Genomic DNA, 72,089 nt, shown 5'->3' on the forward strand with positions numbered 1-72,089 from the left:
TCTCAACTAGCTGCTGAGACTAGATAAAAGATACCTCAAGACTTCGAGAATTTTTCCAGACCCTTTCCTGTAACATACCTCCTGGGATGACATCAGCACGAGATTAGCCAGAAGGAACAGGTTAACCCAGAGCTACAGCTGTGGAAGTTTTTACCCAGACCTTCTCCCATAACATATATCCAAAGCTTAAAAAAAAAAAAAAAAAAAAAAGACATGTCCTTGAATAAGAGATACTGCTGCCTATGAGGCCTACATATCTATAGCAAAGAATGTGAAAAAGAAAGAATGTTTATCTCCTCCTTAAAGGGGCCTTAGGCTTTGACTCCTTATCAACCTGCCTAAGTTAACTCTCTCATTTCCCCCTTTTTATTTTAGGAGAATATTGTTGCTGAGGGGAAAGGGGCAGAGAAATCTGTCAGTAACTGCTTCCTGCAGGTGAGGGGCACTGACCCTAAGTGGTTGAAGCAACATATTCTCCTTACCCTTTTACTTAGGGTTTCTGATCCAAGGGCCCCAAGTAGTAAATACACAGTTATATATGTAAGGAGCAAACAGCAAAAAACAGAATGATTACAATGATTGTAGTCAAGATAGTTTTTCACAAAGGAGAGCTTGTAAACCAAGATTGTATCTGTAACCATGGTGGAACATCAGGGGAGTCCATTTTGAAGAGTGGCCAGAATCTCTGCATCACTGTTACTTTGTCTGGGAAGCCATTGTATCCTTTAGAAAGAACAAACTAGATAAGTAGATTAAAAGGCAGAGACCAAATATCAGTAGATGAATTACTGTAATCAGCAGTCCAAGAATAACCTGCAAGAATCAGGTTACATTTGATAGTAACTTTGATCCTGGTCTGGGTAGAGTCAACACTTGGGCTGCCCTATTTATAAGAATGGAGCCATCTGGCATATTCATATACATTTTGAATGTAGGTATAAAAAACCCAGTTAGAAGTAGTTGAAAGAATGAAAACCTGAAATTTAACAGACAAAATAAATCTTATAATTTCTTTTCAGGTGAATGAGTCTATAACCCAGCGTAGACAGGTGCTTGAGGTAGCCAGTTGTCAAAGTTTGTCCAGGTAGGCCTTGGCTTCTTACTGTGGTATTACTGTAAAAGCCAAAATAGTTGTCCCCATTAACAATTTAGGTGCTTTTCTAGGTATGAGAAGATGCAAGAATTTGGGCTCAAGAAAATCTTTACCTGAAAATCTCTAACTATCCAAAGGCCTGTTTTGTCCATTTTTCCAGAACACAGAGCGAGTGCCTAATTTCTGATTTTCACCCTGAACTCCTTTCAGGGGACGTTGAAGGTCAGCAGCTGTAGTGTCCATGAGTTAATCTTTGTAGAGGCAGATAGCAAGTGCCAGTTGCCAGAGCAGGGCCCTTTTATGGCCATGAGTTTGACCATGGTTTGCAGAGCATTTCATTACCATCTTGTTCCATGGTGCTGGGAGGGTTCATTCGCAGGTCTGTCAAAGATCTCACTGATAGGCCACTCAGTGTGTTATTACTGGACTAGGCCCTGTGAGTAACAAAAGTCTCTGGACCACACCTGTCTTACTAGTCTCTTGGTCCAGGAAAATATTCTGTCTTGTTGCTTCTTATATACAGAGTCACACCATTATACTTATGGATTTCATATGGAGCTGCACACCATCATTATATCAGTGGCTCAGTCACACACTTGATAATGTAAGGAACAACACTTCTTGAAGCAGGCAGTATAGAAAACAATATCGTTAGAAGTAATAGTAGAATCATCAGGAAGAACTTCAATCAAGAACTTCTATTAAGTATAGCCCAGTGACATATCCATGTCATCTGATTTCGTTTGCTAAATGACTTTCAGATCAGATCAGATCAGATCAATCGCTCAGTCGTGTCCAACTCTTTGCAACCCCACGAATCGCAGCACGCCAGGCCTCCCTGTCCATCACCAACTCCCGGAGTTCACCCAGACTCACGTCCATCGAGTCAGTGATGCCATCCAGCCATCTCATCCTCTGTCGTCCCCTTCTCCTCCTGCCCCCAATCCCTCCCAGCCTCAGAGTCTTTTCCAATGAGTCAACTCTTCGCATGAGGTGGCCAAAGTACTGGAGTTTCAGCTTTAGCATCATTCCTTCCAAAGAAATCCCAGGGCTGATCTCCTTCAGAATGGACTGGTTGGATCTCCTTGCAGTCCAAGGGACTCTCAAGAGGCTTCTCCAACACCACAGTTCAAAAGCCTCAATTCTTCGGCACTCAGCCTTCTTCACAGTCCAACTCTCACATCCATACATGACCACAGGAAAAACTATAGCCTTGACTAGACGAACCTCTGTTGGCAAAGTAGTGTCTCTGCTTTTGAATCTGCTATCTAGGTTGGTCATAGCTTTCCTGTCAAGGAGCAAGCGTCTTTTAGTTTCATGGCTTCAGTCACCATCTGCAGTGATTTTCGAGCCCAAAAAGATAAAGTCTGACACTGTTCCACTGTTTCCCCATCGATTTCCCATGAAGCGATGGGACCGGACGCCATGATCTTCGTTTTCTGAATGTTGAGCTTTAAGCCAACTTTTTCACTCTCCACTTTCTCTTTCATCAAGAGGCTTTTTAGTTCCTCTTCACTGTCTGCCATAAGGGTGGTGTCATCTACATATCTGAGGTTATTGATATTTCTCCCGGCAATCTTGATTCCAGCTTGTGTTCTTCCAGTCCAGCGTTTCTCATGATGTACTCTGCATAGAAGGTAAATAAGCAGGGTGGCAATAAACAGCCTTGACGTACTCCTTTTCATCTTTGGAACCAGTCTGTTGTTCCATGTCCAGTTCGAACTGTTGCTTCCTGACCTGCATACAGATTTCTCCAGAGGCAGGTCAGGTGGTCTGCTATTCCCATCTCTTTCAGAATTTTCCACAGTTTATTGTGATCCACACAGTCAAAGGCTTTGGCATAGTCAATAAAGCAGAAATAGATGTTTTTCTGGAACTCTCTTGCTTTTTCCATGATCCAGCGGATGTTGGCAATTTGATCTCTGGTTCCTCTGCCTTTTCTAAAACCAGCTTGAACATCTGGAAGTTCACGGTTTACGTATTGCTGAAGCCTGGCTTGGAGAGTGTTGAGCATTACTTTACTAGCATGTGAGATGAGTGCACTTGTGTGGTAGTTTGAGCATTCTTTGGCATTGTCTTTCTTTGGGATTGGAATGAAAACTGACCTTTTCCAGTCCTGTGGCCACTGCTGAGTTTCCAAATCTGCTGGCATATTGAGCCCAGCACTTTCACAGCATCATCTTTCAGGACTTGAGATAGCTCCACTGGAGTTCCATCACCTCCACTAGCTTTGTTCGTAGTGATGCTTTCTAAGGCCCACTTGGCTTCACATTCCAGGATGTCTGGCTCTAGGTCAGTGATCACACCATCGTGATTATCTGGCTCGTGAAGATCTTTTTTGTACAGTTCTTCCGTGTGTACTTGCCACCTCTCCTGAATATCTTCTGCTTCTGTTAGGCCCATACCATTTCTGTCCTTTCTCGAGCCCATCTTTGCATGAAATGTTCCCTTGGTATCTCTTGTTTTCTTGAAGAGATCTCTACTCTTTCCCATTCTGTTGTTTTCCTCTATTTCTTTGCATTGATCGCTGAGGAAGGCTTTCTTATCTCTTCTTGCTATTCTTTGGAACTCTGCATTCAGATGCTTATATCCTTCCTTTTCTCCTTTGCTTTTCCCTTCTCTTCTTTTCACAGCTATTTGTAAGGCCTCCCCAGACAGCCATTTTGCTTTTTTGCATTTCTTTTCCATGGGGATGGTTTGATCCCTGTCTCCTGTACAATGTCACGAACCTCATTCCATAGTTCATCAGGCACTCTTATCTATCAGATCTAGGCCCTTAAATCTGTTTCTCACTTCCACTGTATAATCATAAGGGATTTGATTTAGGTCATACCTGAATGGTCTAGAGGTTTTCCCTACTTTCTTCAATTAAAGTCTGATTTTGGCAATAAGGAGTTCATGATCTGAGCCACAGTCAGCTCCTGGTCTTGTTTTTGCTGACTGTGTAGAGCTTCTCCATCTTTGGCTGCAAAGAATATAATCAGTCTGATTTTGGTGTGGACCATCTGTTGATGTCCATGTGTAGAGTCTTCTCTTGTGTTATTGGAAGAGGGTATTTGTTATGACCAGTGCATTTTCTTGGCAAAACTCTATTAGTCTTTGTCCTGCTTCATTCCATATTCCAAGGCCAAATTTGCCTGTTACTCCAGGTGTTTCTTGATTTCCTACTTTTGCATTCAGTCCCCTATAATGAAAAGGACATCTTTTTTGGGTGTTAGTTCTAAAAGGCCTGGTAGGTCTTCATAGAACCGTTCAACTTCAGCTTCTTCAGCCTTACTGGTTGGGCCATAGACTTGGATTACTGAGATATTGAATGGTTTGCCTTGGAAACGAACAGAGATCATTCTGTCGTTTTTGAGATTGCATCCAAGTACTGCATTTCAGACTCTTTTGTTGACCATGACGGCTACTCCATTTCTTCTGAGGGATTCCTGCCCACAGTAGTAGATATAATGGTCACCTGAGTTAAATTCACCCATTCCAGTCCATTTGAGTTCGCTGATTCCAAGAATGTCGACATTCACTCTTGCCATCTCTTGTTTGACTACGTCCAATTTGCCTTGATTCATGGACCTGACATTCCAGGTTCCTATGCAATATTGCTCTTTACAGCATCGGACCTTGCTTCTATCACCAGTCACATCCACAGCTGGGTATTGTTTTTGCTTTGGCTCCATTCCTTCATTCTTTCTGGAGTTATTTCTCCACTGATCTCCAGTAGCATATTGGGCACCTACTGACCTGGGGAGTTCCTCTTTCAGTATCCTCTCCTTTTGCCTTTTCATACTGCTCATGGGGTTGTCAAGGCAAGAATACTGAAGTGGTTTGCCATTCCCTTCTCCAGTGGACCACATTCTGTCAGACCTCTCCACCATGACCCACCCGTCTTGGGTTGTCCCATGGGCATGGCTTAGTTTCATTGAGTTAGAAAAGGCTGTTGTCCTAGTGTGATTAGATTGACTAGTTTTCTGTGAGTACAGTTTCAGTGTGTCTGCCCTCTGATGCCCTCTTGCACCACCTACCGTCTTACTTGGGCTTCTCTTACCTTGGGCGTGGGTTATCTCTTCACGGCTGCTCCAGCAAAGCCCAGCCGCCGTTCCTTACCTTGGACGAGGGGTATCTCCTCACCGCCGCCCTTCCTGACCTTCAACGTGGGATAGCTCCTCTAGGCCTCCTGTGCCCAGGCAGCCACGGCTCCTTGGATGTGGGGTCGGTCCTCCCGGCCGCCGCCCCTGGCCTCGGGCTTGGGATTTCTCCTCCCGGCCACCGCCCCTTACCTGAGACGCGGGGTAGCTCCTCTCGGCCATTCCTGCGCCCTGTCGGTGAGTCCCACTCAATCAAGAGTAGGCTCCATTATTGGAGCCACCCTGACCCTGAGAGTCAAATTTGCTCAAGATATTCCATTTGTTCATGATAGTCAGCCTGCTTTGTGAAACTGGTTGAAAGTGAAAGTCACTCAGTCGTGTTCGACTGTTTGCGACCCCATGGACTATACAGTCCGTGGAATTCTCCAGGCCAGAATACTGGACAGGGTAGCCTTTCCCTTCTCCAGGGGATCTTCCCAACCCAGGGATCGAACCCAGGTCTCCTCCACCGCACGTGGATTCTTTACCAGCTGAGCCACACGAGGGAAGTTCTGCTAAATACATCACTTACCTTGAGGAACACAAAATCGGCTGGCTTTACCAGCTGAGCCACACGAGGGAAGTTCTGCTAAATACATCACTTACCTTGAGGAACACAAAATCGGCTGTCTCTAGTTGTAACAAATGATGCTTATTCTCCTGATAGAGGCCGTGCCACAATGAGGTACTATTTGTTATGTAACATCTTATATAACACCCATATGGCATACGCTAACTTATCTTGTGTGTTCAGGATAATTGTTGAGACTCCGTGATATGTTAAACTACACATTCCAGCAGATCTTGTTTCCCAGAAACGGGTGGGGGAGGGGGGAGGGGTTAGAGAGAGGGGATTATCCAGTAACAGTCAAACCAATTTCTTTTAAAAACTCACCAGGAAGGGCTTCTCTGGTGGCTCAGATGGTAAAGAATCTGCCTGCAATGCAGGAGACCCGGGTTCGGTCCCTGGGTCGGGAAGATCCCCTGGAGAAGGGAATGGCAACCCACTCCAGTATTCTTGCCTGAAGAATACCATGGACAGAGGAGCCTCCTGGGCTATAGTCCATGGGGTTGCAAAGAGTCAGACATGACTGAGCGACTCTCTCTCTCTTGCCGGGAGCCGGCATATTGCATATTGAGTGCATATTGCATATTGAGTGCAGCACTTTTCAGGATCTGGAATAGCTCAACTGGAATTCTATCACTGCCGGTAACCAGCGTGAGGAACTCCACCCATGACAAAGGTCATGAGGAAGGAGGCTTGGCATACGCAAAGGCGGGATCAAGCCTCAGGAGTCTCCCTGGAAATTCTCGAGCAATCTACCCCCAAAACCAGAGTCTGCCTACTTTCTGCTTTGTGCTTTCACCTACACCTCTGACTTTACGGGGGGCTGTCCCCCACTACCTCTCTGAAAAAAGTTAGCTTACAGCTCCAGTTAATAATTCCTGGGTGTGACAGTGTTTAACCTACAAACTCCTTTGGAAATCCTCTAGCCTGCCTGAATAGGTTTTCCGGCCACATGTGATTGTTCAGAGCCTCCCAACTGTGAGAGGCAGGAGATGTTCTAAACTGTCTAAACACAGATTCTTTTGAGTAGTTAAAAGATTGATTAGAAATTGTATTGGTGAAGGGATTTTCACTTGTTGGGCCAATGTTTGCTGCTAAGTTTCCATATCCCTTACCTGCTGTGTCCCTGGCAGTGTATTGATTAATATAATTGGTGTAAATAGTAGCTTTAATGTTTGTAACCTGGGACCCTTGAGTTAATTCTTTTTCTTGTTATAGCCCACCACACCTTTGCGCTGTAGGAATGCAACTTTATCTAATGCTTTTGGAGGGTGGCTCCTGACCAATCACCTTTAGAGAAAAATAAGTTTTCTGAAGAAAAGGTCTTAAAATGTTAACAGGCCTCTGGGCCAGAAGATGATGCAAATCACCTAAGCTTTTGCATATGATAAGTTTGCAGGAAGAAAGCCTGGCTTGCTGCCTGACTCTACCCCTTCCCCCATTATCCTCTATGCATAACTTAAGGTATAAAAACTACTTTGGAAAATAAAGTACGGGCCTTGTTCACCGAAACTTGGTCTCACCATGTCGTTCTTTCTCTTACCTTCTGGCTGAATTATTCAGCCTCTTTTCTACACTGAATTTCCTCACTGAGCTATCCTTATCTCAGCCTCTTTTCTCCACTGAATTTTCCTACTGAGCTATCCTCATTCTATTACTCTTTATATCCTTAATTAACATTTAATTAAGCAATTGTTTCCTGATCTTCGCCTACGCCATCTCTCCTTCGAATACCCTGGTTCAGCCGGGGCTGGTCCTCGGCACTCTCTCTCTCTCACACACACACACACACACACGAAGAATAACTGACTCCCTATTCATATAGGCTTTGTGACTTGCTATTCTCACATTAGGGAAAATCATAACTAGCAAGGGTGGCCCAAAACTTGTCTTTGATTCTAACAAAAGTCATGTGGTGCTCAAAGGTGAACCCAGCTGGATTCATTGCCTGGTTTTTATAATCCAAGCCCTTGACTTCAAGTCCTGTTTCAAGGACTAATAATCATTGTGTTTCGTTTGATTACTTGTTTTGCAGTTGGCCAATGCATCCTGTCTGGAGTCTTAAATGCTATTGCACAGCCCGTGTCACACCAGAGTATTCAATGATGCATTCTACTGCAAAAGGAGCAGGAGAGACCAATCCATGTCCTACTACAGACTACATTCTCTAAACAAATTCCTGATCATCAAAATCAGAGCAATGTTGATAATCTAGATAACATGGGTTAATGGCTTGTGGCCAGAAGAGGGTACTAAAAAGTATCTCTTGACATCCAGGCTAGGACATGTTATTCTCCCATTAGACATTGAAAAAAATCTCAGGGAATGCCAACTTCAGGTGAGATCATGAGATCTTGTCACTCTGAGATCATGATAAAGTGAGACAAAACAAAGGCCACTTCATGATTTTTTTGTTCCTTAGCACAGACAAAAGCAAAATCACTGTACAAATCACCGTATATCCCTCTCCTAGCTAGTATGAGTGACTGCTAGTTTGGGGGTTTTGTTTTCCCCTTTGCTTTGTTTCTTTGCTTGTTTTCAGCAATTGTAGCTTTAACCTCACTCTAATCTATTCTCTCTATAGAAAAGGTTTATTAAGATACTGTCATAGGAATTCCCTGTCTTTCTGACAGTATCCAATCCAGATCAGAGCTCTGCTTCTTTAAAAATTCACCCAAATCACCTAAAACAAGCCCACCTCTTTTTTTCTTTAATTTTTTTTTTGAGGTGGTCCCTTTATTTAGACTTTATTCAATTTGTTACCATATTGCTTCTGTTTTTTTGTTTGTTTGTTTGTTTGTTTGTTTTCTTTTATGTTTTGGTTTTTGGCCACAAGACATGTGGGACCTTAGTTTCCCCAACCAGGGAGCGAACCCACACCACCTACTTTGGAAGGCAAAGGCTCATCCACCGGACCAGCAGGGAAGTCCCAAGCCCAAATCTCTTAACATCCCTTTTCTATCACCCACGTACTTGTGTGGCCCACAGTTCCTTCACTGTGTATGTTCTCCTTCACTGCAAAGAATAATAAACTCAAATTGTTCAACTACAAATGTGTTCCTGCTGGTCTTAAGCTGGGAGGCATCGAAATATCATATCACGTTAAACCTGATGGCAAAGCAAAGCAGAAGACTCAAATGTATTTGATTTATGTATTTACGTATTTGTATCTAAATGTATTTACAATAACCCCACATGCTATTATTTCTAATGTAAGTTTCAGTTTACAAAGACATTTATTTTGTATCCTTTCAACCAGCGATTTCAAGGCCTAGCGACTGAGAAGAGGGCTAGTATACTGGTGGAGATATTAACAATATGAACAGTAAAAGACCAACCATAAAATATATTGAAAATAGATATTCATGATCATGGAATGGGAGAAAGAAAGCAAAGGTTGAGTTTTGGACAATGAGTTTGAGATGATGGCCTGACCACCAGGTCAGATGCTGTATGGGCCACAGAAGATTAGACCCAAATTCTTCACATTCCAAAGCACAGGGTTCCAGAACAAACGGTTCCTTTGGGTGGCTACCAACCTTCCTCAAGCCCTGTCCCCAGCCTCCATAACATCTCAGTAAGCACAGTGAGACAAATAAGACCCTGATGAGACCCTGTAAATCCAAATGTGACCATTCTGTATGTCCGTTTTTCTAACTCCTCCCCATCCCCACAAACATCACCCACCCCCACATAGGTTATCCAGGCGACCTATGTATTCAGAAGCAGAAAGAAATGTAAATTTTGCTTGGAATGACTGATTATAGAACAGCACTATCTCACAGAATTCTCTGCGCTGATAGAGATGTTCCATATCTGCGCTGCGCACAGTATAGTAGCCACGGGTTTACATGTAGCCATCGAGCACTTCAAATGCTGCGAGTGAGACTGAGAGACTGAATTTTCCATTTTATTTAATTTTAATCAATTTAAATAATCACATACGACTAGGGGCTACCATCTTTAAGAATATACCTCTACAGCAAGTCTCCTCACCTGTGGTGGACCATACTCAGCCACTTGCCTTCACCCAAAACATGCTCTTTGTGACCGCTTGGATGATTTTAATTCACTTAGAGTCACCACTCTTCATAAAATCCCATGTACAGCAAACACGCTAATCAAAACCATCAGCTGCTTGTAGATTCCTATTTTTGCCATCACATTGTACTATTTTTATTTTTTAAAATAATTGACAGACATCACCAATGTAATGCAGTGTGTTTATGTGATGAATACTGCTCAGAGAATTAAGGATCTTTTGGGTATTCAAATCTTACCTTGAATCTGCCCAGATAGTTTTTGTTCCTTCCACTGCATCTTATTACCCTGCTAGTCTTTAAACCAAGTTTGATAGTTGAAGTTTGCTACCATGTGGAGTGAAATTTATCCTTTGGTGTCTGATCTCAGAATCTAATCATAGCAACTGACATGGAAAACGTGTTCACAGACTAAACCAAACTTTCATCTGCACTGTTAGAACAAATCATTCCCGAAGACTGTTCATATATCAATTGGCTATTGTCTAAATAAATGAGGTAAATTTCAATTCTCTTACTACTAGAAAAAAAAAATTGCCACCTTTCTTTAGAATGTCATGAATAGACAAATTTTACTTCTGAAACACAAGCACTTGAAGAAGTATAAGTTTCAGCTAACATCCTGGTTATTTTCTCCTTACCAGAATCAGTGTCTTTCTATTTATTTACTCAAATGAGGAAGGAATCTACATTTAGATTAAAATTGGTTGCCTGGACTATACGTTCTATTTTGTTCCTTTGTAGATCGCACCACCTTTGAGATTTCCAAGTGGTGGGGCAGACTGCTGGCTATAGGTCTGGATTCAAAGAAGAGGTCTGTGCATGGGCTATGAATTTGAGAGTCTATGACATATAGATGGTGCCTGGAGTCAAGCAAGTAAACCTTAGAACAGGGGGCAGATGACACACCCCTTTCAAGAGATTTATCTTGAATAAAGGGAAGGGCATCAAGGCCCAGGTAGCTGAGTGGACAAGGAAAGGGTGGAACCTCATGAGGGCTCATAAAATATAAATGTGTGTGTGTGTGTATGAATGTCTTAGAAGTCATGTTACTAGCTGAACAGGTGATGACATAAAAACCTTGGATTCTGCTTCAATCCACTTATTTCCGTGTGTGTGTGTGTGTGTGTGTTTGCTGACCCCAATTCAAAAGTTTAAGTTTAATCGCGTGATTAAACTGATGTGATGTGCTTATATAAAATAGGTGAATTTTGCTATTTTAACTCTCACCAGGCAGTTTCATGTCCAAATTCTGTGGCTGAGACTTGGCAAGTACCTTCCTGTAGACCTTGTGGCTGGACACTCCCTCTTCTTTTTATTTTCCTCTTAAAAAGATGGTTTTCTTTTTCCAGCACATGATTTATCTTTCATCGAAATTTCAGTGTCATCTTTGTGCTGTTTATATATAGACCCTTTCCACAGTAGCATAATTTACACTGGTCTGCTGTCTGTGTCCATCCCACTTCCATCCCTGGGGCACTGCTTTCTCCTTCATAAGTCATTGTTTATTTAAGTCTCTTGTGTCTTTGAACACGAATGCTAAGCTTTATCTTCTTACAGCATCTATCTCTAGGACACCACTGGAAGGGAAGATGACAGAAGAGGGTTTGTCTACCGAATTGTAATAACATTTCATTCCTGTCTCCTTAAGACAGGCAGAAGCAGAGATGGACTATCAAAAGATGCAACAGAACCAGATGTAGAAACAGCCAGAGACAGGACAGCCTGACAGAAAAACAGAGATAGCTGGTCAGGCAGGCTGAGAAAGTCCAACAGATGGACAGACTCAGAAATTGTACCTCCTCCCCCAAAAGAGACAGGTAGAAAGGCATACACAGAAAGGGGCAGACAGAGACAGGTAGAAATAGATGGAGACAGAGACAGGGAGGCAGAGGAAGCCAGGCACAGACAGGGACAAACAGACACCCATTCAAACTAAGGCAAAGAATGATGGTTGCAGACAGAGACAGGGAGACAGGCAGAGGCTGATTGACACAGATAGAAAGACAGAGACAGACAGACTGAGAGACAGAGAAAGACAGACGCACACTGAAAGAGAGCCAACAGACATAGAGATAGTGATGGGGAGAGAGAGAGTCAGAGAGAAACAAGGTTGGGGGTGGGGAGAAAGACAGAGACAGATCGGGACAGAAAGGGAAAGACAAAGACAGACGGATGGAGAAAGAGACACAGAGAGATGCAGATACAGACGGATACAGAAGCACTGGAGAAATACAGAGACAGAGACAGAAACATAGAGACCCAGACACAAACAGATTGTCAGAAACAGAGAGAAACAGAAAGATACGGACAGTAAGACAGAGACAGAGAGTGACGAAGATAGGCAGTCTGAGACAGAGACTGAGGAAGACAAAGACAGAGGTAGATAGAAATTAGACAGGGATGCAGACAGACATCATGGAGACAGAGATAGGGGATGACAGAGAGAGCGGCAGACATACAGAGAGGGAAAAACAGAGACAGGGATAAATCCTCATCATTGTCAAGGACCACGTGGTATCCCATAGGGGTACATCTCCTTTAGTGTGGCGTTTACTTTGCTGTTATTTAGCTTGATGGTTTCCTGTAGCGTTACCATGACTGTACTTCGCCCTGCCTCCCCATTTCCCCATGCCTTACGAAGAGGCTAACAAAATGAGTATCAACATGGGAAAAGGTTTCTTCCTCATCCTGAGCAGTCAAAAAGAAAAGAAAAAAAAAAAAAGAGAAAAAATAGAGACAGGTATTGGATAAATTGCCCAAACTGGCAAATGGCAACAGTCAGGGTTTGTGAGAGTTTAAATGTTTAAATGAGTGTATTTCAGCTGTCACTCTTTGTACATTATTGAACATCTTTCTATTGTAAGCGGCAACAAGCAATTTAAGGATTTAAAGCTCGTTGGGTAGGAAAACAAAAGCAGATCTTTCAGTCAAGGTACACTTGTAGCTAAGTAGTCTCTGAATTTCCCAACTGAGGATACCTCTGTTTAGATGAAATGGCATCTTGGCATTCAGCTCAAGAAAAAGTGATTTCAAATTGCTTAGAGAGTTTATATAAAGAAAGTGAAATTCTTGCCGAAAAAAAAAAAATAACAATAATTTTTACGTTTCAACTGAATCATGACTTACTCTTCTCCCCAGTTATTTTTAAACACAAATAAAATGAAGTCTATTGTTTGTAGTTGGTTAGGTATATGGAATATAAGGGAACACGAGAAAGGGTAGGGGGCTGCAAAATTAAGGGCAAACATCGAAGGATGCAACAGCAGCTTCCTGGTTGAACCATTTCATATAAGTAACTGTCACGTAAATATTACTCTAATACTAGTATGTGGGTTTGGGATAAGGAAGCCTTTCAAATCTCCTTAAAGAGTAAAAGGAATGAATGAATGGATAAAGTCAAAAGTAATTTGTTCACTGAATGACAATGGATAAAATCTAATTGGGAAGAGAAACATAAACCACCAGTAAGGAAAATTCTGATTTCAACTAAGTAAAGCCTTAAATCTGGTGACTGTTTTTTTTTTTTAATTTAAATGTACATTTATTTATTTTAATTGGAGGCTAATTACTTTACAATATTGTATTGGTTTTGCCATACATCAACATGAATCTGCCAAACACCAATAGAGTATACTATTTTTTTAATTTGTTCATCTTGTATTAATTTATCACACTCTTTCCAAGCATGTATTTATTATTTATATGGATTCTTAAATAGAGTTTTCCATTCTTTGACCTCAAAATGACTCAATGGAGGGAATGGGATGGTGACAATTTGTAAGTTAACAGTAATCAGAAACTAACAAATTCAAATCGTGACTAGTGTGCTTCTCCTTTTGTGACAAAAACACTTTTTATCTTACCCTTTTGATTACTAGTGTGGACTTCTCGTGATGCCACTTCCAGATGCCAAATAATTCCCATGATAATTCAAAAGCGTTCCTTTCCAGAGGTTACCAGACCTGTTTTTAAGCGGGAAAGAGTCTTTCCACGTACAATTCCAACGTCAAATGTTTCTGAAGGGCAAAGGCCATCAGCGTGCTTAGAGAGTGCATTCTGGTGCATAAATAATTCATGGCTGTATGCCACAGAAAAAGTCTGTCTAGTACCGAGATGTCCTCATAGCATCAATCTGCCGCCTTCCACTCCACCCCCAATATAGGGTTGTATAAGATTTGAGGCGTCTTTCTAGGGTTAAAATGCTAGGAAAGTCAAAATAAAGCCAAAGTAACATCAAGATACGATATGAAGTCAACTAACCTAAGAATGTTGAGGAACAACCAATAAAGAGAAGATCATCAGTGTAGCCTGGGTGCGTTCACAGAGTGAGAGATCATGGGAACCAAGTACTACACGCTCAGTGGCAGGGAATGGGGAAAGGGAAGCAATCCAAAGGAAGCTAGCGGTAGTAGTGGTAATGAGTGGGGCAGAGTGGCTCTAAACACGCGAACTGAAAGAGAAACCAAACGGTTTCTTTAACATCCCTTTAATCAAGCTAAAGGAAATGCATATTTTAAAAGAGTTTCCCCAACAGTAGTAGAGTAGGTAGGTTCACAGGTTCTCTCTAAAGTCAACTGGTCTTTGACTTTGCAGAAATGATGGGAGGGGGCATTGATGGATGGTAAACCAGGAGGACAGGTTGCCACTTTAACAGCACAAATGAGGTCTAAAGGTGTTGGGGGAGCAGGGCTTTAAAATTTCTCCTCTTCATAGGCTCAGGTAAACAATCTCAAGTATTATGAGCTACAGTTCAACAAAGACTCTGACAGAGGTGGGCCACCAGAGGTGGGCAAGTCCGGTTGGTCCCGCAGAAGGAGCTGGCATCTGGACAAAGCTGGTCGTCCCTGACCCCAGGAAAAGAGCTGCTCACCTCTCTGAGATTTTGTTTTCAGGAGTCCTCACTCAGGAAAACGCCCCTCTCTGGGGAGGTACAGGAAATTACAGGTCACATATATGGGGAAAACCACATCTTCGTTCTCCAGATTCACCACCTCTAGCTCTTCATCCTTTCCCAGGGAAAGCACCTGGAGTTCTGTCTCCTTCCGGAAAATGGCTCTTCCAGCCCTGTCCAAGGAGGCCAGGCGCAAGCGGAACGCGACCTTTCTCTGCCAGAGTAAGCTGACCCCGAGACCGCAGGACTTGTTCAGCGCGCTGCGCTTGAAAATGATGCGCCGGTTGGCATAGCACACCACCAAGTCCCAGCCGACGTTGAAGCCTGCCCACCGCCAGCTGCACTGCTTATCCCTGAGGAGCTGGCCCCCGCACCGCATGCTGGTCCTCTGGAGGTCGGACACGAAGACATCCACGGGCCCGAGGTCTCTGGTCTGCTCAGCCCGGAGGAGGGCAAGCCACTGCTCTTTGTACACTGGGGTCAGCCACGTGGCAGGGATCAGTGCATCCTGGTCGATGATGCGTGCTGACGGCAGGTCGCAGATCATGTAGGCAAGCCGCAGCTGCTGGAACGCTGGCACGAAGGCTCTGCCCTGCTCGGTCTCCAGGAAAGGGGTGCCCTCTGACTCCTGCCTGGACCTGGCAAACCACGAGTCGGCGTCAGGCAGCAGGTCTCTGCGGGGGCCTCTCCATGTCGGCTGCAGCTGCAGGAACATCCACTTTTTCAGCGTCGTGTACACATCCATCTCTACCTCCATCACGAAGAGCTCTGAAGAGGCAATGACCTCTTTCATGAGATCCAGGCTAACTTCTCTCAATAACTCCTCACTATGCTGGGTCATCAGGTTGTCCAGCAGCCACTGAAGACACATGGCCCTGATGTTCTGGAGTCCGTAGCTCTCAGCAGAGCAGTAGTAGCTGCACACGGTCTGATCACTGACCGTCTCCTTCATTATCTCTCCGCACTGCTGAATCAGCTTGTCCAGCTGCAGCATGCTGGCTGTGGCCAGCATGGGGACCACTCGACCGGGTGGGATGAGCACAGAGTTTCGGTACAGGGAACCTAAAGCCTCGTGCAGTGCCTCACAATCAATGTTCTCGTCAGGCATCTGCAACTCTACAGTATCCATGGTTGTCTCACGCCACGCACCACTGAACATGCTAGCAAAGTATCCTGACCGGCACAAGTAGACCTTGTGCAAGTTCCACTCCTTCCCCAGGGCACGGATCTGCACGTCACTCCCTTCTCCTCTCAGAAAAAGTGTCTTATAAACGGACTCTAAACTGTCTTTTGCTCGCTTCCTGTGAGGCGCTTTTGTGAGCTGCCCTTCTGGGCCTGTCTTCCGCTTGTGGCGCCCTTGGCTAGTGGTGGGTCTGGCCTCTTCGCTCTCCTCCCCTTCCTCTATCACTGCCACTGCTACCTCCTCGGCCTCCTCCTCCCCCTCAGGGGCACCTGGCTCCTCTGGGGCATGCCCCACTCTGTTCGAGGGCATCTGACTGTTTACTGCTCCCATGGCTTTTACCTCAGGGGTACAGAGGGCAAGCTTCCTCACCAGACGCAGCCGCCACTGGCACTAGCTCAGCCCACGGTGTCGTTGGATACGGCTGATGTTTGTGACGTCATCTTGGACGCCACGCAAAGCCACACCCACGAGGCTTTCCCCTACCCCTCCCACTCCCCATCACAGGATAAGTGCACTCTGTACCAGGAATTCCACTCTGCGTATCTTTCCCTCCAGGGATGATTTCTCTGCGGCTCCCTTCGTAGGATAATGGTGGAACAGAGGACTTTGTGTATGAATTTTCCCCATGAATCTTAAGAACATCATTTCCTCTTCCCCATTTGAAATAATTACTGATCACTCCTGTTTTTGGATAATTACGTCTTGGTTCCAGCTCTGTGCTCTATGCACCTTAATTTCTGTAATTATTTTCTTAGGTTATCCCATCATTTGCGGCTGTCAAAACATTTTCTGTGATAAAAGTGGCAATGTGTGCCCAGTCTTTGCTTTTGTCTCTATTTTAGACACCAGCTAAGCATGTAACAAACTTAAACACTGAAAGAAATGAGGAATGAATGAGATGGATTTTGATTTTTGAGGAAATTAATAATATTAAATACTGACAAGTGTTATATGCTAAACAAAGTATACGGTGTAGAGAGAGTGTGGACCTTTCAATGACAAGGAAAGTACAATGCAAGGGAAAAAACTTTGAAAACGGTAAGTCTCTCAGGTCATTTGACCTTGCCTGAGTAGAATGTTTGGGGCTTCCCAAACATTCCCAGTGGTAAACAATCCACCTGCCAATGCAGGAGACGCATGAGGCATGGGTTGGGAAGACTTCCTCGAGGAGGAAACGACAACCCACTCCAGTATTCATGCCTGAAAAATTCCATGAATAGCAGAGACTTGCAAACTAGTGTCCATGGGGTTGCAAACATTCTGTCCTATTCAAAGATGCAGCATGCTGGCTGTGGCCAGCATAGGGACCACTCGACCAGGTGGGATGAGCACAGACTCCCTGGGACAGGGAACCTAAAGCCTTGTGCAGTGCCTCATGTCAGGCATCTCCATCCCAGAGAGTTAACTTTGGCAGGTTGATAAGCAGTGAAAGCCTACGGCCCCTGTAAGGAGGAGATGAACATTCTTTCGTTTTCACATTCTTTTGCCTTAGACAAGTAGATTTGGTAGGCAGCCTTATCTCTTGTTCAGTAACATGCCTTTTTTTTTTTTGTACCTTTGGATGTATGTCATGGGACCTCTGGGCAAAATCTTCCACAGCTGGATCTCTGAGTTAATCTGTTCCTTCTGACTAATCTCGTGCTGATGTCATCTCAGGATGTATGTTATAGGAAAGGGTCTGGGAAAAATTCTTACAGCCTTGAGATATTTTTTTATCTATTCTCAGCAACAAGTTGAGAAGTATATAAGGCCTTCCCTCAGCTAGTGAGGTGGGTTCTCTCCTACCCCCTTCTGATATCTATGGCAGAAGCGTTTTCTGGAACTTTCACTTTAAATAAAATCTACACAATGCTCTGAGTGACTGAGACTGTCTTTGGTCCCGGAGTTAAATCTTCTTCTTCAGTGACCATGAATCCAGCAGCACTGTTCACCTTTCACCATAAGCTATCATCTTGAGAGCTCATCTGGGATATACAGGACAAGGTAAGTATACTCAGAGCTGGGACTCCTTTGCTCTTTTACTGTAAAGTCTCTACTAACTCAGAAGCTTATGGACCAAATTTCTTTTCCCCAGTCAGCTTTTCCTGGGCTGTCTGACCATTTCATAAATGCTTGGGGAATTAAAGCTACCAACCTAGTATGCTGGGTTGTAGATTTTCAATGGACTTGCAATCCATGCTGTTATTGTGTTTTTCTAGCCCGACTCCATTCCAAGTTTTACAGGACATTGCAGGCAAGAACACTTAGGGAGCTAGCTATAGCTCTAGCTCCAGGGACATCTCTCAGACCAGAAATCACCATCCTAATCCCAGAGACCCAGAAGCAAGTTATTGTCACGACTATGCCTCCAGACTATATGGATATGGATTGAAGCATTGCTGGTCAGCATGAGATTCTGGAGGACACAGATTGGGGAACTCCAGATTTGGGCAGATTGGGAATGTGGCTGGCTTCTTCCCTTGGTAGTGTTAGCTCTTAGTGGGTCAGAGAAAGCCCTCCATTGGCTCTTGTCTCATCCTTAGATATTCTTTTTGTACAATCTCCTGGACAGGAATAGAAAGGTTGACCTTGACACACCATGAATGTGAACAATTATTTTTTCCTCACAGGCTGACCCTCCATCACCTCCTTTGTTATCAGATAGATGCATGTGGCAACTCTCAGAAGGGACATCTTGGGTTTTCTGTTCATCCCTTTATGACTTACCACTTCTACTGCAGTCAAGGATATGCTCAGGAATGTGCACAGACACATACAGGACTGGTGCTTCACCTGGTGGTCTTACCTTTGAAAGCATTCCAGAAAACTACTCTGCTCCACCCTGGATGGCACTGGAGAAAAAGGGAAATCAAGCCAAGGTTTTAATGGTGAGGAACTGAACATCAATCTGGGATGCCATCAGGTCTATCCCTGCTGCATCTCCACCCCACCTCCGTGGTAGAACGAGAAGGGACAGTAATGAGAAACCTGCATTCATAAGGGACAGGTTAACTCCAGCCAGCAAGGAAGCTTGGGTGGAACACCTGTCTCTCCACCCCCATCTAGAGCAGAGAGGGATGCCTCCAGTAGAAAAAAAGCCATGGAACTGGGCATCGCTTTTTTCTCTCTTACAGATGGGAGCTAGCAGTTCCAGAATCACCCTTTTGAGTTGTATTTTGAAAACCTGGGATAAGTTTGATCCCCAGAGCCTAAAAAATCCCTTATATGAAGGCTTTCTTTGCTTTAAGAGAAGACCTCACCTCCCCAGAGAGACAATCCCTGCTGGGACAACATCTTATCAGTCAGTCAACTCCTGTCAGCAGAGCCAATTTGAACACTGTCTGGTTTAAATTTTAGATATAAAACTATGACTACAAAAAGGAGAGATGACATTTTTGACACTGAATGGCCATGATATTCTTTAGACTCCAGAGAAAACTGGTTAAAATGAAGTCTTTTTGAAATTGCAAAATTGTTTCTTTTTGCACATGCAATTAAGAAAAGGCTGGCTTGTTAAAATATTTTTTTGGGAGCTCTGATCCTGCATGAGAAACAAAAATATGTCTGGGAAAAAAACCTGAAGTTAACTCTTATCATGTCCTTGAGATACACAGCCCACTCTGTCTGAAACTCCAGCCATGAGCAAATTGGTAGAACTTCAAGCCAAGGGAAAAAACGGGCAGAGACATTTTAAATTTCAAATGGAAAACTGTGAAGTCTCTGTCTAGATTTATGTGTGTCTCAGTGTGTGTCTTTGTCCTTGGACAAAATTGCTAAAGGCCAGTTGGTCAGTGAGCTCTATTTATCTGGCCTAAGGAGAAGTAAGCACTTACAAATCAAACAGTTCTAAATTCAAGAAAACTAAATTAAATGAATTTCAGACTTGTATGAACTGGGAAATATTCACTGTTGAATTGATACCTGGTATTGATGTTTGTTTATTGATCTAATTAACATAGACATTGTGAAGATAGAAAATTATATTTACCAGTCTACAAAATGATGATATAAAGTACAATTCATAGTTGCTGAAAGAAAGTAGGATGTGTGTTTTCAATAAAAAGGTATAAGGAATGAAATTACATTCTATTAAAAAAGGAAGTAAATTTGAACTTACAGGTTCTCTGAATGGGCAAATAAAGTGATGAATACAAAAAATATAAAAAATGTTCGTGGCAAATGAAAAAAGGTTTGTGGCAAGTGGAAGAGAGTTTTGTGCATGACTCAAGTTTCTTAAGACATTAAACTGCCTTTGAAATCTTTTATTGTTACTTTGACTAAGTGAATAACTATTGTTTGACAGTGAATATAAGCTGGCACCAATCTGGAATTTGGTTTTCTCTTCCTGATAAAAGAACAAAGTTTTCTTGGAATGTGGCTTTTGATAACAGACAATGGCACACATAGACAAAGCTCATTCTGCTTCTACAAAAATTAACCCCTCATCAGGGCATTTTAAATGGATAAACAATGGCTGTAAACCAAATAGTTGGGGCTATGGGAAATCCAAGATGACTGCTTAGCTTTTCCTGGCTCCCTGACAAATCTCATTTTTATTTGATAAGATAAACCCTTTCCTGGCTTCAGGGTTAATGTCTCACAATAGAAAAAAAAAAGGTTAAAATGTGTTTTCTACAATCTCCAGTAATTGGAGTACCCACTTTGCTGGACAGGTCGTACAGATGTTGATAAAAATCTTCACGAACTTCTTGGAGACTGTCGCTTTCACTGGCATCCTCAGTTGTCGGGCAAGGACGGCAGAACAAAGGGATCGGTTACATGGGATTGAACAGACTGCTAAATATGATTGAAATTTTCATGACTTTTTGTCTGACATATTACTGGCTTCTAATCTTTGTTTACAGATATAAAGAAGCTCTTTTCAAGTTACTGATAGTTCAAAACAATTTAGTGATTTACATCTGTGGGTAAAATTATCACATTTTTCTCTCTGCCTCGTCCTTCCAGAAGAAATTGGAGACACTTGGGTTCTGAACAGCCTGATCAGGTAAATAAAAAGACTGCCTCCCAACATATGCGGAAATCTCAAAGTATACTGCTGCTGCTGCTGCTAAGTTGCTTTAGTCGTGTCTGACTCTGTGAGACTCCAGAGATGGCAGCCCACCAGGCTCTGCCATCCCTTGGATTCTCCAGGCAAGAACACTGGAGTGGGTTGCCATTTCCTTCTCCAATGCATGAAAGTGAAAATTGAAAAGGAAGTCGCTCAGTCATATCCCACTCTTAGCGACCCCATGGACTGCAGCCCACCAGAATTCTCCATCCATGGGATTTTCCAGGCAAGCGTACTGGAGTGGGGTGCCATTGCCTTCTCCAAAAGTATACTGGGAGGCTCTAAAAGAAAAATTGACCCAACTGATGTCAGGCCTAAGGTATCTATTAAGTTTCCTGAATATTAGGTTCTAGTTTTGTTAATTAAGATCTGTATTTACTAAGACTGACTTCTAAGGTAGTTCCTTGTGGTTATGTTAATATTGTTAAGAAGTTTAAGTTATGAAAAAGGACACTCTGAGTTTGTTTCTGAAGCTTATCTCAGTAAACAGTTTTTGAATAAAGATCAAATGCTCCAGGATCTACAACCAGGAGATTAACAACAAGACTGGAAAAGGTCAGTTTTCCTTCCATTCCCAAACAAAGGCAATGCCAAAGAATGCTCAAACTACCGCACAATTGCACTCATCTCACATGGTAGTTAAGTAATGCTCAAAATTCTCCAAGCCAGGCTTCAGCAATATGTGAACCGTGAACTTCCTGATGTTCAAGCTGGTTTTAGAAAAGGCAGAGGAACCAGAGTTCAAATTGCCAACATCTGCTGGATCATGGAAAAAGCAAGAGAGTTCCAGAAAAACATCTATTTCTGCTTTATTGAGTATGACAAAGCCTTTGACTGTGTGGATCACAATAAACTGTGGAAAATTCTGAAAGAGATGGGAATAGCAGACCACCTGACCTGCCTCTGGAGAAATCTGTATGCAGGTCAGGAAGCAACAGTTCGAACTGGACATGGAACAACAGACTGGTTCCAAAGATGAAAAGGAGTACGTCAAGGCTGTTTATTGCCACCCTGCTTATTTACCTTCTATGCAGAGTACATCATGAGAAACGCTGGACTGGAAGAACACAAGCTGGAATCAAGATTGCCGGGAGAAATATCAATAACCTCAGATATGTAGATGACACCACCCTTATGGCAGACAGTGAAGAGGAACTAAAAAGCCTCTTGATGAAAGAGAAAGTGGAGAGTGAAAAAGTTGGCTTAAAGCTCAACATTCAGAAAACGAAGATCATGGCGTCCGGTCCCATCGCTTCATGGGAAATCGATGGGGAAACAGTGGAACAGTGTCAGACTTTATCTTTTTGGGCTCGAAAATCACTGCAGATGGTGACTGAAGCCATGAAACTAAAAGACGCTTGCTCCTTGACAGGAAAGCTATGACCAACCTAGATAGCAGATTCAAAAGCAGAGACACTACTTTGCCAACAGAGGTTCGTCTAGTCAAGGCTATAGTTTTTCCTGTGGTCATGTATGGATGTGAGAGTTGGACTGTGAAGAAGGCTGAGTGCCGAAGAATTGATGCTTTTGAACTGTGGTGTTGGAGAAGCCTCTTGAGAGTCCCTTGGACTGCAAGGAGATCCAACCAGTCCATTCTGAAGGAGATCAGCCCTGGGATTTCTTTGGAAGGAATGATGCTAAAGCTGAAACTCCAGTACTTTGGCCACCTCATGCGAAGAGTTGACTCATTGGAAAAGACTCTGAGGCTGGGAGGGATTGGGGGCAGGAGGAGAAGGGGACGACAGAGGATGAGATGGCTGGATGGCATCACTGACTCGATGGACGTGAGTCTGGGTGAACTCCGGGAGTTGGTGATGGACAGGGAGGCCTGGCGTGCTGCGATTCGTGGGGTTGCAAAGAGTTGGACACGACTGAGCGATTGATCTGATCTGATCTGATCTGAAAGTCATTTAGCAAACGAAATCAGATGACATGGATATGTCACTGGGCTATACTTAATAGAAGTTCTTGATTGAAGTTCTTCCTGATGATTCTACTATTACTTCTAACGATATTGTTTTCTATACTGCCTGCTTCAAGAAGTGTTGTTCCTTACATTATCAAGTGTGTGACTGAGCCACTGATATAATGATGGTGTGCAGCTCCATATGAAATCCATAAGTATAATGGTGTGACTCTGTATATAAGAAGCAACAAGACAGAATATTTTCCTGGACCAAGAGACTAGTAAGACAGGTGTGGTCCAGAGACTTTTGTTACTCACAGGGCCTAGTCCAGTAATAACACACTGAGTGGCCTATCAGTGAGATCTTTGGCAGACCTGCGAATGAACCCTCCCAGCACCATGGAACAAGATGGTAATGAAATGCTCTGCAAACCATGGTCAAACTCATGGCCATAAAAGGGCCCTGCTCTGGCAACTGGCACTTGCTATCTGCCTCTACAAAGATTAACTCATGGACACTACAGCTGCTGACCTTCAACGTCCCCTGAAAGGAGTTCAGGGTGAAAATCAGAAATTAGGCACTCGCTCTGTGTTCTGGAAAAATAGACAAAACAGGCCTTTGGATAGTTAGAGATTTTCAGGTAAAGATTTTCTTGAGCCCAAATTCTTGCATCTTCTCATACCTAGAAAAGCACCTAAATTGTTAATGGGGACAACTATTTTGGCTTTTACAGTAATACCACAGTAAGAAGCCAAGGCCTACCTGGACAAACTTTGACAACTGGCTACCTCAAGCACCTGTCTACGCTGGGTTATAGACTCATTCACCTGAAAAGAAATTATAAGATTTATTTTGTCTGTTAAATTTCAGGTTTTCATTCTTTCAACTACTTCTAACTGGGTTTTTTATACCTACATTCAAAATGTATATGAATATGCCAGATGGCTCCATTCTTATAAATAGGGCAGCCCAAGTGTTGACTCTACCCAGACCAGGATCAAAGTTACTATCAAATGTAACCTGATTCTTGCAGGTTATTCTTGGACTGCTGATTACAGTAATTCATCTACTGATATTTGGTCTCTGCCTTTTAATCTACTTATCTAGTTTGTTCTTTCTAAAGGATACAATGGCTTCCCAGACAAAGTAACAGTGATGCAGAGATTCTGGCCACTCTTCAAAATGGACTCCCCTGATGTTCCACCATGGTTACAGATACAATCTTGGTTTACAAGCTCTCCTTTGTGAAAAACTATCTTGACTACAATCATTGTAATCATTCTGTTTTTTGCTGTTTGCTCCTTACATATATAACTGTGTATTTACTACTTGGGGCCCTTGGATCAGAAACCCTAAGTAAAAGGGTAAGGAGAATATGTTGCTTCAACCACTTAGGGTCAGTGCCCCTCACCTGCAGGAAGCAGTTACTGACAGATTTCTCTGCCCCTTTCCCCTCAGCAACAATATTCTCCTAAAATAAAAAGGGGGAAATGAGAGAGTTAACTTAGGCAGGTTGATAAGGAGTCAAAGCCTAAGGCCCCTTTAAGGAGGAGATAAACATTCTTTCTTTTTCACATTCTTTGCTATAGATATGTAGGCCTCGTAGGCAGCAGTATCTCTTATTCAAGGACATGTCTTTTTTTTTTTTTTTTTTTAAGCTTTGGATATATGTTATGGGAGAAGGTCTGGGTAAAAACTTCCACAGCTGTAGCTCTGGGTTAACCTGTTCCTTCTGGCTAATCTTGTGCTGATGTCATCCCAGGAGGTATGTTACAGGAAAGGGTCTGGAAAAATTCTCGAAGTCTTGAGGTATCTTTTATCTAGTCTCAGCAGCTAGTTGAGAAGTGTATAACGCCTTGCTTAAAGTAGTGAGGTGGGTTCTCTCCTGCTCCCTTCTGACGTCTATGTCTGAAGCTTTTTCTGTCACTTTCACTTTAGATAAAATCTACACAATGCTCCAAGTGACTGAGACTGTCTTTGGTCCCGAGTTAAATCTTCTCCTTCGGAGACCATGAATCTGGCGGCACTGTTCACCATTCACCATTAGCTGTCACAACTCTAGAGTCAGTATTCATGTTTGTCTCATGCCAAGCACCACTCAACCTGAAGCATTATATAGACCTTCTTATCAACTTTCTATAGCCATCTAACAGAGAATATTTAAAATGTGATTTAAGGTTATCCTGTCCTATTCAAAGTGTGTAAACATTCTACTCACATGATTTGAATAGGGCAGAATCTTTGCGACCCCATGGACACTAGTTTGCAAGTCTCTGCTATTCATGGAATTTTTCAGGCATGAATACTGGAGTGGGTTGTCGTTTCCTCCTCGAGGAAGTCTTCCCAACCCATGCCTCATGCGTCTCCTGCATTGGCAGGTGGATTGTTTACCACTGGGAATGTTTGGGAAGCCCCAAACATTCTACTCAGGCAAGGTCAAATGACCTGAGAGACTTACCGTTTTCAAAGTTTTTTCCCTTGCATTGTACTTTCCTTGTCATTGAAAGGTCCACACTCTCTCTACACCGTATACTTTGTTTAGCATATAACACTTGTCAGTATTTAATATTATTAATTTCCTCAAAAATCAAAATCCATCTCATTCATTCCTCATTTCTTTCAGTGTTTAAGTTTGTTACATGCTTAGCTGGTGTCTAAAATAGAGACAAAAGCAAAGACTGGGCACACATTGCCACTTTTATCACAGAAAATGTTTTGACAGCCGCAAATGATGGGATAACCTAAGAAAATAATTACAGAAATTAAGGTGCATAGAGCACAGAGCTGGAACCAAGACGTAATTATCCAAAAACAGGAGTGATCAGTAATTATTTCAAATGGGGAAGAGGAAATGATGTTCTTAAGATTCATGGGGAAAATTCATACACAAAGTCCTCTGTTCCACCATTATCCTACGAAGGGAGCCGCAGAGAAATCATCCCTGGAGGGAAAGATACGCAGAGTGGAATTCCTGGTACAGAGTGCACTTATCCTGTGATGGGGAGTGGGAGGGGTAGGGGAAAGCCTCGTGGGTGTGGCTTTGCGTGGCGTCCAAGATGACGTCACAAACATCAGCCGTATCCAACGACACCGTGGGCTGAGCTAGTGCCAGTGGCGGCTGCGTCTGGTGAGGAAGCTTGCCCTCTGTACCCCTGAGGTAAAAGCCATGGGAGCAGTAAACAGTCAGATGCCCTCGAACAGAGTGGGGCATGCCCCAGAGGAGCCAGGTGCCCCTGAGGGGGAGGAGGAGGCCGAGGAGGTAGCAGTGGCAGTGATAGAGGAAGGGGAGGAGAGCGAAGAGGCCAGACCCACCACTAGCCAAGGGCGCCACAAGCGGAAGACAGGCCCAGAAGGGCAGCTCACAAAAGCGCCTCACAGGAAGCGAGCAAAAGACAGTTTAGAGTCCGTTTATAAGACACTTTTTCTGAGAGGAGAAGGGAGTGACGTGCAGATCCGTGCCCTGGGGAAGGAGTGGAACTTGCACAAGGTCTACTTGTGCCGGTCAGGATACTTTGCTAGCATGTTCAGTGGTGCGTGGCGTGAGACAACCATGGATACTGTAGAGTTGCAGATGCCTGACGAGAACATTGATTGTGAGGCACTGCACGAGGCTTTAGGTTCCCTGTACCGAAACTCTGTGCTCATCCCACCCGGTCGAGTGGTCCCCATGCTGGCCACAGCCAGCATGCTGCAGCTGGACAAGCTGATTCAGCAGTGCGGAGAGATAATGAAGGAGACGGTCAGTGATCAGACCGTGTGCAGCTACTACTGCTCTGCTGAGAGCTACGGACTCCAGAACATCAGGGCCATGTGTCTTCAGTGGCTGCTGGACAACCTGATGACCCAGCATAGTGAGGAGTTATTGAGAGAAGTTAGCCTGGATCTCATGAAAGAGGTCATTGCCTCTTCAGAGCTCTTCGTGATGGAGGTAGAGATGGATGTGTACACGACGCTGAAAAAGTGGATGTTCCTGCAGCTGCAGCCGACATGGAGAGGCCCCCGCAGAGACCTGCTGCCTGACGCCGACTCGTGGTTTGCCAGGTCCAGGCAGGAGTCAGAGGGCACCCCTTTCCTGGAGACCGAGCAGGGCAGAGCCTTCGTGCCAGCGTTCCAGCAGCTGCGGCTTGCCTACATGATCTGCGACCTGCCGTCAGCACGCATCATCGACCAGGATGCACTGATCCCTGCCACGTGGCTGACCCCAGTGTACAAAGAGCAGTGGCTTGCCCTCCTCCGGGCTGAGCAGACCAGAGACCTCGGGCCCGTGGATGTCTTCGTGTCCGACCTCCAGAGGACCAGCATGCGGTGCGGGGGCCAGCTCCTCAGGGATAAGCAGTGCAGCTGGCGGTGGGCAGGCTTCAACGTCGGCTGGGACTTGGTGGTGTGCTATGCCAACTGGCGCATCATTTTCAAGCGCAGCGCGCTGAACAAGTCCTGCGGTCTCGGGGTCAGCTTACTCTGGCAGAGAAAGGTCGCGTTCCGCTTGCGCCTGGCCTCCTTGGACAGGGCTGGAAGAGCCATTTTCCGGAAGGAGACAGAACTCCAGGTGCTTTCCCTGGGAAAGGATGAAGAGCTAGAGGTGGTGAATCTGGAGAACGAAGATGTGGTTTTCCCCATATATGTGACCTGTAATTTCCTGTACCTCCCCAGAGAGGGGCGTTTTCCTGAGTGAGGACTCCTGAAAACAAAATCTCAGAGAGGTGAGCAGCTCTTTTCCTGGGGTCAGGGACGACCAGCTTTGTCCAGATGCCAGCTCCTTCTGCGGGACCAACCGGACTTGCCCACCTCTGGTGGCCCACCTCTGTCAGAGTCTTTGTTGAACTGTAGCTCATAATACTTGAGATTGTTTACCTGAGCCTATGAAGAGGAGAAATTTTAAAGCCCTGCTCCCCCAACACCTTTAGACCTCATTTGTGCTGTTAAAGTGGCAACCTGTCCTCCTGGTTTACCATCCATCAATGCCCCCTCCCATCATTTCTGCAAAGTCAAAGACCAGTTGACTTTAGAGAGAACCTGTGAACCTACCTACTCTACTACTGTTGGGGAAACTCTTTTAAAATATGCATTTCCTTTAGCTTGATTAAAGGGATGTTAAAGAAACCGTTTGGTTTCTCTTTCAGTTCGCGTGTTTAGAGCCACTCTGCCCCACTCATTACCACTACTACCGCTAGCTTCCTTTGGATTGCTTCCCTTTCCCCATTCCCTGCCACTGAGCGTGTAGTACTTGGTTCCCATGATCTCTCACTCTGTGAACGCACCCAGGCTACACTGATGATCTTCTCTTTATTGGTTGTTCCTCAACATTCTTAGGTTAGTTGACTTCATATCGTATCTTGATGTTACTTTGGCTTTATTTTGACTTTCCTAGCATTTTAACCCTAGAAAGACGCCTCAAATCTTATACAACCCTATATTGGGGGTGGAGTGGAAGGCGGCAGATTGATGCTATGAGGACATCTCGGTACTAGACAGACTTTTTCTGTGGCATACAGCCATGAATTATTTATGCACCAGAATGCACTCTCTAAGCACGCTGATGGCCTTTGCCCTTCAGAAACATTTGACGTTGGAATTGTACGTGGAAAGACTCTTTCCCGCTTAAAAACAGGTCTGGTAACCTCTGGAAAGGAACGCTTTTGAATTATCATGGGAATTATTTGGCATCTGGAAGTGGCATCACGAGAAGTCCACACTAGTAATCAAAAGGGTAAGATAAAAAGTGTTTTTGTCACAAAAGGAGAAGCACACTAGTCACGATTTGAATTTGTTAGTTTCTGATTACTGTTAACTTACAAATTGTCACCATCCCATTCCCTCCATTGAGTCATTTTGAGGTCAAAGAATGGAAAACTCTATTTAAGAATCCATATAAATAATAAATACATGCTTGGAAAGAGTGTGATAAATTAATACAAGATGAACAAATTAAAAAAATAGTATACTCTATTGGTGTTTGGCAGATTCATGTTGATGTATGGCAAAACCAATACAATATTGTAAAGTAATTAGCCTCCAATTAAAATAAATAAATGTACATTTAAATTAAAAAAAAAAAAAAAACAGTCACCAGATTTAAGGCTTTACTTAGTTGAAATCAGAATTTTCCTTACTGGTGGTTTATGTTTCTCTTCCCAATTAGATTTTATCCATTGTCATTCAGTGAACAAATTACTTTTGACTTTATCCATTCATTCATTCCTTTTACTCTTTAAGGAGATTTGAAAGGCTTCCTTATCCCAAACCCACATACTAGTATTAGAGTAATATTTACGTGACAGTTACTTATATGAAATGGTTCAACCAGGAAGCTGCTGTTGCATCCTTCGATGTTTGCCCTTAATTTTGCAGCCCCCTACCCTTTCTCGTGTTCCCTTATATTCCATATACCTAACCAACTACAAACAATAGACTTCATTTTATTTGTGTTTAAAAATAACTGGGGAGAAGAGTAAGTCATGATTCAGTTGAAACGTAAAAATTATTGTTATTTTTTTTTTTTTTTGGTAAGAATTTCACTTTCTTTATATAAACTCTCTAAGCAATTTGAAATCACTTTTTCTTGAGCTGAATGCCAAGATGCCATTTCATCTAAACAGAGGTATCCTCAGTTGGGAAATTCAGAGACTACTTAGCTACAAGTGTACCTTGACTGAAAGATCTGCTTTTGTTTTCCTACCCAACGAGCTTTAAATCCTTAAATTGCTTGTTGCCGCTTACAATAGAAAGATGTTCAATAATGTACAAAGAGTGACAGCTGAAATACACTCATTTAAACATTTAAACTCTCACAAACCCTGACTGTTGCCATTTGCCAGTTTGGGCAATTTATCCAATACCTGTCTCTATTTTTTCTCTCTTTTTTTTTCTTTTCTTTTTGACTGCTCAGGATGAGGAAGAAACCTTTTCCCATGTTGATACTCATTTTGTTAGCCTCTTCGTAAGGCATGGGGAAATGGGGAGGCAGGGCGAAGTACAGTCATGGTAACGCTATAGGAAACCATCAAGCTAAATAACAGCAAAGTAAACGCCACACTAAAGGAGATGTACCCCTATGGGATACCACGTGGTCCTTGACAATGATGAGGATTTATCCCTGTCTCTGTTTTTCCCTCTCTGTATGTCTGCCGCTCTCTCTGTCATCCCCTATCTCTGTCTCCATGATGTCTGTCTGCATCCCTGTCTAATTTCTATCTACCTCTGTCTTTGTCTTCCTCAGTCTCTGTCTCAGACTGCCTATCTTCGTCACTCTCTGTCTCTGTCTTACTGTCCGTATCTTTCTGTTTCTCTCTGTTTCTGACAATCTGTTTGTGTCTGGGTCTCTATGTTTCTGTCTCTGTCTCTGTATTTCTCCAGTGCTTCTGTATCCGTCTGTATCTGCATCTCTCTGTGTCTCTTTCTCCATCCATCTGTCTTTGTCTTTCCCTTTCTGTCCCGATCTGTCTCTGTCTTTCTCCCCACCCCCAACCTTGTTTCTCTCTGACTCTCTCTCTCCCCATCACTATCTCTATGTCTGTTGGCTCTCTTTCAGTGTGCGTCTGTCTTTCTCTGTCTCTCAGTCTGTCTGTCTCTGTCTTTCTATCTGTGTCAATCAGCCTCTGCCTGTCTCCCTGTCTCTGTCTGCAACCATCATTCTTTGCCTTAGTTTGAATGGGTGTCTGTTTGTCCCTGTCTGTGCCTGGCTTCCTCTGCCTCCCTGTCTCTGTCTCCATCTATTTCTACCTGTCTCTGTCTGCCCCTTTCTGTGTATGCCTTTCTACCTGTCTCTTTTGGGGGAGGAGGTACAATTTCTGAGTCTGTCCATCTGTTGGGCTTTCTCAGCCTGCCTGACCAGCTATCTCTGTTTTTCTGTCAGGCTGTCCTGTCTCTGGCTGTTTCTACATCTGGTTCTGTTGCATCTTTTGATAGTCCATCTCTGCTTCTGCCTGTCTTAAGGAGACAGGAATGAAATGTTATTACAATTCGGTAGACAAACCCTCTTCTGTCATCTTCCCTTCCAGTGGTGTCCTAGAGATAGATGCTGTAAGAAGATAAAGCTTAGCATTCGTGTTCAAAGACACAAGAGACTTAAATAAACAATGACTTATGAAGGAGAAAGCAGTGCCCCAGGGATGGAAGTGGGATGGACACAGACAGCAGACCAGTGTAAATTATGCTACTGTGGAAAGGGTCTATATATAAACAGCACAAAGATGACACTGAAATTTCGATGAAAGATAAATCATGTGCTGGAAAAAGAAAACCATCTTTTTAAGAGGAAAATAAAAAGAAGAGGGAGTGTCCAGCCACAAGGTCTACAGGAAGGTACTTGCCAAGTCTCAGCCACAGAATTTGGACATGAAACTGCCTGGTGAGAGTTAAAATAGCAAAATTCACCTATTTTATATAAGCACATCACATCAGTTTAATCATGCGATTAAACTTAAACTTTTGAATTGGGGTCAGCAAACACACACACACACACACACACACACACACGGAAATAAGTGGATTGAAGCAGAATCCAAGGTTTTTATGTCATCACCTGTTCAGCTAGTAACATGACTTCTAAGACATTCATACACACACACACACATTTATATTTTATGAGCCCTCATGAGGTTCCACCCTTTCCTTGTCCACTCAGCTACCTGGGCCTTGATGCCCTTCCCTTTATTCAAGATAAATCTCTTGAAAGGGGTGTGTCATCTGCCCCCTGTTCTAAGGTTTACTTGCTTGACTCCAGGCACCATCTATATGTCATAGACTCTCAAATTCATAGCCCATGCACAGACCTCTTCTTTGAATCCAGACCTATAGCCAGCAGTCTGCCCCACCACTTGGAAATCTCAAAGGTGGTGCGATCTACAAAGGAACAAAATAGAACGTATAGTCCAGGCAACCAATTTTAATCTAAATGTAGATTCCTTCCTCATTTGAGTAAATAAATAGAAAGACACTGATTCTGGTAAGGAGAAAATAACCAGGATGTTAGCTGAAACTTATACTTCTTCAAGTGCTTGTGTTTCAGAAGTAAAATTTGTCTATTCATGACATTCTAAAGAAAGGTGGCAATTTTTTTTTCTAGTAGTAAGAGAATTGAAATTTACCTCATTTATTTAGACAATAGCCAATTGATATATGAACAGTCTTCGGGAATGATTTGTTCTAACAGTGCAGATGAAAGTTTGGTTTAGTCTGTGAACACGTTTTCCATGTCAGTTGCTATGATTAGATTCTGAGATCAGACACCAAAGGATAAATTTCACTCCACATGGTAGCAAACTTCAACTATCAAACTTGGTTTAAAGACTAGCAGGGTAATAAGATGCAGTGGAAGGAACAAAAACTATCTGGGCAGATTCAAGGTAAGATTTGAATACCCAAAAGGTCCTTAATTCTCTGAGCAGTATTCATCACATAAACACACTGCATTACATTGGTGATGTCTGTCAATTATTTTAAAAAATAAAAATAGTACAATGTGATGGCAAAAATAGGAATCTACAAGCAGCTGATGGTTTTGATTAGCGTGTTTGCTGTACATGGGATTTTATGAAGAGTGGTGACTCTAAGTGAATTAAAATCATCCAAGCGGTCACGAAGAGCATGTTTTGGGTGAAGGCAAGTGGCTGAATATGGTCCACCACAGGTGAGGAGACTTGCTGTAGAGGTATATTCTTAAAGATGGTAGCCCCTAGTCGTATGTGATTATTTAAATTGATTAAAATTAAATAAAATGGAAAATTCAGTCTCTCAGTCTCACTCGCAGCATTTGAAGTGCTCGATGGCTACATGTAAACCCGTGGCTACTATACTGTGCGCAGCGCAGATATGGAACATCTCTATCAGCGCAGAGAATTCTGTGAGATAGTGCTGTTCTATAATCAGTCATTCCAAGTAAAATTTACATTTCTTTCTGCTTCTGAATACATAGGTCGCCTGGATAACCTATGTGGGGGTGGGTGATGTTTGTGGGGATGGGGAGGAGTTAGAAAAACGGACATACAGAATGGTCACATTTGGATTTACAGGGTCTCATCAGGGTCTTATTTGTCTCACTGTGCTTACTGAGATGTTATGGAGGCTGGGGACAGGGCTTGAGGAAGGTTGGCAGCCACCCAAAGGAACCGTTTGTTCTGGAACCCTGTGCTTTGGAATGTGAAGAATTTGGGTCTAATCTTCTGTGGCCCATACAGCATCTGACCTGGTGGTCAGGCCATCATCTCAAACTCATTGTCCAAAACTCAACCTTTGCTTTCTTTCTCCCATTCCACGATCATGAATATCTATTTTCAATATATTTTATGGTTGGTCTTTTACTGTTCATATTATTAATATCTCCACCAGTATACTAGCCCTCTTCTCAGTCGCTAGGCCTTGAAATCGCTGGTTGAAAGGATACAAAATAAATGTCTTTGTAAACTGAAACTTACATTAGAAATAATAGCATGTGGGGTTATTGTAAATACATTTAGATACAAATACGTAAATACATAAATCAAATACATTTGAGTCTTCTGCTTTGCTTTGCCATCAGGTTTAACGTGATATGATATTTCGATGCCTCCCAGCTTAAGACCAGCAGGAACACATTTGTAGTTGAACAATTTGAGTTTATTATTCTTTGCAGTGAAGGAGAACATACACAGTGAAGGAACTGTGGGCCACACAAGTACGTGGGTGATAGAAAAGGGATGTTAAGAGATTTGGGCTTGGGACTTCCCTGCTGGTCCGGTGGATGAGCCTTTGCCTTCCAAAGTAGGTGGTGTGGGTTCGCTCCCTGGTTGGGGAAACTAAGGTCCCACATGTCTTGTGGCCAAAAACCAAAACATAAAAGAAAACAAACAAACAAAACAAACAAAAAAAAAAAAAACAGAAGCAATATGGTAACAAATTGAATAAAGACTAAATAAAGGGACCACCTCAAAAAAAAATTAAAGAAAAAAAGAGGTGGGCTTGTTTTAGGTGATTTGGGTGAATTTTTAAAGAAGCAGAGCTCTGATCTGGATTGGATACTGTCAGAAAGACAGGGAATTCCTATGACAGTATCTTAATAAACCTTTTCTATAGAGAGAATAGATTAGAGTGAGGTTAAAGCTACAATTGCTGAAAACAAGCAAAGAAACAAAGCAAAGGGGAAAACAAAACCCCCAAACTAGCAGTCACTCATACTAGCTAGGAGAGGGATATACGGTGATTTGTACAGTGATTTTGCTTTTGTCTGTGCTAAGGAACAAAAAAATCATGAAGTGGCCTTTGTTTTGTCTCACTTTATCATGATCTCAGAGTGACAAGATCTCATGATCTCACCTGAAGTTGGCATTCCCTGAGATTTTTTTCAATGTCTAATGGGAGAATAACATGTCCTAGCCTGGATGTCAAGAGATACTTTTTAGTACCCCCTTCTGGCCACAAGCCATTAACCCATGTTATCTAGATTATCAACATTGCTCTGATTTTGATGATCAGGAATTTGTTTAGAGAATGTAGTCTGTAGTAGGACATGGATTGGTCTCTCCTGCTCCTTTTGCAGTAGAATGCATCATTGAATACTCTGGTGTGACACGGGCTGTGCAATAGCATTTAAGACTCCAGACAGGATGCATTGGCCAACTGCAAAACAAGTAATCAAACGAAACACAATGATTATTAGTCCTTGAAACAGGACTTGAAGTCAAGGGCTTGGATTATAAAAACCAGGCAATGAATCCAGCTGGGTTCACCTTTGAGCACCACATGACTTTTGTTAGAATCAAAGACAAGTTTTGGACCACCCTTGCTAGTTATGATTTTCCCTAATGTGAGAATAGCAAGTCACAAAGCCTATATGAATAGGGAGTCAGTTATTCTTCGTGTGTGTGTGTGTGTGTGTGAGAGAGAGAGAGAGAGAGAGTCGCTCAGTCATGTCTGACTCTTTGCAACCCCATGGACTATAGCCCAGGAGGCTCCTCTGTCCATGGTATTCTTCAGGCAAGAATACTGGAGTGGGTTGCCATTCCCTTCTCCAGGGGATCTTCCCGACCCAGGGACCGAACCCGGGTCTCCTGCATTGCAGGCAGATTCTTTACCATCTGAGCCACCAGAGAAGCCCTTCCTGGTGAGTTTTTAAAAGAAATTGGTTTGACTGTTACTGGATAATCCCCTCTCTCTAACCCCTCCCCCCTCCCCCACCCGTTTCTGGGAAACAAGATCTGCTGGAATGTGTAGTTTAACATATCACGGAGTCTCAACAATTATCCTGAACACACAAGATAAGTTAGCGTATGCCATATGGGTGTTATATAAGATGTTACATAACAAATAGTACCTCATTGTGGCACGGCCTCTATCAGGAGAATAAGCATCATTTGTTACAACTAGAGACAGCCGATTTTGTGTTCCTCAAGGTAAGTGATGTATTTAGCAGAACTTCCCTCGTGTGGCTCAGCTGGTAAAGCCAGCCGATTTTGTGTTCCTCAAGGTAAGTGATGTATTTAGCAGAACTTCCCTCGTGTGGCTCAGCTGGTAAAGAATCCACGTGCGGTGGAGGAGACCTGGGTTCGATCCCTGGGTTGGGAAGATCCCCTGGAGAAGGGAAAGGCTACCCTGTCCAGTATTCTGGCCTGGAGAATTCCACGGACTGTATAGTCCATGGGGTCGCAAACAGTCGAACACGACTGAGTGACTTTCACTTTCAACCAGTTTCACAAAGCAGGCTGACTATCATGAACAAATGGAATATCTTGAGCAAATTTGACTCTCAGGGTCAGGGTGGCTCCAATAATGGAGCCTACTCTTGATTGAGTGGGACTCACCGACAGGGCGCAGGAATGGCCGAGAGGAGCTACCCCGCGTCTCAGGTAAGGGGCGGTGGCCGGGAGGAGAAATCCCAAGCCCGAGGCCAGGGGCGGCGGCCGGGAGGACCGACCCCACATCCAAGGAGCCGTGGCTGCCTGGGCACAGGAGGCCTAGAGGAGCTATCCCACGTTGAAGGTCAGGAAGGGCGGCGGTGAGGAGATACCCCTCGTCCAAGGTAAGGAACGGCGGCTGGGCTTTGCTGGAGCAGCCGTGAAGAGATAACCCACGCCCAAGGTAAGAGAAGCCCAAGTAAGACGGTAGGTGGTGCAAGAGGGCATCAGAGGGCAGACACACTGAAACTGTACTCACAGAAAACTAGTCAATCTAATCACACTAGGACAACAGCCTTTTCTAACTCAATGAAACTAAGCCATGCCCATGGGACAACCCAAGACGGGTGGGTCATGGTGGAGAGGTCTGACAGAATGTGGTCCACTGGAGAAGGGAATGGCAAACCACTTCAGTATTCTTGCCTTGACAACCCCATGAGCAGTATGAAAAGGCAAAAGGAGAGGATACTGAAAGAGGAACTCCCCAGGTCAGTAGGTGCCCAATATGCTACTGGAGATCAGTGGAGAAATAACTCCAGAAAGAATGAAGGAATGGAGCCAAAGCAAAAACAATACCCAGCTGTGGATGTGACTGGTGATAGAAGCAAGGTCCGATGCTGTAAAGAGCAATATTGCATAGGAACCTGGAATGTCAGGTCCATGAATCAAGGCAAATTGGACGTAGTCAAACAAGAGATGGCAAGAGTGAATGTCGACATTCTTGGAATCAGCGAACTCAAATGGACTGGAATGGGTGAATTTAACTCAGGTGACCATTATATCTACTACTGTGGGCAGGAATCCCTCAGAAGAAATGGAGTAGCCGTCATGGTCAACAAAAGAGTCTGAAATGCAGTACTTGGATGCAATCTCAAAAACGACAGAATGATCTCTGTTCGTTTCCAAGGCAAACCATTCAATATCTCAGTAATCCAAGTCTATGGCCCAACCAGTAAGGCTGAAGAAGCTGAAGTTGAACGGTTCTATGAAGACCTACCAGGCCTTTTAGAACTAACACCCAAAAAAGATGTCCTTTTCATTATAGGGGACTGAATGCAAAAGTAGGAAATCAAGAAACACCTGGAGTAACAGGCAAATTTGGCCTTGGAATACGGAATGAAGCAGGACAAAGACTAATAGAGTTTTGCCAAGAAAATGCACTGGTCATAACAAATACCCTCTTCCAATAACACAAGAGAAGACTCTACACATGGACATCAACAGATGGTCCACACCAAAATCAGACTGATTATATTCTTTGCAGCCAAAGATGGAGAAGCTCTACACAGTCAGCAAAAACAAGACCAGGAGCTGACTGTGGCTCAGATCATGAACTCCTTATTGCCAAAATCAGACTTTAATTGAAGAAAGTAGGGAAAACCTCTAGACCATTCAGGTATGACCTAAATCAAATCCCTTATGATTATACAGTGGAAGTGAGAAACAGATTTAAGGGCCTAGATCTGATAGATAAGAGTGCCTGATGAACTATGGAATGAGGTTCGTGACATTGTACAGGAGACAGGGATCAAACCATCCCCATGGAAAAGAAATGCAAAAAAGCAAAATGGCTGTCTGGGGAGGCCTTACAAATAGCTGTGAAAAGAAGAGAAGGGAAAAGCAAAGGAGTAAAGGAAGGATATAAGCATCTGAATGCAGAGTTCCAAAGAATAGCAAGAAGAGATAAGAAAGCCTTCCTCAGCGATCAATGCAAAGAAATAGAGGAAAACAACAGAATGGGAAAGAGTAGAGATCTCTTCAAGAAAACAAGAGATACCAAGGGAACATTTCATGCAAAGATGGGCTCGAGAAAGGACAGAAATGGTATGGGCCTAACAGAAGCAGAAGATATTCAGGAGAGGTGGCAAGTATACACGGAAGAACTGTACAAAAAAGATCTTCACGAGCCAGATAATCACGATGGTGTGATCACTGACCTAGAGCCAGACATCCTGGAATGTGAAGTCAAGTGGGCCTTAGAAAGCATCACTACGAACAAAGCTAGTGGAGGTGATGGAACTCCAGTGGAGCTATCTCAAATCCTGAAAGATGATGCTGTGAAAGTGCTGGGCTCAATATGCCAGCAGATTTGGAAACTCAGCAGTGGCCACAGGACTGGAAAAGGTCAGTTTTCATTCCAATCCCAAAGAAAGACAATGCCAAAGAATGCTCAAACTACCACACAAGTGCACTCATCTCACATGCTAGTAAAGTAATGCTCAACACTCTCCAAGCCAGGCTTCAGCAATACGTAAACCGTGAACTTCCAGATGTTCAAGCTGGTTTTAGAAAAGGCAGAGGAACCAGAGATCAAATTGCCAACATCCGCTGGATCATGGAAAAAGCAAGAGAGTTCCAGAAAAACATCTATTTCTGCTTTATTGACTATGCCAAAGCCTTTGACTGTGTGGATCACAATAAACTGTGGAAAATTCTGAAAGAGATGGGAATAGCAGACCACCTGACCTGCCTCTGGAGAAATCTGTATGCAGGTCAGGAAGCAACAGTTCGAACTGGACATGGAACAACAGACTGGTTCCAAAGATGAAAAAGAGTACGTCAAGGCTGTTTATTGCCACCCTGCTTATTTACCTTCTATGCAGAGTACATCATGAGAAACGCTGGACTGGAAGAACACAAGCTGGAATCAAGATTGCCGGGAGAAATATCAATAACCTCAGATATGTAGATGACACCACCCTTATGGCAGACAGTGAAGAGGAACTAAAAAGCCTCTTGATGAAAGAGAAAGTGGAGAGTGAAAAAGTTGGCTTAAAGCTCAACATTCAGAAAACGAAGATCATGGCGTCCGGTCCCATCGCTTCATGGGAAATCGATGGGGAAACAGTGGAACAGTGTCAGACTTTATCTTTTTGGGCTCGAAAATCACTGCAGATGGTGACTGAAGCCATGAAACTAAAAGACGCTTGCTCCTTGACAGGAAAGCTATGACCAACCTAGATAGCAGATTCAAAAGCAGAGATACTACTTTGCCAACAGAGGTTCGTCTAGTCAAGGCTATAGTTTTTCCTGTGGTCATGTATGGATGTGAGAGTTGGACTGTGAAGAAGGCTGAGTGCCGAAGAATTGATGCTTTTGAACTGTGGTGTTGGAGAAGCCTCTTGAGAGTCCCTTGGACTGCAAGGAGATCCAACCAGTCCATTCTGAAGGAGATCAGCCCTGGGATTTCTTTGGAAGGAATGATGCTAAAGCTGAAACTCCAGTACTTTGGCCACCTCATGCGAAGAGTTGACTCATTGGAAAAGACTCTGAGGCTGGGAGGGATTGCGGGCAGGAGGAGAAGGGGACGACAGAGGATGAGATGGCTGGATGGCATCACTGACTCGATGGACGTGAGTCTGGGTGAACTCCGGGGTTGGTGATGGACAGGGAGGCCTGGCGTGCTGCGATTCGTGGGGTTGCAAAGAGTTGGACACGACTGAGCAATTGATCTGATCTGATCTGATCTGAAAGTCATTTAGCAAACGAAATCAGATGACATGGATATGTCACTGGGCTATACTTAATAGAAGTTCTTGATTGAAGTTCTTCCTGATGATTCTACTATTACTTCTAACGATATTGTTTTCTATACTGCCTGCTTCAAGAAGTGTTGTACCTTACATTATCAAGTGTGTGACTGAGCCACTGATATAATGATGGTGTGCAGCTCCATATGAAATCCATAAGTATAATGGTGTGACTCTGTATATAAGAAGCAACAAGACAGAATATTTTCCTGGACCAAGAGACTAGTAAGACAGGTGTGGTCCAGAGACTTTTGTTACTCACAGGGCCTAGTCCGGTAATAACACACTGAGTGGCCTATCAGTGAGATCTTTGGCAGACCTGCGAATGAACCCTCCCAGCACCATGGAACAAGATGGTAATGAAATGCTCTGCAAACCATGGTCAAACTCATGGCCATAAAAGGGCCCTGCTCTGGCAACTGGCACTTGCTATCTGCCTCTACAAAGATTAACTCATGGACACTACAGCTGCTGACCTTCAACGTCCCCTGAAAGGAGTTCAGGGTGAAAATCAGAAATTAGGCACTCGCTCTGTGTTCTGGAAAAATGGACAAAACAGGCCTTTGGATAGTTAGAGATTTTCAGGTAAAGATTTTCTTGAGCCCAAATTCTTGCATCTTCTCATACCTAGAAAAGCACCTAAATTGTTAATGGGGACAACTATTTTGGCTTTTACAGTAATACCACAGTAAGAAGCCAAGGCCTACCTGGACAAACTTTGACAACTGGCTACCTCAAGCACCTGTCTACGCTGGGTTATAGACTCATTCACCTGAAAAGAAATTATAAGATTTATTTTGTCTGTTAAATTTCAGGTTTTCATTCTTTCAACTACTTCTAACTGGGTTTTTTATACCTACATTCAAAATGTATATGAATATGCCAGATGGCTCCATTCTTATAAATAGGGCAGCCCAAGTGTTGACTCTACCCAGACCAGGATCAAAGTTACTATCAAATGTAACCTGATTCTTGCAGGTTATTCTTGGACTGCTGATTACAGTAATTCATCTACTGATATTTGGTCTCTGCCTTTTAATCTACTTATCTAGTTTGTTCTTTCTAAAGGATACAATGGCTTCCCAGACAAAGTAACAGTGATGCAGAGATTCTGGCCACTCTTCAAAATGGACTCCCCTGATGTTCCACCATGGTTACAGATACAATCTTGGTTTACAAGCTCTCCTTTGTGAAAAACTATCTTGACTACAATCATTGTAATCATTCTGTTTTTTGCTGTTTGCTCCTTACATATATAACTGTGTATTTACTACTTGGGGCCCTTGGATCAGAAACCCTAAGTAAAAGGGTAAGGAGAATATGTTGCTTCAACCACTTAGGGTCAGTGCCCCTCACCTGCAGGAAGCAGTTACTGACAGATTTCTCTGCCCCTTTCCCCTCAGCAACAATATTCTCCTAAAATAAAAAGGGGGAAATGAGAGAGTTAACTTAGGCAGGTTGATAAGGAGTCAAAGCCTAAGGCCCCTTTAAGGAGGAGATAAACATTCTTTCTTTTTCACATTCTTTGCTATAGATATGTAGGCCTCGTAGGCAGCAGTATCTCTTATTCAAGGACATGTCTTTTTTTTTTTTTTTTTTTTTTAAGCTTTGGATATATGTTATGGGAGAAGGTCTGGGTAAAAACTTCCACAGCTGTAGCTCTGGGTTAACCTGTTCCTTCTGGCTAATCTCGTGCTGATGTCATCCCAGGAGGTATGTTACAGGAAAGGGTCTGGAAAAATTCTCGAAGTCTTGAGGTATCTTTTATCTAGTCTCAGCAGCTAGTTGAGAAGTGTATAACGCCTTGCTTAAAGTAGTGAGGTGGGTTCTCTCCTGCTCCCTTCTGACGTCTATGTCTGAAGCTTTTTCTGTCACTTTCACTTTAGATAAAATCTACACAATGCTCCAAGTGACTGAGACTGTCTTTGGTCCCGAGTTAAATCTTCTCCTTCGGAGACCATGAATCTGGCGGCACTGTTCACCATTCACCATTAGCTGTCACAACTCTAGAGTCAGTATTCATGTTTGTCTCATGCCAAGCACCACTCAACCTGAAGCATTATATAGACCTTCTTATCAACTTTCTATAGCCATCTAACAGAGAATATTTAAAATGTGATTTAAGGTTATCCTGTCCTATTCAAAGTGTGTAAACATTCTACTCACATGATTTGAATAGGGCAGAATCTTTGCGACCCCATGGACACTAGTTTGCAAGTCTCTGCTATTCATGGAATTTTTCAGGCATGAATACTGGAGTGGGTTGTCGTTTCCTCCTCGAGGAAGTCTTCCCAACCCATGCCTCATGCGTCTCCTGCATTGGCAGGTGGATTGTTTACCACTGGGAATGTTTGGGAAGCCCCAAACATTCTACTCAGGCAAGGTCAAATGACCTGAGAGACTTACCGTTTTCAAAGTTTTTTCCCTTGCATTGTACTTTCCTTGTCATTGAAAGGTCCACACTCTCTCTACACCGTATACTTTGTTTAGCATATAACACTTGTCAGTATTTAATATTATTAATTTCCTCAAAAATCAAAATCCATCTCATTCATTCCTCATTTCTTTCAGTGTTTAAGTTTGTTACATGCTTAGCTGGTGTCTAAAATAGAGACAAAAGCAAAGACTGGGCACACATTGCCACTTTTATCACAGAAAATGTTTTGACAGCCGCAAATGATGGGATAACCTAAGAAAATAATTACAGAAATTAAGGTGCATAGAGCACAGAGCTGGAACCAAGACGTAATTATCCAAAAACAGGAGTGATCAGTAATTATTTCAAATGGGGAAGAGGAAATGATGTTCTTAAGATTCATGGGGAAAATTCATACACAAAGTCCTCTGTTCCACCATTATCCTACGAAGGGAGCCGCAGAGAAATCATCCCTGGAGGGAAAGATACACAGAGTGGAATTCCTGGTACAGAGTGCACTTATCCTGTGATGGGGAGTGGGAGGGGTAGGGGAAAGCCTCGTGGGTGTGGCTTTGTGTGGCGTCCAAGATGACGTCACAAACATCAGCCGTATCCAACGACACCGTGGGCTGAGCTAGTGCCAGTGGCGGCTGCGTCTGGTGAGGAAGCTTGCCCTCTGTACCCCTGAGGTAAAAGCCATGGGAGCAGTAAACAGTCAGATGCCCTCGAACAGAGTGGGGCATGCCCCAGAGGAGCCAGGTGCCCCTGAGGGGGAGGAGGAGGCCGAGGAGGTAGCAGTGGCAGTGATAGAGGAAGGGGAGGAGAGCGAAGAGGCCAGACCCACCACTAGCCAAGGGCGCCACAAGCGGAAGACAGGCCCAGAAGGGCAGCTCACAAAAGCGCCTCACAGGAAGCGAGCAAAAGACAGTTTAGAGTCCGTTTATAAGACACTTTTTCTGAGAGGAGAAGGGAGTGACGTGCAGATCCGTGCCCTGGGGAAGGAGTGGAACTTGCACAAGGTCTACTTGTGCCGGTCAGGATACTTTGCTAGCATGTTCAGTGGTGCGTGGCGTGAGACAACCATGGATACTGTAGAGTTGCAGATGCCTGACGAGAACATTGATTGTGAGGCACTGCACGAGGCTTTAGGTTCCCTGTACCGAAACTCTGTGCTCATCCCACCCGGTCGAGTGGTCCCCATGCTGGCCACAGCCAGCATGCTGCAGCTGGACAAGCTGATTCAGCAGTGCGGAGAGATAATGAAGGAGACGGTCAGTGATCAGACCGTGTGCAGCTACTACTGCTCTGCTGAGAGCTACGGACTCCAGAACATCAGGGCCATGTGTCTTCAGTGGCTGCTGGACAACCTGATGACCCAGCATAGTGAGGAGTTATTGAGAGAAGTTAGCCTGGATCTCATGAAAGAGGTCATTGCCTCTTCAGAGCTCTTCGTGATGGAGGTAGAGATGGATGTGTACACGACGCTGAAAAAGTGGATGTTCCTGCAGCTGCAGCCGACATGGAGAGGCCCCCGCAGAGACCTGCTGCCTGACGCCGACTCGTGGTTTGCCAGGTCCAGGCAGGAGTCAGAGGGCACCCCTTTCCTGGAGACCGAGCAGGGCAGAGCCTTCGTGCCAGCGTTCCAGCAGCTGCGGCTTGCCTACATGATCTGCGACCTGCCGTCAGCACGCATCATCGACCAGGATGCACTGATCCCTGCCACGTGGCTGACCCCAGTGTACAAAGAGCAGTGGCTTGCCCTCCTCCGGGCTGAGCAGACCAGAGACCTCGGGCCCGTGGATGTCTTCGTGTCCGACCTCCAGAGGACCAGCATGCGGTGCGGGGGCCAGCTCCTCAGGGATAAGCAGTGCAGCTGGCGGTGGGCAGGCTTCAACGTCGGCTGGGACTTGGTGGTGTGCTATGCCAACCGGCGCATCATTTTCAAGCGCAGCGCGCTGAACAAGTCCTGCGGTCTCGGGGTCAGCTTACTCTGGCAGAGAAAGGTCGCGTTCCGCTTGCGCCTGGCCTCCTTGGACAGGGCTGGAAGAGCCATTTTCCGGAAGGAGACAGAACTCCAGGTGCTTTCCCTGGGAAAGGATGAAGAGCTAGAGGTGGTGAATCTGGAGAACGAAGATGTGGTTTTCCCCATATATGTGACCTGTAATTTCCTGTACCTCCCCAGAGAGGGGCGTTTTCCTGAGTGAGGACTCCTGAAAACAAAATCTCAGAGAGGTGAGCAGCTCTTTTCCTGGGGTCAGGGACGACCAGCTTTGTCCAGATGCCAGCTCCTTCTGCGGGACCAACCGGACTTGCCCACCTCTGGTGGCCCACCTCTGTCAGAGTCTTTGTTGAACTGTAGCTCATAATACTTGAGATTGTTTACCTGAGCCTATGAAGAGGAGAAATTTTAAAGCCCTGCTCCCCCAACACCTTTAGACCTCATTTGTGCTGTTAAAGTGGCAACCTGTCCTCCTGGTTTACCATCCATCAATGCCCCCTCCCATCATTTCTGCAAAGTCAAAGACCAGTTGACTTTAGAGAGAACCTGTGAACCTACCTACTCTACTACTGTTGGGGAAACTCTTTTAAAATATGCATTTCCTTTAGCTTGATTAAAGGGATGTTAAAGAAACCGTTTGGTTTCTCTTTCAGTTCGCGTGTTTAGAGCCACTCTGCCCCACTCATTACCACTACTACCGCTAGCTTCCTTTGGATTGCTTCCCTTTCCCCATTCCCTGCCACTGAGCGTGTAGTACTTGGTTCCCATGATCTCTCACTCTGTGAACGCACCCAGGCTACACTGATGATCTTCTCTTTATTGGTTGTTCCTCAACATTCTTAGGTTAGTTGACTTCATATCGTATCTTGATGTTACTTTGGCTTTATTTTGACTTTCCTAGCATTTTAACCCTAGAAAGACGCCTCAAATCTTATACAACCCTATGTTGGGGGTGGAGTGGAAGGCGGCAGATTGATGCTATGAGGACATCTCGGTACTAGACAGACTTTTTCTGTGGCATACAGCCATGAATTATTTATGCACCAGAATGCACTCTCTAAGCACGCTGATGGCCTTTGCCCTTCAGAAACATTTGACGTTGGAATTGTACGTGGAAAGACTCTTTCCCGCTTAAAAACAGGTCTGGTAACCTCTGGAAAGGAACGCTTTTGAATTATAATGGGAATTATTTGGCATCTGTATGTGGCATCACGAGAAGTCCACACTAGTAATCAAAAGGGTAAGATAAAAAGTGTTTTTGTCACAAAAGGAGAAGCACACTAGTCACGATTTGAATTTGTTAGTTTCTGATTACTGTTAACTTACAAATTGTCACCATCCCATTCCCTCCATTGAGTCATTTTGAGGTCAAAGAATGGAAAACTCTATTTAAGAATCCATATAAATAATAAATACATGCTTGGAAAGAGTGTGATAAATTAATACAAGATGAACAAATAAACCATAACCTTGACTAGATGGACCTTTGTTGGCAAAGTAATGTCTCTGCTTTTCAATATGCTATCTAGGTTGGTTATAACTTTCCTACCAAGGAGCAAGCGTCTTTTAATTTCATGGCTGCAGTCACCATCTGCAATGATTTTGGAGCCCCCCCAAAAAAGTCTGACACTCTTTCCACTGTTTCCCCATCTATTTGCCATGAAGTGATGGGACCAGATGCCATGATCTTCATTTTCTAAATTTTGAGCTTTAAGCCAACTTTTTCACTCTCCACTTTCACTTTCATCAGGAGGCTTTTTAGTTCCTCTTCACTTTCTGCCATAAGGGTGGTGTCCTCTGCATATCTGAGTTTATTGATATTTCTCCCGCAATCATGATTCCAGCTTGTGCTTCTTCCAGCCCAGCGTTTCTCATGATGTACTCTGCATATAACTTAAATAAGCAGGGTGACAATATACAGCCTTGATCCCTCCTTTTCGTATTTGGAATCAGTCTGTTGTTCCATGTCCAGTTCTATCTGTTGCTTCCTGACCTGCATACACGTTTCTCAAGAGTCAGGTCAGGTGGTCTCGTATTCCAATCTATTGAAGAATTTTCCACAGTTTATTGTGATCCACACAGTCAAAGGCACGTATCTTGTGTTAAACATTGTGTATTGGATGGGTGGCTGGATTGATAGGTGGCAAAGTTCTTGAGAGAATACACAGTGGAAAATGATGCCTTTTTAAAAATTTTCCTTCCACATTCAAAATCTCCTTGAGCAATGTCCTCAGGAGCATAGTTAAACATTTCATCCTGCTGGTGCAGAGTAAGACGTGAGGTCAAAACAGAGTAGCACTGTTGAGCTCAGAAATGCAAGGCCTAAAGGATGAACCAATTTATATTGAAAGCTGGAAAACCCAACCTACTCCTGGGTTCTCCCTATAAGGTGAACAACCTAAACCAACTCTTTGCTCTTCCACCATTGTGTACACCATGGTAAATTTCATGTCCAGTCTCACAGGATGATGAGGACATTGCTTAGGTTACTCTAGATCCTCCAGCACATGGAGATCTCTGGACAACAGCACTGGTGAAATGTGACAAGGTTAAACCCTAAGATACCGTAGTGGACTCTCCTGAGAAAAAGGCACAGATGCCTTTTGCCTGCCCAATAGCCTTGGTGTGCCTGCTTGCATTTAAGTGTGGTGGCCTGGACTCACTGTAATGGATTTGGTCTGTGATGGCTAATGATCTTATTAATGTTGATGATGATCTTCCAATTTGTCTGTCATCAGTGAATTGGGAATTGATGTAAATAGAGGGTGAATTATCTGGCAAGAGAAAGGTTTCAAGTGATGACTAGATTATGGGATGCTGCTGCTACTGCTGCTGCTAAGTTGCTTCAGTAGCATCCAATTCTGTGCGACCCCAGAGACGGCAGCCCACCAGGCTCCCCCGTCCCTGGGATTCTCCAGGCAAGAACACGGGAGTGGGTTGCCATTTCCTTCTCCAATGCATGAAAGTGAAAAGTGAAAGTGAAGTCTCTCAGTCATGTCCGACTCCTAGCGACCCCCATGGACTGCAGCCTACTAGGCTCCTCCATCCATGGGATTTTCCAGGCAAGAGTACTGGAGTGGGGTGCCATTGCCTTCTCCACTGAGGCATAGGGAATTGCATAAAGAATATATGCCAGGTTTAGATAATGCCAGGGAAGCCCCTTATAAAAGCAAACTCCTACTTAACCAAGACTAAGGTCAAGAAACAGACCATTGCCAGCCTTCCAGAATACCGCCACTGGTATTACTCCCAATCACAACCCACTCCCTTCCCTATGGATCTTGACTTTATGATAATCAGTTCAGTGCTTTCCTAAAAAACATGACCTTACAAATTTTGTATGCATTCCTAAACAATACAGTTTATTTGAAGTTGTATCAGAGGAATCATACTGCATGCTCCCTTTTATGGCCTGCTTCTTTCACTCTATCATATTTATTTGAGAGACTCATCTATCTTGTTCCTAGTAGTCTTAGATCTTTTGTCTCCATCATTGACTAGCATTCCAATGCATGATTTTAGCAAAGTAATTTTGAAATGATTATACTGTTCTACACTGTGTGAATACTGGGATGCTTTTAGCTATTTTTTTCCCTAACAATGCTTTTAGCTTTTTCTTATGAACAATGGTGCAATGAATATTCTTGGGTGTTTTTCATGTGACTCATGTTTAAAAGTCTCTTGGGTATACATGCAAGAACAGAATCACTGGTCCATAGTTATACATATCTTCAGCTTTTCTGCAGGGTGACAAACTGTTTTCTGTAGTGGTTGTAACAACATGTAATCCCTGCAGCAACACTGAGAGTTTCTCTGCCTGCACATCTTCATCTACACCAAGTGTTGGCAACATTTAATTTACTTGTTTATCACTACTATTAAGTTTTTTCACATTCTCACCTTTATGAACCTTTTGGACATTCTCTTCTATGAAAAGCCTGTTCATGTTCAACTCTTTTGCCATTTTTCTATTCTATTTTCCATCTTGTTCTTACTGATTCAGTGAGTTATTTATGTGTTTTCAATACGAGTTATATGTGTGGCTAAAATAATCTTTTGCTTTGTTGTTTTTATTTTCTCTTTTGTGCTGTGCTTTGTGAACAGACTTTAATTAAGACATACTTAATTATATAACATACTTATAGTCAAAATTTATCATTCTTCTGCTTACGGCCAGTGCTTTTCTGTTTTAAGTAATCTGTCCCTGCACTGGGGCCATGAAACTATTCTCTATCTTGTCTTCTGGAATATTTATGGTTTTGCCTCTCACAGGTCATAATCCAGCTACAAGTGACGTGTGTGTATAATGTTGAGTAGGGTTTCTTTCTGGTTTTATATTTTATCCTATGAACAGCTACCTAAACTTTTATTGATTCTCCCAATTTCAGTGAACCACTTATTGAAAAATCTGCCCTTTTCCTACAGATTTGCAGTGCCACATGTGTCATAAATCAAACATCTACCTGTGTATGGGCTAATTTGTGTACTCTCCATTAAGTCCTATGGCCCAATTTATCCATCTATTTAAAATACCACATATCAGTATTCATCACTACAAATTTAAAGTCAATTCTGATATTTGGATAAGGCCACTCAATTCTATCTTGCTCTTCAAGAATGTATAGGTTATTTTTGGCCTCTCTCAAATCCATTTCAATTATCAATTCATCAGAAAAAGTTTAACCAAAATCCTTTCTAGGGCTCTAATTAGAATTGCATTGCACTTTTGATGTAATACACCACATTAACAAACTTAAAAATAAAAACCATATGATTATCTCAATAGATGCAGAGAAAGCCTCTGACAAAATTCAACAACCATTTATGATAAAAACTCTCCAGAAAGCAGGAATAGAAGGAACATACCTCAACATAATAAAAGCTATATATGACAAACCCACAGCAAACATTATCCTCAATGGTGAAAAATTGAAAGCATTTCCTCTAAAGTCAGGAACAAGACAAGGGTGCCCACTTTCACCATTACTATTCAACATAGTTTTGGAAGTCTTGGCCACAGCAATCAGAGCAGAAAAAGAAATAAAAGGAATCCAAATTGGAAAAGAAGAAGTAAAACTCTCACTGTTTGCAGATGACATGATCCTCTACATAGAAAACCCTAAAGACTCCACCAGAAAATTACTAGAACTAATCAATGAATGTAGTAAAGTTGCTGGATATAAAATCAACGCACAGAAATCCCTTGCATTCCTATACACTAATAATGAGAAAACAGAAAGAGAAATTAAGGAAACAATTCCATTCACCATTGCAACGAAAAGAATAAAATACTTAGGAATATATCTACCTAAAGAAACCAAAGACCTATATATAGAAAACTATAAAACACTGGTGAAAGAAATCAAAGAGGACACTAATAGATGGAGAAATATACCAAGTTCATGGATCGGAAGAATCAATATAGTGAAAATGAGTACACTACCCAAAGCAATCTAGATTCAATGTAATCCCTATCAAGCTACCAATGGTATTCTTCACAGAGCTAGAACAAATAATTTCACAATTTGTATGGAAATACAAAAAACCTCGAATAGCCAAAGCTATCTTGAGAAAGAAGAATGGAACTGGAGTAATCAACCTGTCTGACTTCAGGCTCTACTACAAAGCCACAGTCATCAAGACAGTATGGTACTGGCACAAAGACAGAAATATAGATCAATGGAACAAAATAGAAAGCCCAGAGATAAATCCACACACATATGGACACCTTATCTTTGACAAAGGAGGCAAGAATATACAATGGATTAAAGACAATCTCTTTAACAAGTGGTGCTGGGAAAACTGGTCAACCACTTGTAAAAGAATGAAACTAGAACACTTTCTAACACCATACACAAAAATAAACTCAAAATGGATTAAAGATCTCAACATAAGACCAGAAACTATAAAACTCCTAGAGGAGAACATAGGCAAAACACTCTCCGACATACATCACAGCAGGATCCTCTATGACCCACCTCCCAGAATATTGGAAATAAAAGCAAAAATAAACAAATGGGACCTAATTAAACTTAAAAGCTTCTGCACAACAAAGGAAACTATAAGCAAGGTGAAAAGACAGCCTTCAGAATGGTAGAAAATAATAGCAAATGAAGCAACAGACAAACAACTTATCTCAAAAATATACAAGCAACTTCTACAGCTCAATTCCAGAAAAATAAATGACCCAATCAAAAAATGGGCCAAAGAACTAAATAGACATTTCTCCAAAGAAGACATACAGATGGCTAACAAACACGTGAAAAGATGCTCAACATCACTCATTATCAGAGAAATACAAATCAAAACCACAATAAGGTACCATTTCACATCAGTCAGAATGGCTGCAATCCAAAAGTCTACAAGCAATAAATGCTGGAAAGGGTATGGAGAAAAGGGAACCCTCTTACACTGTTGGTGGGAATGCAAACTAGTACAGCCACTATGGAGAACAGTGTGGACATTCCTTTAAAAACTGGAAATAGAACTGCCTTATGACCCAGCAATCCCACTGCTTGGCATACACACTGAGGAAACCAGAAGGGAAAGAGACACGTGTACCCCAATGTTCACCGCAGCACTGTTTATAATAGCCAGGACATGGAAGCGACCTAGATGTCCATCAGCAGATGAATGGATAAGAAAGCAGTGGTACATATACACAATGGAGTATTACTCAGCCATTAAAAAGAATACATTTGAATCAGTTCTAATGAGGTGGATGAAGCTGGAGCCTATTATACAGAGTGAAGTAAGCCAGAAAGAAAAACACCAATACAGTATACTAACACATATATATGTAATTTAGAAAGATGGTAGCAATAACCCTGTATACAAGACAGCAAAAGAGACACTGATGTATAGAACAGTCTTTTGGACTCTGTGGGAGAAGGAGAGGGTGGGATGATTTGGGAGAATGGCATTGAAATATGTATAATATCAAATATGAAACGAATCACCAATCCAGGTTCAATGCACGATACTGGATGCTTGGGGCTGGTGCACTGGGACGATCCAGAGGGATGGTATGGGGAGGGAGGAGACAGGAGGGTTCAGGATGGGGAACACATGTATACCTGTGGCAGATTCATTTTGATATATGGCAAAACCAATACAATATTGTAAAGTTAAATAATATAAAATTTAAAAAAAAGGATTGCATTGCACTTTTGGATTTGACTTCTTTTCTATAATATAGAATGTGATTGAATGGATAATGGTGCACTTTTCCTTTTAATAAAAACTTCCTTAATATGTCCCAATAATATTTCTTTTTTTTCCCAATAAGAGAGCGTTTTATCCTAGGCACTTCATATTTTGCAACTACTGCCTTTGAAATTTTCATTTTGTAAATCTGTTGCTGGTAAATAGAATAAAATTGTCTTCTGTATGTTAATATTTTATCCTGTGAACAGCTACCTAAACTTCTATTGATTCTCCCAATTTCTCTGTAAATACCTGTAGAATTTAGTGTACAGAATCATATCATCTGCAAACAATGACAGTCTTGCTTCTTCCTTTCTGAGCACTTTGTTCTTTCTCTTCCCACTTACTATATTTTCTGGGTGATAGTGGACATTCTTACTTGATGCAACTCTCACAAGGAAGCTTTCAGTAATTCCAAGAATGATATTTGCTATAGGTGTTATGTTCTGTAGCAATCTGGATCCAATCAGGAGATGGAAAGTACACAGTGGTCAGGGGAAATTTAACATAAAATTTAACATAATGTTTAAACATAAAGAATTATTAAATATGACACATGCAGAATATATAAGATTTAGGAAAATTCTATATGGTATCCTGGGTTTAAGAAGCATACCCAAAGAAAGACAAACTTGAAATGGGGGTTCCTCCCCAAGCCTGGAGATCACATCTCATTGGAGAAGGTGTAGGAGAACCTTCTGAAGGCAGAGAAGTTTGCTAGTTTACCAGCACCAGAGCCAGTCTGCAGAACCAGAGCTGGTCTACAGTTGAAGAGTAAGCAGGAAGGTACCCTCTGGAGCACATCAGTGTGGAAAGGCCACAGCTGGTGGCTGGCATGTGGACATGTAGTAGGAACAAGGGACCTGGCGGAATTGGAGGCCTGGAGCTGGCAATGGCCTGGAGCTGGCAATATGTAGGATCAGGAGGGCCTCAAGCTTGTGAGGGCTGCAGCCTTGGGATAAGTACAGGAGATAAAGCTAGTGGTGGGGTAAGGTGGGGGAATGAGTGAAATTAAGTAGGGGGAATCTGCGGGTAGGTGGCTTGGAGCACAAAATATCCATATGAAGAGGGCTACAGAAAGCCAATGACTAGGCCACACTGGTTCTGCACAGCCAACAAGGACAGTTGTTCTGGGCACATGCTTGGAGCAGAACACCTAGGCTATCGTTACACTCACACTGCTGACAGCCTGAAGTCACAGGAGAGCTACTTCCTCCTTCAATGTCCATCCAGTGTCTTCTAACTGAGAAAATGGAACATCATGATCACTCTGAAGGAGAGATTCTTAAAGTAACCCATCCATTATCAGAGAGCTTATCATAAACAGTGAATTTAGAACAGAGAGGCAATGCCCTAAAAATTGGCTTCATATCCTTTATCAGTTTAGGGGAGTCCCTTCTACTGCTATTTTGTTACATGAATCATAGGCACCCTGTTGTTGTTCAGTCACTAAGTTGTGTCCAACTCTGTGCAAACCCTTGGACTCTAGCACACCAGACTTCCCTGTCCTTCACTGTCTCCCAGAATTCGCTCAAATTCATGTATATTGTCAGTGATGTTATTTAACTACTTCTTCCTCTGTGGCCCCCTTCTCCTCCTGCCCTCAATCTTTCCCAGTATCAGAGTGTTTTCCAATAAGTCAGGTGGCCAAAGTATTAGAGCTTCAGCCTCAGCATCAGTCCTTTCAATGAATATTCAGATTGATTTCATTTAGGATTGACTGGTTGATCTCCTTGTTATCCTAGGGACTCTCAAGAGTCTTCTCCATCACCACAATTTGAAAGCATCAGTTCTTTGGCACTCAGACTTCTTGTTCATCCAGTTCTCACATCCATACATGACTACTGGAAAAAGCATAGCTTTGACTATACGGAACTTTGTCAGCAAAGTGATGTCTCTGCTTTTTAATATGCTGTCAAAAATAGGCACCCTCTCTATCATCATATTGTTTCTCTGGTGAATTAATGATTGAAGCAGCAGGACTGCCCACATCCAGAGTTTTAATAGACCACTTATAATTCTTGTTGGACCCAGGGCTCCTTGGCCTGAAATGAGTTTTGCTGCAAAACCTAGGCTCTGGCACAAAGCAGGTGTCATGGGGTAGGGCAGAGACACTGTGACCTCTGCATTCTAGTCCTACCAGGGCTTGCCTGTTCTACCTGCAAGAAGAGACCAGGTGTATGGTAAGATTGCCTCTTACACCATGAGTGTGAATAGCACATGTTCCCCTCAGGAATAGACTAATTTATACATGAAATGTTGCTCTACTGTCTTGATAGCTGTACCTGAGATAAACAGGGAGAGAGGATACTTGGATTTCATTTAAAGCCATGCTCATCAGAGCCCTGTCCACGGAGGGGCAAGGCAAAAGATGCCTGTGTGCTAACAAAGTCTATGTGTTTACCAGTGTTGGCAACTTGAATACTTTAACTACACTTTTCTAACTTGCCTTTAGGCTTGAAAATGGACAAAAACTGATGAGGGGAAATGACCCATAATTTTGCTGTTCTTAAGTGACAAATTATCCATTCTTTAGTGATTGAAATGTCATCGTATACTGGGAAGGAGAGAAAATTTAATTTAAAAGAAAAAGAACTTATGTCTGTATTCAATAGATAGAATAAGAAACCACAAAATCCAGAGGGAAAAATATACTGCTATATTTCTCTTTCTGACTTACTTCACTCTGTATAATAGGTTCTAGCTTCATCCACCTCATTAGAACTGACTCAATGTGTTCTTTTTTATGGCTGAGTAATATTCCATTGTGTATATATGCCACAACTTCTTTGTCCATTCATCTGGTGATGGACATCTATTCTAACACATATATACATAATTTAGAAAAATAGTACTGAAGAATGTATTTACAGGGCAGCAGTGGAGAAACAGACATAGAGAATTGACTTATGGATATGGGGAGATGGGAGGAGAGGGTGAGATGTTTGGAAAGAGTAACATGGAAACTTACATTACCATATGTAAAATAGATAGCCAATGGGAATTTGCTGTATGGCTCAGGAAACTCAAACAGAGGCTCTGTATCAACCTAGACAGAGTGGGATGGGGAGGGATATGGGGGGTGGATTCAAAAGGGAGGGGATATATGTATACCTATGGCTGATACATGCTGAGGTTTGGCAGAAAACAACAAAATTCTGTAAATCAATTATCCTTCAATTAAAAAATAAATTAACTTTTAAAATACGGTTATAGTTACTCATCCTGGGAAAATTGTACTCTCTTCCTAGTACTTCAAATGTATAGAGCATATTCACATCTTCTGTTCAGAAGTCACACAAGACACATTAACCCATAGCCTTATGTTGTCACACAGGACTGGGCTGGCTTCCTTTCCCAAGCACCCAGAGACCTTGTACAGGAGGAATTGAATATGAACAATAGGTTCATCCTTTAAAGGATGTTGGATCTGCTGCCTGTGCTCTCTTAACCGTCAGGCATGCAATGATGAGACACAAATGTGAAATCTGAGACTTTCTCACTAACAAAAGGAGAAACTCTCTAGGGCTGCCACATGGGAAGTTTTTACCACTGGGAATCCAAGCAGGCTCTCTCACTTGGTAGAAGTCATTGAGAACTAGGTTTTATGGAGATACACACTTCTAGTCTGGTTTCTGAAGGTGGGCTGTGTAGCTTCAGCTGTTGTCTCTCTCCCTGCAGGAGGAAGGTGAATTTGTTAGCTCCCCACAAACCACAGTCACAGAAAGCTAACCAAAATGATCACACGGGTCACAGCTTCATGTAAGTCAATGAAGCTATGAGCCATGCCGTGCAGGTCCACCCAAGATGAATGGGTCGTGGTGGACAGTTCTGACAAAATGTGGTCCACTGGAGAAGGAAATGGCAAACCACTTCAGTATTCTTGCTTCTAGAACCTCATCAACAGTGCGAAAAGTCAAGAATGTAGGACACCCGATGATGATCCCCCCAGGTCAGTAAGTGTCCAATATGTTACTGGGGAAAAGCAGAGAAATTGCTCCAAAAAGAATGAAGAGGCTCGCCAAAGTGAAAACGATGCTGTCGTGGGTATGTCTGGTGGTGAAAGTAAATTACAATTCTGTAAAGAACAATATTGCCTAAGAACTTGGAATATTAGGTCCAGGAATCAAAGCAAATTGGATATGGTCAAACAGGAGATGGCAAGAGTGAACATTGACAGTTTAGGAATCATTGAACTAAAATGGATGAGAATGGGTGAATTTAACTCAGATGACCATTATATCTACTACTGTGGGCAAGATTCCATTAGAAGAAATGGAGTAGCCCTCATAGTCAACAAAATAGCCTGAAATATAATGTTTGGGTACATTCTCAAAAACAACAGAATAATCTCGGTTCATTTCCAAGGCAAACCATTCAATGTCACAGTAATCCAAGTCTATGCCTCAACCACTAAGGCCAAAGAAGAAAATAATCAAACAGTTCTATGAAGATATACAAGACCTTTGAGGACTAACAGCATAAAAGATGTACTTGTAATCTTAAAGGATTGGAATGCAAAAGTAGGAAGTTAAGAGATACCAAGTAACATGTAAGTTTGGACTTGTAGTACAAAATGAAGTAGGTCAAAGGCTAACATAATTTTGCCAAGAGAACACACTGGTCATAGCAAACACCCGCTTCCAACAGCACAAGAGATGACTCTACACAAGGACATCAGCAGATAGTCAATACCGAATTCAGATTGATTATATTCTTTGCCACCAAAGATGGCAAAGCTCTATAGAGTCAGCAAAACAAGACCGGGAGCTGACTGTGGCTGAGGTCATGTGCTCATTCTTGTGAAGTTCAAGATCAAGTTGAAGAAAGTAGGGAAAACCACTAGAACATTCAGGTATGACCTAAATAAAATCCTTTATGATTATACAGTAAAGGTGACAAATAGATTCAAGGGAGTAGATCTGGTGGACAGAGTGCCTGAATAACTATAGATGGAGGTTCATAACATTGCATAGGAGGCGGTGACCAAAACCATCCCAAAGTGAAAGAAATGCAGGAAAGCACAATGGTTGTCTGAGGAAACCTTACAAATAGCTGGGGGGAAAAGAGAAGTGAAAGGCAAAGGAGAAGGGGAAAGCTATACCCAACTGAATGCAGAGTTCCACAGGATATCAAGGAGAGATAAGAAAGCCCTCCTAAGTGCACAATGCAAAGAAATAGAGAAAAACAATAGAATGGGAAAGACTAGAGATCTCTTCAAGAAAATTAGAGATACCAAAGGAACACTTAATGCAAAGATGGGCACAATAAAGGACAGAAATGGCAAGGACCTAACAGAAGCAGATGTGATTAAGAAGAGGTGGCAAGAGAACACAGAAGAACTAGACAGAAATGGTCCTAGTGACTCAGATAACCACAATGGTGTGATCATTCCCTTAGAGCAAGACATCCTGGAGTGTGAAGTCAAATGGGCCTTAGAAAACATTGCTACGAACAAAGCTAGTGGAGGTCATGGAATTCCAGCTGAGCTGTTTAAAATCCCAAAAGATGATGCTGTTAAAGTGCTCCAGTCAATATGCCAGCAAATTTGAAACACTCAGCAGTGCAGCAGGACTGGAAAAGCTTTTCATTCTAATCCCAAAGAAAGGCAGTGCCAAAGAATGTTCTTACCTCCATACAGTTTCTCTCATTTCGTATTCTAGGAAGGTGATGCTCAAAGTCTTTCAAGCTAGGCTTCAGCAGTAGGTGAACCAAGAAATTCTGGATGTACAGGCTGGATTTAGAAAAAGCAGAGAAACCAGAGACCACATTGTCAACATCTGGTGAATCATATAGAAAGCAAGGGAATTCCAGAAAAAAACATCTACTTCTGCTTCATTGACTATGTTAAAGCCTTCAACTTTGTGGATAAAAAAAAAAAAAAAAAAAAAAAAAAAAAACACCTGTGGAAAATTCTTAAAGAGATGAGGATACCAGACCACATTACCTGCCTCCTTAGAAACCTGTATGCAGATCCAGAAGCAACAATTAGAACCAGACATGGAACAATGGACTTCTTCTAAATCAGGAAAGGCTTGTCACCCTGCTTTCAACTTATATGCAGAGTATGTCATGCAAAATGCCAGGCTAGATGAATCACAAGCTGTGATCAAGATGGCCAGAAGAAACAACAACAACCTCAGATATGCAGGTGATCCCACTCTGATGGCAGAAAGTGAACAGAAACTAAAGAGTCTTGATCAGGGTGAAAGAGGAGAGTGAAAAGCTGGCTTAAAACTCAACATTAAAAATGCTAAGGTCATGTCATCTGGTCCCATCATGCACTTCATGGCAAATAGAAGGGGAAAAAGTGGAAACAGTGACAGATGCTCTTTTCTTGGGCACCAAAATCACTGTGGATGGTGACTGCAGCAATGAAATTAAAAGACTCTTGTTCCCTGAATGAAAAGGTATAACAAATCTAGTCAGTGCTTTAAAAAGCAGAAACATCACTTTGGCAACAAAGATCCATATACTCAAAGCTATGGTTTTTCCAGTAGTCATTTATGGATGTGAGAGTTGGACCATAAAGAAGGCTGAGTGCAGAAGAATTGGTGCTTTCAAATTGTGGTGCTAGAGAAGTCTCTTGGAAATCCCTTGGACAGGAAGGAGATCAAGCAGTCAATTCTAAAGGGAATGAATCCTGAATATTCATTGGAAAGACTGATGCTGAAGCTCCAATACCTTGGCCATCTGATGCAAAGAGTAGACTCATTGGAAAAGACCTTTTTGCTGGGAAATATAGCAGGCATGAGGAGAAGGTGATGACATAGGATGAGATGGTTGGATAGTATCACTGACTCAATGAACCTGAGTTTGATAAATCTCTGGGAGATAGTGAAGGACAGGGAAGCCTGGCATTCTGAAGTTCATAGAGTCACAAAGAGTTGGGCTGAACTTAGTGACTGGACAACAACATGAGGCATAGGCTGGGAGGATCCAGGTCCACCTGAATGACTCTTGTCCTGTCACTCCTGAACCCCAGCAAAAGAATGAAAGTTCTCCTGTTGTGTCAACAGGGGAAAAGTACAGTCTTATTTACTGTGTTTCTCACTCCAACCTGCTGTGCTCTGGCAGAGGATGCATAGTGAGAACACTGAAAGTTCATGTAGCTGTTTCTCCCTGGTTCAATTGACAGATGAGGGGTGTGGCCAGGGTAAACTCTAAGTTTACTCCTGGGGACCAGCTAGCTGTGCTTTGTGTGAACTTGACAACTACAGCACCACAGAAACCTTCCCCATGCCCTGCATATACTCCTCAGTATATATCAAATATACAATTTATGAGAATGCCCAGACTTCCTTAAATAAGCTCCAGTTTCCCCTCAGAAATTATGTGGGTGAGAGAGTTTTCATTCATTCTCCCTTTCTTCTTACAAAAAACACCCCAAGCCACACTCAGTGATTGCATGGCTCTGCCAAGCTTTGGCCCAGGCCTAGATTCTCTGCAACGTTGGTGCACTCTGACTAGCTCAGGGGAATTTGATCTCAAGAACAGAACTCATGGGGCCAATCGTTTCTCTAGAGAAGATCTCTCTGGGACCAGAAAATGAACCAGGGACTGATGGCCTGAGCCCCCCTATCGAGAATATTTTCACTGTCTGACAATAGAGGGAATGTCTGAAGGGGATTATCTGTTAAGCAGGGTACTGTGCAGAACTTGACCCTCTGCCTTCCATAGCTGTTGAAAGTTTAATCCCCTTCATATTCTGACGATGATTTAACTTCTCTGAAGGATACATGCTATATTCCACTGGTAATCATGGAAACCACCATCTATACACATTTTTTTTCAACTTCCATTCGTTTCACTGCTGTCTTCACCTCCCTCCTCATCTTCTTGGAGTTTGTTCCCCAGGGCCCCATGCCACAATTAGACAACCTCACGTGGATCTGAGTTTTGGCTTTGAGTTCTCTGTGAGGTAAACTTTGAACTCAGGCTCAGCACAGAGGGCAGGGCCTAGAGTGAAAAGATGTTCACAAGAGAGATGGCTACTTTGCTCAAAAGGAAATTTTTTCTTGCAGCTGGCTCAGCAGGAGAGCTATTGGGGAGCTCCACATCATTTATCCCACATATGCAGATGCAGATGCTTGCTTCAAAACCCAATGGACTTACATATTGAATCTTCATACTGAGGCAGAGCTGCCACTGACCATCACTGATACAATAGGGAGCAAATATATCTGAACACATACAGGTGTGTGGACCCTCTTGGACGCACATAAGATGGCAGAGTGGAAGGACTTGCATTCATCCTCTCCTGCATGAACTCCAAAATTACATCTCGCTGCTGAACAACCATCAACAGGAGAATGTTGGCTCCAACCAAATAAGATACCCTACTTCCAAGGGCAAAGGAGAAGCCACAGCAAGATGGTAGGAGGGGTGAAATCGCATTTAGAATCAAACTCCATACCCATCAGAGATGCCTGGAGGGCTCAAACAAAACCTTGTGCTCACCAGAATCAAGAGACCCCACAGAAACTGAGCCAGGCCTGCGTTTGAGTGTTTGAGTATCTCTTGCACAGGTATGGGTCAGCAGTGGCCTGCCACAGGGGCAGTGGTTCTCAGTGCAGCAGACCTGGGTCACACAGTGTGTGGCATAAACTGTCTTGGAGGAGATCGTGATTAACCCCACCATAGAGCCACCGAGCAGAAGACGCACAAACTGAGAACAATTATACCAAATACATTCTCACACTCTTAAAGTTCTAGGACCCTCAACAGATTTCCCAACCTTGGGGATCTGGCAAAGGGACTGAGAACCACCAAAGAATTTTACTTTGGAGGCCAGTGGGATTCAATTACAGAACTTACACAGTACTGGGGAAACAGACTCTTGAAGGGCACAAACAAAACTTTGTGCACACCAGGACCCAGGAGAAAGGAGCAGTGACACTATTAGAGACTGACCCAGACATGCCTGTGAGTCTACAGGAGTCTCCGGTGGAGGCGTGGATCACCAGTGGCCTGCTACAGGGTCAGTGACATGGAGTGCAGCATTGCGTGCATGGGATCTTTTGAAGGACTTCACCATTATCTTCATTACCTCCACCATTTGGTCTCAGGTCGAGCAATAGGGAGCGAACACAACCCCATCCATCAACAGAAAATCGGACGAAAGATTTACTGAGCATGGCCCCGCCATTCAGAACAAGACCCAGTTTCCCCCACAGTCAGTCTCTCCCATTAGGAAGCTTCCATAAGCCTCTTATCCTTAAACTTCAGAGGGTAGACAGAATGAAAACCACAATCACAGAAAAATGAAACTGATCACATGGACCACAGCCTTGTCTAACTCAATGAAACTGAGAGCCATGCCATGTAGTGCCACCCAAGACAGATGGGTCATGATGGAGAGTTCTGACAAAACATGGTCCACTGTAGAAGGGAATGACAAACCACTTCAGTATTCTTGCCCTGAGAACCCCATGAACACTATGAGAAGACAAAAAGATATGACACTGAAAGATGAACTCCCCAGGTTGGTAGGTGCCCAATATGCTACAGCAGAAGAGTGGAGAAAAAACTCCAGAAAGAATGAAGAGATGGAGCCAAAGTGAAAACAACGTCCAGTTGTGAATGTGACTGGTGATGGAAGTAAAGCCTGATGCTGTAAAGAACAATATTGCATAGGAACCTGGAATGTCAGGCCAATGGATCAAGGTAAATTGGAAGTGGTCAAACAGGAGATGACAAGAGTGAGCATTGACATTTTAGGAACCAGTGAATTAAAATGGACTGGAATGGGCAAATTTAATTCAGATGACCGTGATATCTACTACTGTGGATAACAATCCCTTAGAAGAATGGAATAGCCCTTATAGTCAACAAAAGAGTCTGAAATGCGGTAATTGGGTGCAATCTTAAAAAAGACAGAATGGGTCATTTTGTCCCATGGAAAATGTCCTTGGAAACGAAATGGGTTCATTTCCAAGGCAAACCATTCAATATCACAGTAAATACAATTCTGTGCCCCAACTAGTAATGTTGAAGAAGCTGAAGTTGAACAGTCCTATGAAGACCTCAAGACCTTTTAGAACTAATACCCCCCAAAGCTGCCCTTTTCTTCATAGGGTACTGTAATGCAAAAGAAAGAAGTCAAGACATACTTGGAGTAATAGGCAAATTTGGTCTTGGAGTACAAAACAAAGCAGGGGAAACACTAACAGAGTTTTGCCAAGAGAACACAGTGATCATAGCAAACACCCTCTTCCAGCAACACAAGTGAAGACTCTTCACATGGGTATCACCATATGGTTAATATTGAAAGATTGATTATATTTTTTGTAGCTGAAGTTGCAGAAGTTCTGTACAATCAGCAAAAACAAGACCAGGAGCTGACTGTGGCTCAGATCATGAACTCCTTATTGCCAAATTCAGGCTTAAATTGAAGAAAGTAGGGAAAACCACTAGACCATTCAGGTATGATCTAAATCAAATCCCTTACAATTATACAGTGGAAGTGAAAAAAGAAAAACAACCTCAAAGCAATAGATTTGCTAGACAGAGTGCCTGAAGAACTGTGGACAGATGTTCATGACATTGTACAGGAGGCAGCGATCAAGATAATCCCCAAGGAAAAGTAGTGCAAAAAGGCAAATGGTTGTCCAGGGAGGCCTTACAAATAGCTTTGAAAAGAAGGGAAGCAAAAGGCAAAGCAAAAAAGGAAAGATATACCCATTTGAATGCAGAGTTCCAAAGAATAACAAGCAGAGGTAAAGTCTTTCTCAGGGATCAATGTAAAGAAATAGAGGAAAAGAATAGAATGGGAAAGACTAGAGATTTCTTTAAGAAAATTAGAGATACCAAAGAAACACTTCATGCAAAGATGGGCACTATAAAGGACAGAAATGGTATGGACCTAACAGAAGCAGAAGATATTAAGAAGAGGTGCAAGAATACACAGAAGAACTATGCAAGAAAGATCTTCATGAATGGTGTGATCACTTACCTAGAGCCAGACATCCTGGAATGCAATGTCAAGTGGGCCTTAGGAAGCATCACTACTAACAAAGATAGTGGAGCTGATGGAATTCCAGTTGAGCCATTTCAAATCCTTAACGATGATGCTGTGAAAGTGCTGCTCTCAACATGCCATCAAATTTGGAAAACTCAGCAGTGGCCACAGAACTGGGAAAAGGTCAGTTTTCTTTGCAATCCCAAAGAAAGGCAATGCCAAAGAATGCTCAAACTACCGCACAATTGCACTCATCTCACATACTAGTAAAGTAATGCTCAAAATTCTTCAAGCCAGGCTTCAACAGTACATGAACCATGAACTTCCAGATGTTCAAGCTGGATTTAGAAAAGGCAGATCAGATTGCCAACATCTGTTGCATCATTGAAAAAGCGAGAGTTCCAGAAAAACATCTATTTATGCTTTATTGACTTTGCCAAATACTTTGACTGTGTGGATCACAACAATCTGTGGAAAATTCTTAAAGGGATGCGAATAGAAGACCACCTTACCTGCCTTTTAAGAAACCTGTATGCAGGTCAAGAAGCAACAGTTTGAACCAGACAAAGAACAATGGACTGGTTTCAAATTGGAAAAGAAGTACGTCAAGGCTGTGCATTGTCATCCTGCTTATTTAACTTATATACAGTACATCATGCAAAATGCCAGGCTTGATGAAGCACAAGCTGTAATCAAGATTGCCAGGAGAAATATCAATAACCTCAGATATGCAGATGACACCACTCTTACGGCAAAAATGAAGAGGAACTAAAGAGCCTCTTGATGAAAATGAAACAAGAGAGTGAAAAAGCTGACTTAAAGCTCAACATTCCAAAAAGTAAGTTCCTGGCATCCAGTCCATCACTTCATGGCAAATAGATGGAGAAACAATGAAAACAGTGACAGAGTTTATTTTTTTGGCTCCAAAATCACTGCAGATGGTGAGTGCAGCCATGAAATTAAAAGACGTTTGCTCCTTGGAAGAAAAGCTATGACCAACCTAGACAGCGTATTAAAAAGTAGAGACATTACCTTGCCAACAAATGTCTGTCTAGTCAAAGCCATAGTTTTTCCAGTAGTCATGTATGGATGTGAGATTTGGATTGTAAAGAAATCTTTTTTGGCTGAGTGCCGAAAATTTGATGCTTTTGATGTGTGTTATTGGAGAAGACTCTTGAGAGTCCCTTGGACTTCAAGGAGACTCAACCAGTCAGTCCTAAAGGAAATCAGTCCTGACTATTCATTGGAAGGACTGCTGCTGAAGCTGAAACTCCAATACTTTGGCCACCTGATGCAAAGCACTGACTCACTGGAAAAGACCCTGATGTTGGGAAAGATTGAAGGCTGGAGGAGAAGGGGACAACAGGGGATGAGATGGTTGGATGGCATCACTGACTCGATGGACATGAGTTTGAACAAGCTTTGGGAGTTGGTGATGGACATCAAAACTGGAGTGCTGCAGTCCATGAGGTCGCAAAGAGTCAGAAATGACTGAGTGACTGAAGTGAACTGAACTGCACCACGGTGAGCCATGTGCAAGTTCCCCATAACAAGCAGAGGATAACTATTTTAAAGAGAGGGAAAACAAGTTGGGAGGACTAATGTAAAGAAAGGGTTCATCAAATGAATTGAGAGTTCCAAGTATAGTGACTTTCTTTTGCCAGAGACCTGACGGTCACATTGGTCAAGCTCTTGACAGGCAAGAAGAGAAGTCTTTCTTCTTGATGTACTTTACTGGGTCATCACTGTAGGGCATGAGAGCTCCCCATTCTGGCCTGCAAACACTGATTTTTTTTTTAATCGAAGGAAAATTGCTTTATAATGTTGTGTTGGTTTCTGCCCTATGACAATACAAATCAAGCATAATTATACATATGTCACCTAGCTCTTGAGCCTCCCTCCCCTCCTCAAGCCCTCCCCTGTAGGTAATCACAGAGCACCAGGCTGGACTTCCTGTGTTATATAGCATCCCCTCACCAGTGGTCTATTTTACACACGGTAGTGTATATATGTCGATGCTACTTTCTCTGTTCATCCCACTCTTTTCTTCCCCCACTGTATCCACAAGTCCATTCTCTATATCCGACTCTCCACCAAATTCTTTTATTTGAGATTTCTGTGTATTAAATTTTCGTATTTGTTAAGTAGTGAAGCTGAGTGGGAACACTTGTAACTAGGATACTCTGAAAACCTCACTGAGTTCTATGTTCTTGCCTACATAAAACAAATTATCAGGCACAGTAAAATAAAGCTGAGGAGATATTTTTGTGAGTGTGTTTGTGTACCTGCAGACCTAAACTTTTTTTTTTCTTCGCTTTGTGACTCTGTGATATTCATCCTAAATTGTGGTTCTGATTTAATTATTTAGAAATTCTAAGAATTCAGCCTAACTTCTCTGCTGATGCTGTGCTCAGGTACAGCTCTCTCTCTGAAATATAAACTTTCTGAAGTGATGACAGAGTAATTTCAATACTAGATTGTAATTGGTCAGAAAACTTGGCTTTTATTTATTAACAACAACAACAAAAAAAGCCAACATCTCCTGCCACTTTAGAATTTACAGAAATCTCTCACATGTTGTATGTTTGACTCTTGCAAGAACCCACTCTATAAGGAAATGGTACAAATGCTATGTTTACTTCAGTTTGACAGATGAAGAAGCCAGAACTCAGAGATAGGAAGTTGCTTCTGCTTAAGTTCATGTATTTATGGAGTAAACCCTAAAATCTGATTTCATATACATTTCACTCTAGGTCCAGCTATCTATCACTCCTCACTGATCTTCAAGTAGTTTTTTCACCTGTTTCATCTGGTGTTGGAGACCAGCAGCCTGTTTCAGAGAGGTCATGATCTTATTGAACCACTCAGCAGAGAACCCAAGACACACCTTTCACATGGCTAATCTGTCTCCCCTTTATCCAGGTTCCTTCAGGGCCAAAAATTGCCTTCAAATCAGCATCCCCTGTCCCCACATGAAGTAATCCTCTGCCTGTAGCTGACTAAAAAACAAACCCTACTATGGACTTAGGAGCCATTTCTTCACCATGCTGGTGTAATACAAAATGGAAGAAGGGGGCTTGATTTTTACTTTATTGTTAAAAGGAAAAAAAAAAAACACTTCTTCAGGTATCATCTTTCATAGATTTTACAACAAGCATGACAGAACAGCATGCTACTGTCGTTATGCTCACATGACAGCAAGTAAGTCAGGGCACCAGCACACAAAGCAGCTAACATGCCTAACCACAGCAACCCGCATAGTAAATACAGAGCCAGGATAACACCTTTGAGCCTTGGACCCACTGGTTTCTAGTCCACTGTGTCCACTATGGGCCCAGGAGGCAACTTCTATAATATCATCAACAGTACTTTCTTTCATGTGTTGAGAGTTCTCCTTGATGCTTCCCACATTTAACCATGCTCATTCTATTCTCTGTGCCTGTGTTCCCTTTTTCCTAATTCTACTAGGAATACCTTTATAACCTCCCCTCTCTCTGTAGAAATCCTATCTGCCCATCTAGTTCCAGTTTTGCAAGTCCCTTCTACCACCTTTTCAAATGTACCACTTCATATCCATCTCTTTCTACTCAAAAACCTAGCTGAACTTAAAGCCACATAATTAATGGCTGCTGTATTTCTTTCCTTTTTACATTTTTTTCTTAATTAATGAATATGTTTTAATTAGAGAATCATTACTTTACATTATTGTGATGGTTTTTGCCATACATCAACATGAATTGGCCACAGGTATACATGTATCCTCCCACATCCTGACCCCCCTTCCCATCTCCCTCACCACCCTATCCCGCTGGGTTGTCCCAGAGCACTGGCTTTAGGTGGCCTTCTTCATGCATTGAACTTGCACTGCTACTCTATTATACATATGGTAATGCACATGTTTCAATGCTATTCTCTCAAGTCATGCCACCCTAGCCTTCTCTCACCAAGGCCAAAAGTCTGTTCTTTACATTTGTGTCTCCTTTACTGCCTTGCATGTAGGGTTGTCAGTACCGTCTTTCTAAATTCCATATATATGTGTTAATATACAGTATTTGATTTCCCTTTCTGATTTACTTCACTCTGCATAATAGAGTCCAGATTAATTCACCTCATTAAAACTGACTCAGATGCATTTCTTTTTATAACTGAGTAATATTCCATGTGTATACATACCACAACTTCTTTATCCATTCATCTGCTGATGGACATCTAGGTTGTTCCCATGTCCTAGCTATTGTAAATAGTGCTGCTGCAATGAATGTTATGGTACATGTGTCTCTTTTGGTTCTGGTTTCCTTGGGGTATATGCCCAGAAGTGGGATTGCTGGGTCATATGGCAGTTCTATTCCCAGTTTTCTAAGGAATCTCCACACTGTTCTCCACAGTAGCTATACCAGTTTCCATTGTCACCAAAACTGTAAGAGTGTTTCATTTTCTTGACACCCTCTCAAACATTTATCATTTGTAAAACTTTTGATGATGGTCATTCCGACTGGTGTGAGATGATACCTCACTGAAGTTTTGAATTGCATTTCTTTAATAATGAGTGATGTTGAGCATCTTTTCATGGGCTTATTCAGTTCAGTTCAGTCGCTAAGTCATGTCCAACACTTTGTGACCCCATGGACTGCAGCTTGCCAGGCCTCCCTTTCCATCACTAACTTCCAGAATTTACCCAAACTCATGTTCACTGAGTCGGTGATGCCATCCAACCATCTCATTCTCTGCTGTCTCCTTCTCCTCCCGCCCTCAATCTTTCCCAGAATCAGGGCTCTTTTCAAATAAGTCAGCTCTTCACATCAGGTGGCCAAAGTATTGGAGTTTCAGCTTCAACATCAGTCCTTCCAATGAACACTCAGGACTGATCTCCTTTAGGATGGACTAGTTGGATCTCCTTGCAGTCTAAGGGACTCTCAAGAGTCTTCTCCAACACCACAGTTCAAAAGCATCAATTCTTCGCTGCTCAGCTTTCTTTACAGTCCAACTCTCACATCCATACATGACTACTGGAAAAACCATAGCCTTGACTAGACAGACCTTTGTTGGGTAAGTAATGTCTCTGCTTTTTAATATGCTGTCTAGGTTAGTCATAGCTGTTCTTCCAAGGAGCAAGTGTCTTTTAATTTCATGGCTGCAGTCACCATCTGCAGTGATTTTGGAGCCTTAGAAAATAAAGTTTGTCATTGCTTCCACTATTTCCCCATCTATTTGCCATAAAGTGATGAGACCAGGTGCCATGATCTTCATTTTCTGAATGTTGAGCATTAAGCCAACTTTTTCACTCTCCTCTTTCACTTTCATCAAGAGGCTATTTAGTTCTTCACTTTCTGCCATAAGGATGGTGTCATCTGAGGTTTTTGATATTTCTCCTGGCAATCTTGATTTCAACTTGCACTTCATGTAGGCCAGCATTACTCATGATATACTCTGCATATAAGTTAAATCAGCAGGGTAACAAAATACAGCCTTGACGTACTCCTTTTCTTATTTGGAACCAGTCTGTTCTATGTCCAGTTCTAACTGTTGCTTCCTGACCTGCATACAGATTTCTCAAGAAGCCGGTGAGGTGGTCTGGTATTCCCATCACTTTCAGAATTTTCCATAGTTTATTGTGATCCACACGGTCAAAGGTTTTGGCATTGTCAGTAAGGCAGAAATAGACGTTTTTCTGGAATCTCTTGCTTTTTCGATGATCCAGCAGATGTTGGCAATTTGATCTCTGGTTCCTCTGCCTTTTCTCAAATCAGCTTGAACAACTGGAAGTTCACAGTTCATGTATTGTTGAAGCCTGGCTTAGTGAATTTTGAGCATTACTTTACTAGCGTGTTAAATGACTGCAATTGTGTGGTATTTTGAGCATTCTTTGGCATTTCTTTTCTTAGGGATTGGAATGAAAATTGACTTTTTCCAGTCCTGTGGCCACTGCTGAGTTTTCCAAATTTACTGGCATATTGAGTGCAGCACTTTCACAGCATCATCTTTCAAGGTTTGAAATAGGTTTCCTGGAACTCCACCACCTCCACTAGCTTTGTTCATAGTGATGCTTCCTAAGACCCACTTGACTTCACATTCCAGGATGTCTGGCTCTAGGTGAGTGATCACACCATCTGAGTTGTGAAGATCTTTTTTGTATAGTTCTTCTGTGCATTCTTGCTACCTCTTCTTAATATCTTCTGCTTCTGTTAGGTCCACACAATTTCTTTATGTCTTCTTTGGATAAATGTCTGTTTAGGTCTTTAACCCACTTTTTGATGGTTTTTGTTGTTGTTGTTGAGCTCTATGAGCCGCTTGTACATTTTGGCGATTAATTCTTAGTCAGTTTCTTTTGCTATTATCTTTTCCCATTCTGAGGGCTTTCTTTTCACCTAGCTTATATTTTCCTTCATTGTGCAAAAGCTTTTAAATTTAATTAGGTCCCATTTGTTTATGGTTGTTTTTATTTCCATTACTCTGGGAAGCGGCTCATAGAGGGTAGTGCTGTGATTTATGTTGGAGAGTGTTCTGCCTATGTTCTCCTCCAAGAGTTTTATAGTTTCTGGTCTTACATTTAGCTCTTATTCCATTCTGAGTTTATTTTTGTTTATCGTGTTAGAAGCTCCAATACTTTGGCCACCTGATGCAAAGAACTGACTCATTGGAAAAGACATTGATGCTGGGAAAGATTGAAGGCAGGAGGAGAAGGGGATGACAGAGGATAAAATGGTTGGATGGAATCACCAACTTGATAGACATGAGTTTGAGCAAGCTCCCGGAGTTAGTGATAGACAGGGAAGCCTGGCACGCTGCACTCCATGGGGTCGTAAAGAGTTGGATATGACTGAGTGCCTGAACTGAATTAAATTTGTCCACTCTCATCCATTTTAGCTCACTGCTTCCCAAAATGTCGATATTCATTCTTGCCATTTCCTACTTGACCACATCCAATTTATGTTGATTCATTGACCTAATGTTTCAGGTTCCTGTGCAATATTGTTCTTTACAGCATCAGTCTTTACTTTCACCACCAGACACACCCACAACTGTGTGTCATTTCCTGTTTAGCCTCTTCATTCTTTTTGGAGCTATTTCTCTGCTCTTCCCCAACAGTATATTGGACACTTACCAACCTGGGGGGTTCATCTTCCAGTGTCGTATCTTTTTGCCTTTTCATACTGTTCATGTGGTTCTCAAGGTAAGAATACTGAAATGGTTTGCCATTCCATTCTCCAGTGGACCATATTTTGTCAGAACTCTCCACAATGACCCATCCATAAGAAAGAAAGGGGTGGGTGAGAAAGCAAGTGAGGACTGATTTTTAAATGATGATTATATAGCTGATTCTTTTTGTTGTACAAAAAGTAACTAATCCAACATTGTAAAGCTTTATACGAGGTGTTATGTGTATGCTCAGTTGCGTCCAACTCTTTGCCCTCATTGACTGTAGCCTCCCAGGCTCCTCTGCTTATGGGATTTTCCATGCAAAAATACCAGAGTGGGATTTCCTCCTGCAGTAAATCTTTCTGACCCAGGGATCAAACTTACTTCTCCTGTGTCTTCTGCACTGGCAAGTGGTTTCTTTACCACTAGCGCTACCTGGGAAGCCCCAATAAAATAAACACCTTTTAAAAAATACTAGCAGAATTAAAAAAAAATAAATAAATGATAATTAAAGAAGACAATTGAGGCGATAAAAACACATTTTGCTTAACCTTTCATAAAGTGGACAATTTCTTCTGGAAAAACTGCACTCAGAAGAGGAAGACAGGAAGCTTGTATAGAATAGAGAAGAAGGAAGAGAAAAACGGAAACTACCTGATTGGCTGGGGCTGCAGAGTCACTGTTGTTTGGGATGTGATGAGCAAGGAGATAAGTTGAGAAGCCAGGGCTGGCTTGTCTTGGGGCCAGCTGACCACATGCATGTGGTTCTGGTCAAGCAGAGCATTTATAAGGACACAAAAGTTCCCTATGTTTCAGCTTGCTGATATGGCACCCAGACAGGAGCAGATCCATGTTGGATTCTCATGATTTTGGGGCTGACTGGGCACTCTGGTCACTGCCCAGCATCTCCAGAGAAGATGGGACTACTTCACTGACCTCTTTCCCTCTTTACTTGTTTTCACTCATTTGTTCCCTTTTAGTGCGTTGCATTTTCTTCCCACCTCCCCTCCCCCAAAGTCGATTTACATAGATTCTCAGAAAACAAGAGCAAGAGGTGACCTTGGGTCAATCCAGCCACTCAGGAGAAGGGACCTTGAGTCTTTCCCTCCAGCGGGCAGGGCGGGTGGGTTGGGGTCCCCAAGCTGCGTCCCACACATGAAGGAACCCATGGCTGGCTCGTTGGAGGCAGAGGTGGAGGCGGAGAGGATGGGGCTGACACTCTGAAGGCTGAGGTAAAACTTGTCAGTTTATTCACGGGGATGTGGCATCAGGGGCTCCTTGGTGCCTGAGAGGTCCTCGTGACCCAGAAGCAGCTGTTGGCCTCTCCTCCTCATGGTTGTTGTGGGAGAACATCTTGGGGCCCTTGTGAGGTGGGGAGTCAAGGCCTGGGTCCCTGCATGCCACTGGTTCCTCACCCACCCTGGTCCCCAGGCCCTGATTCTGGATGATGGCATATCCTCGTGGCCCTAGCCTTTACCCTCTTCCTGCTTCCTGTGTGTGTGTGTGTGTGTGTGTGTGTGTGTGTGTATAACACAGTGAAATATTACCCAGCCACCAAAAACTAATTATAATTTTGTCATTTGAAACTACATGGATGGACCCAAAGGTTATTCTGCTTAGTGAAATAAGTCAGAGAAAGACAACTACTCTATGTTATCACTTATATGTGGACTAATAAATAAAATAAATGAATAAATATAATAAAACAGAATCAGCTTCACTTATATAGAGAACAAACTAGTAATTACTAGTGGGGAGAGATCAGTGCAGATGGGCATGGCAGGGGTAATGAAATAAGAGGTACACCCTACTATGTATAAAATAAATGAGTTACAAGCATATATCTTACAACATAGGGAATATAGGCAATATTTTATAATCATTTTATAATCACTTTAAATTAAGTATAAAATATAAAATGTTAAATCACTATGCTGTACGCCTGAAACTAATATAATGTTGTAAACGAATTGCACTTCATTAAAATTTTAAAAATCAAAAAGGATATAACACATAGACAAACACACAAAGAAACTGTGCATCAAGAAGTGAGTAGAGTTAAGTATTTAAAGTGGTGAAAAAAATCTATACCAATCTAGAATTCTGGATCCATTTGAATTGTCTTTTAAAACTGATTGAGTTACTTCACTCATGATCCTATGTTTAAGGCAGCAAAAGAGACAAAGATATAAAGAACAGACTTTTGGACTATGTAGCAGTCCACAAGGTCACTAAGAGTCAGACACGATTGAGTGACTTCACCTTCACTTTTCACTTTCATCATTGGAGAAGGAAATGGCAACCCACTCCAGTGTTCTTGCCTGGAGAATCCCAGGGACGGGGGAGTCTGGTGGGCTGCTGTCTATGGGGTCACACAGAGTCAGACACGACTGAAGCGATGCAGCAGCAGCAGCAGCAGGAAAAGGTGAGAGTGGGATGATTTGAGAGAATAGCATTGAAACGTGTATAGTACCATATGTAAAGTAGATGACCAGTGCAAGTTCAATGCATGAAGCAGGGCACGCAAAGCTAGTGCTCTGGGACAACCCAGAGGAATGGGGTGAAGAGGGAGGTGGGGGGTGTTCAGGATGGGAGGGACACATGTGCAACTGTGGCTGATTCACATCAATGTATGGCAAAAACCACAATAGTGTAAAGTAATTATCCTCCAATTAAAATAAATTAATTTTAAAAAGTGATTGAGATACAGATTTTTTTAAACCAACAAAAATTGAGAGCACTAGTTGTCAGTGGACGTACATTTTAAGAATTTGTTTTTAAAAATCTTCAGAAAATTTGGAATGTTATATGCCAGAAATTATGTTATACATAAATAAAGGAAAAGTACTGGGGAAGTTGATGGCAAAAGAAAAATAATATTTTCCTTATCCTTAATAGACAACTGTGTGTTTAAAATCATGGTATTAAGCTTGTAAGAAGTGATTATATATTTGGGGTAAATGAAATGAATGATAAAAGTTTCATAAGGGAAAGTGAGGAACTGAGAATACTCTAAGTCCTTGAATTACATGTGAAGTAATATAATGCTACTTGAAAAATGGATTTGAATTAGTTTTAATTGTACATTGCAAACACAAGGGAAATAAAATTATGTC

At 42.6% G+C, this 72,089-nt stretch overlaps 4 protein-coding genes and 1 long non-coding RNA gene across 5 annotated transcripts in view; 3 read left to right on the top strand and 2 right to left on the bottom strand.

Annotated features, from left to right (window-relative positions):
* LOC147340531 (germ cell-less protein-like 1) overlaps positions 1–167 on the bottom strand; it is a 3,424-nt gene extending 3,257 nt beyond the window's left edge. Inside the window, exon 1 of the mRNA XM_086388318.1 lies at positions 1–167. This exon is cut by the window's left edge and continues 3,257 nt beyond it. The gene's annotated coding sequence lies outside the window, so the exon portion shown is untranslated.
* Positions 168–14,298: 14,131 nt separating this feature from the next.
* On the bottom strand, positions 14,299–16,320 carry LOC147340532 (germ cell-less protein-like 1). The gene has a single exon (XM_086388319.1). The coding sequence runs from the start codon at positions 16,230–16,232 to the stop codon at positions 14,727–14,729; it is 1,506 nt and encodes a 501-aa protein (XP_086244445.1). The 5' UTR covers positions 16,233–16,320; the 3' UTR covers positions 14,299–14,726.
* Positions 16,321–17,384: 1,064 nt separating this feature from the next.
* On the top strand, positions 17,385–20,144 carry LOC147340533 (uncharacterized). The gene is made up of 2 exons (XR_015159190.1): positions 17,385–17,885; positions 18,512–20,144. It is a non-coding gene; the product is annotated as an uncharacterized LOC147340533 (long non-coding RNA).
* A 6,265-nt stretch (positions 20,145–26,409) lies between these two features.
* On the top strand, positions 26,410–28,030 carry LOC147340534 (germ cell-less protein-like 1). Its single transcript, XM_086387125.1, has 2 exons — positions 26,410–27,405; positions 27,980–28,030. Exons 1-2 carry the CDS (start codon positions 26,410–26,412, stop codon positions 28,028–28,030), a joined length of 1,047 nt encoding a protein of 348 aa, XP_086243251.1.
* Positions 28,031–39,574: 11,544 nt separating this feature from the next.
* Positions 39,575–44,303, top strand: LOC147340535 (germ cell-less protein-like 1). Its single transcript, XM_086388320.1, has one exon. The coding sequence runs from the start codon at positions 42,370–42,372 to the stop codon at positions 43,873–43,875; it is 1,506 nt and encodes a 501-aa protein (XP_086244446.1). The 5' UTR covers positions 39,575–42,369; the 3' UTR covers positions 43,876–44,303.
* The last annotated feature ends 27,786 nt before the right edge of the window (positions 44,304–72,089 follow it).

This window comes from Bos grunniens, chromosome X, assembly GCF_055505025.1.
Source record: "Bos grunniens cultivar Pamir isolate PY7600 chromosome X, Bosgru_T2T1.0, whole genome shotgun sequence".
Classification (NCBI taxonomy): Eukaryota; Metazoa; Chordata; class Mammalia; order Artiodactyla; family Bovidae; genus Bos; species Bos grunniens.

Bases quoted from the DNA above. Each gene is read 5' to 3' on its own strand.
- LOC147340532 (XM_086388319.1), bottom strand. From the start codon at position 16,232: ATGGGAGCAGTAAACAGTCAGATGCCCTCGAACAGAGTGGGGCATGCC.
- LOC147340534 (XM_086387125.1), top strand. From the start codon at position 26,410: ATGGATACTGTAGAGTTGCAGATGCCTGACGAGAACATTGATTGTGAG. The intron at 27,406-27,979 runs GTGCTTTCCCTG...TTTCTCTTTCAG, and splicing joins GGAAGGAGACAGAACTCCAG to TTCGCGTGTTTAGAGCCACT.
- LOC147340535 (XM_086388320.1), top strand. From the start codon at position 42,370: ATGGGAGCAGTAAACAGTCAGATGCCCTCGAACAGAGTGGGGCATGCC.